At 33.7% G+C, this 72089-nt stretch overlaps 2 protein-coding genes and 2 long non-coding RNA genes across 4 annotated transcripts; 2 read left to right on the top strand and 2 right to left on the bottom strand.

Annotated features, from left to right (window-relative positions):
* Positions 1-15013: 15013 nt before the first annotated feature.
* Positions 15014-18705, bottom strand: LOC143246632 (uncharacterized). Its single transcript, XR_013026082.1, has 3 exons — positions 18570-18705; positions 15749-16034; positions 15014-15149 (listed from the first exon to the last, which is right to left on the bottom strand). It is a non-coding gene; the product is annotated as an uncharacterized LOC143246632 (long non-coding RNA).
* LOC143246641 (uncharacterized) lies at positions 16041-18562 on the bottom strand. Its single transcript, XR_013026083.1, has 3 exons — positions 17181-18562; positions 17082-17128; positions 16041-16936 (listed from the first exon to the last, which is right to left on the bottom strand). It is a non-coding gene; the product is annotated as an uncharacterized LOC143246641 (long non-coding RNA).
* Positions 18706-54936: 36231 nt separating the features above from the next.
* LOC143246645 (uncharacterized) lies at positions 54937-56251 on the top strand. Its single transcript, XM_076493704.1, has 2 exons — positions 54937-55069; positions 55347-56251. The coding sequence occupies exons 1-2, from the start codon at positions 55058-55060 to the stop codon at positions 56154-56156; spliced, it is 822 nt and encodes a 273-aa protein (XP_076349819.1). The 5' UTR covers positions 54937-55057; the 3' UTR covers positions 56157-56251.
* A 2574-nt stretch (positions 56252-58825) lies between these two features.
* Positions 58826-60019, top strand: LOC143246653 (uncharacterized). Its single transcript, XM_076493714.1, has 2 exons — positions 58826-58974; positions 59350-60019. The coding sequence occupies exons 1-2, from the start codon at positions 58963-58965 to the stop codon at positions 59782-59784; spliced, it is 447 nt and encodes a 148-aa protein (XP_076349829.1). The 5' UTR covers positions 58826-58962; the 3' UTR covers positions 59785-60019.
* Positions 60020-72089: the final 12070 nt, after the last annotated feature.

The raw sequence follows: 72089 nt of genomic DNA on the forward strand, positions 1-72089 counted from the left end.
CTTAAGGAATTCTAAATATAATATGTTTAATTGTTTTTTATCGTTTGATTAAAGACGTTTTGTTTTCACCATGAACCACACAAACATATGCTACACGATACACATAACCATTGATGAAACTTCCTTGTAATGATATGAGAAAGAAAAAAATTACTTCGCTTCTGAGTTTTTATGTGTCATTTTAAATTCACTAAACATGCATACTTTCAAAGTTTCTCATGTTGCAGCATTCTGCATGTTACGATTGCACAAACTCCAGTCCACCAACAATGGGCTGCATCCCATCTCAGACTGGTAGAAAAGCTTGAATCCTTCAAGTTGCTCATTGTATATTAAATTGTAAATGAGCCTCTAGAGACAAAGTTCCTGTTATTGTAATTGAAGGATAAATCTAGGTATTTATCTTCACTTTAAAAGTTCCAAGAAAGTAGAATGAACATCAGAGTCAGTTCTTCGGTAATTTAGAAACAGAGTGACATCTATACAGAATTGTTGAACACAAATAAATACATTCGACGTATCTCAGCACGACAATAAGTTGAAAAAGAAACCAGAAGATTGTTATAAGAAACAAGTTAAATGACCAAATGGTATTTATCACGGTTTACTGTAAAAGAGAGCCAATATTTTGTTATTTTTTCCACCGACCATCAGACAATATGATAATAATTTATCTGAACTTAATTTTATTAGCAGCTGTTTAGCAATATTTTATGTAATCATTCTTTGAATGTAACAAATTTTTTACATTTATACCAAAACGGGAGGTAATGTAAGCGAGTGTTTAACTTTGGCATGCGATTCAGTTTGAAGGCTGTAATTTGCACTCACTACATTTAGTGACCACTATTAGGTACACCTGCTTTTTAATGCAAATAGCCAAACAGTGAATCATGTGGCTGCATCTCAATATACAAAGCATGCAAACATAGTTAAAAGGTTCAGTTGTTGTTCGACTAAATATTAGAGTGAGGAAGATGCGTGATCTAGGCGACTTTGACCGTGGAATAATTGTTGGTGCCAGACGTGGTGGTTCCAAAATCTCAGAAACTGCTGACAATTTGGGATTCTTACACACTATAGTCTCTAGAGTTTACAGAAAATGACGCGAAAAAAATAACAGAAATCCAGTGAGCGGTAATTCAGTGGGTGAACACATCGAGAATTAAAAACATTTTGTTAATGAGAGAGGTGAGAGAAGAATGGTCAGACTCGTTCAAGCTGACAAGAAGGCCACAAATACTCAAATAACCATTATTTACAACAATGGTGTGCAGAAGGTCATCTCTAAACGCATAACACGTCGAACCTTGAAGCTTATGGGCTACAGCACGCCTGGTTCTTCTCCTTTCAGCTAAAAACAGGAAGATGAAGCTACATTGAGAGAAGGATCACCAAAACTGAATGATTGAAGATTGGTACAAACGTCGCCTGGTCTGACGAATCTCGATTTTTGCTGTGACATGCAGATGGTTGGGTCAGAATTTGACGTAAACAATATGAATCCATGGATCTATCCTGTCTTGTGTCAATGCTACAGGCTGGTGGTGGTGGTGTAATGGTGTAAGGAATGATTTTTTGGCACACATTAGATCCCTTAATACCAACTGAGCATTATTTGAATGTTACAGGATACCTGATAATTGTTGTTGGCCATGTGCATTACTTTATGGTCACAGTCTACCCATTTTCCAATAGCTACTTCCAGCAAAATAATGCACCATGTCACAAAACACGCATCATCTCAAGCTATTTCTACAAACATGATAATGATTTCAGTATGCTCTATATCTCAATCCAATAAGGCCCTTTTGGGATGAGGTGGAACGGACTTTCGCAACATGAATGAGTGGCCGACAAATATGCACGAACTGCGTGATACTATCGAGTCAGCATGAACTAAATTCCCTGAAGAATGTTTACAGCACTTTGTAGAATCCATATCGTGAATACTTCAGGCTGTTCTGGAAGCAAAAGGAGGTCGTACCCAGTACTAGGAAAATGTATCTAATAAAGTGGCCACTGAATGTGTGTAGTCGTCCTCTTACATCAATCTCTGGAACTATTTTCTTTGTCTTTTAAACCACAATAGGTTTTACCTGTTATCCTGTCCAACCTACAAAATTCAAACATTATTAAGACAATATCAGTGTATTTGTATCTTTTGACTAGATATTGTAATGTAGAAGCAAACATCATGACGAAGACGAATCATTATTTTTATAAGAATCTAAGGTTATGTTATTTTCTTACAAAAATATTAGGATGGATGGCCAAATGAAGAAGTTTTGCTAATACATAACTGCAAGTATAAGTTTCTAAAAATTTATTTAACCAAAACACTTCTATTGAATAAACTATTATGATTTAACTACAAGAATACAATGCTAAGATTATTGTTTTCGATAATGTTGGTTTTGTACTTTTAACGTCTACAACTTTCGCATGTTCAAGTTATTTTGGGATGAGAGGATGGGGGCTGTAACCATCTACATTTTCCATTGCCAGATGTTTATCACTTAAAATCGGTGAGGTAAACATTAGTACTACAGCATCGCGAAGCTTAGAAAAAAGTCAGAATTTCCTGAGTTCTAAAAAATATCGCACCCAGAAACAGAGCACTGTTATACATTAATTTGGTTATATTAGTCTCCCAGGTTACTGTGTATGTGAGTTAAAATTACACATGATAATACAGAAAAAATAAATTGGTTTAACTAACCATGTGACTTCGTCCAAGAGATTTTGTTTAACGTTTTTTAAAACTATCTAAGTCGCACTATAGCTACATTCATGGGAATAAGCTGGACTTAGTCATAAAACGATCGCTATTCGTTGAAAAGCACCTTAAGCAAATCTGTTACTGTGCTTTGGGAAAGAAAACAAAGTACATGCTTAAAAATGTATTAACTTTAAGTATTTGAACTTTAACGTAGAAATAATCGTATCATATTTTGGTATTCTCTCGACGAAGATGTTCACAGTCACTGATATTAAAGTAACTTTTTAATTTTTGAAATGATGTTTTGCAGAAGATTACAAGTGCTAAGTAACATTTTTAATTTTTGAAATGATGTTTTGCAGAAGATTACAAGTGCTAAGTAACATTTTTAATTTTTGAAATGATGTCTTGCAGAAGATTACAAGTGCTAAGTAACTTGTTTAATTTTTTAAATGATGTCCTGCAGAAGCTTACAAGTACTAAGTAACTTGTTTAATTTTTTAAATGATGTCCTGCAGAAGCTTACAATTGCTAAAGACCGGCGAATATTAAAAGTGAATGCTACTAATTTCTAAATAAGTATGCATTTTTCTTATAAAAATAATTGAGCTTCGTGCAAAAGTTTTATAACTTTTTACGTGTGTGTGCGTTTTTCCTTATAACAAAGCCACATTGGGCTATCTGCCGAGTCCACCGAGAGGAATCAAACGCCTGATTTTAGCGTTGTAAACTCGAAGACTTAGCGCTGCACCAGCGGGGGACAACTGTTTACCTACAGGAGACATTTATGTTTGCATTTTAAACGAGTAATGTATACTATTCTTATACGTTTATTTGTTTTGTTGTTTAAGCACAAGTTACTCAAAGGGCCATCTATGCTATGCTCACCACGAGAATGGAAACCTGGTTTCTAGCAGCATAAAAACGCAGACATTCCACCGTGCCACTTGGGTCACGATTCGTATACGAGGAGAGAAACTGAAAATGGTATAACTGTGTTTGTATTCAGTAGTCTTATAAAAATATAATAATTATTTTAGGAATATGTTTGGTATTTTTAAAATGCATTAGTTTATTATATATGATATATATGTAACTTTGAGATAAAACAATTGTTTATTATATATGATCCACATGCAGACGCGAGATAGAACATTATTAAACAGTGTTCATTAAATATGATACATATGTAGCCACAAGATAAAACATTAGTTCACTATGTGTATGATATTTACGAAATATTAATTATACAAAGGTTTTGATAATTAAAAATTAAAAATCGAGATTTTTCTTATGAATTAAAAAATAATACGCGTAAACTAAGTCATAGCCATTTTACATTTCTACAGAATCAAAGTACGAGTGGCATATATACTATCTGCGATGCTAGACTGTAAACAAACTATGTGACCTTTGATTACTGTAAAACTGGTTCACAGCAAGTATGTGTTTTACACCGACAGAAGTAATACCGAGAAACAATATTTACCTATTTGCTGTTTATTTATATATTTTTATTGTTTATATGTGTTTGTTACACTACTTGTCAAGAAACTAATGTTATCAACCACATTATACTCGCGGTTTTCATTTATCATAAAACTGATTCTGTATTCAGTCATCTTGTATTACATTAAGCAAATGAAGATCGCATGGGATTCTCGTGGAAAAGCAAGACTGACAAGGTTTGGGTGGAGGAAAATACTTATGTTGATCAGTTTTCTGATTACTGCGTTTAAAAGGGCCAAGGTTGGGATTCCGCACAAAAATCACGTTATTTGTGTTTTCCTTAAAAGTAAATTGATATGGAAAAGCCGATACAAACTAGATCATGGACGTATATACAGTACCTTAATTTTCTTAGTGGAAGGAAGATTTGAAATGTCCAAGCGTAAAATATTTCACGATTTCCTGAAACAAAAAATATAGGAAATCACCATGCTTTTGTTTCAATTGCCTTCTTAATCAGTGAAAATTTACTGACAAGGTTTGGTTTGTTTTAAATTTCGCGCAAACCTACACAGGATATGTACGTCCCTAATTTTGCAGTATAAGACCAGAAGGAAGGCAGCAAGTCATTACCACCCACCGCCAACTCTTGGGCTACTCTTTTACCAACGAATAGTGGAATTTACCGTCACTTATATCGCCCCCACGGCTGAAATGGCGATCATGTTTTAATGTGACGGGAATTCGAACCCACGACCCTCAGATTACAAGTCGAGTGCCTTAACCATCGGGCCATGCCGGGCCCACTGACAATGTCACACAAGTGTTAGGATAGAAATGGGTTTTGAAATCACGAGTTGTTTTCCTTTTTTACGACGTAACAAAACAAAAGATGGTAATACTGAGTTAGCGAAAATAAGCAAGTTTGTATTGGATATTATATTTTTCAATTCAAAATTATCAAACACACTTTGAAAATATGAATACAAATTTAGTGAAACAATAATAAATAAGACATAACAGTAAATATATTTTCTTTTTTCACTGATACAAACTCATTAACTATTGTTTATAAATGAGGAATTTTCAGTACTGTAAAAGCGATTAAAGTAAATAGAAATGAGATGTTAGTTTTTTCCAATTTTAGACAAGATTAAAGGAAGTATGCTTTCATTGTTCATGCTATTTATAATATATTCAAATAGAGTTACTTATCACTACACCCGCTGGAACAGTGATAAGTCTTCGGATTTACAACCTTAAATCAGGGATTCGATTCCCGTCGGTGTACACACCAAAGAGTTCGATGTTTTTTTGCTATAAAAAAAAAAAAAAAATATCATTAAACTCGGCAGTGCTTGGTATGTAGGGATGGGCCAGGAAAAAATGACCGTCGCATGTTATGTATTACCAATTATATTCTGAAATTCCTCTTAGAACAATGTAAGAGACTTGTGATGACGAGAAACCCACTTGAAGGAAAAATATAACTCAGGATCTCTGGTGTCGGTATTAACACTTTTACCAATAAAGATGTCCTAGATGACCTAAGAAGGTCGAAACTTTTCCTCTGCTTTATTAGTAAAAGTGTTCCTGACCAATTCTGTATGATATTCCAATATGTTCAGAAACATATATTAGTAACTGTCTTTTTGTCTTTCCAATACAGCTAGACTTACAGTCACTTGAAATGTATTGGTCAATAACCCATATACGTAGTGGGAACTGGAACATTTCTTTGTGATGGAACAATCACATGTTATTAATCCTCAAAAGTAAGATTTGTAGACGATACGTAGCTTAATTTGTGAGGGAAGGACAAATATTCTTAATCAATTTTCTCTTGAATTTTTGCAGTATTGATTTACCTTTCTGAAAAGGAGAGGATTGAAGTTAATGAAGATTTGGAAATGATATGAGGGTTTTTGTAAGAGCAATCTTGTTTGCTAGATCTTTACGTTTTATATTTTGAAAGAATTACTCAGGAGAAGCGTTTATAATCAAAACGACTGAAGAAACTAGAAACATGTGTTGTATATTTTTAGGAAATATTTAGAAAAATCATTCTTATTCAGAATGTTCTATTTAAACGTTATTTCTGAGTGAGAGATAAAGTATTTTGATTGTATACTGTAAAGTCTTTTTAAGAGATTTGGTAAGGAAGAACGGTTGTAAGGGGAGAGAAGAAATATTTTGTGGTGAACATATGAAGTGAACCAGTGGTTTGTTTAAGAGTCAAGAAAGTATAACTTGATTTTGTATTCGATTTCTGACGTGAATTTAATGCCAGAGATAATCTAAACATGTACTTACATGTTCAATATAAAAAAGTATGCAAATATACTTTTTAAACATGGCTGGCTTGAAATCCACGTAGCACCTGTCCAGCCACTGCTTATCAGAATGACAAAGAAATAAGATACGAGACCTAAACTGAAAGATGCTTCTATTGTTACACTTCTACCTGGTCTCAAAGTTGACCATTAAACACAAAGTCTTGAGGGCAAGTTCAAGTAACTGTTTATTTTCTTGGCAATTTATACCAGTTTATGAGTTACTGTTTCAGGAAACAAGACATCAGGTCAGATTTATATAGTTTCATCAAGTGGGATGTTTGTGAAAAGAGATTCGATGCTGAAACTCGCCATTCTCTTGCAAACATAATTAAAAAGCTTTAATATTTCATGCAAATGGTCGTTGCTTTTGAATTGTGACTAAAATAAATACTCATTTATTATCAATGCAAGCTATCTACACAAATCAAAATTAAAATACATACTTAGTACTGATTGTAACAAGCTAGTTATAATAATCAAACTACATTACTTATAACAATTAAGATGCAATTCTCCACAGTTGGGTTACCTAGCTGTTAACGATACTCTCGGTCGTACATTCAATATTTCATGCGATTTTGTTAATCTCGGAGGCTTAGATTAATCCCAGATTCATGTACTGATCGAAAAATGCAGAATAATTATTATAATACATAAAAACATGGAATTGAATTGTATTAAATAAAAGTAAATATATCAAATATTTTAACAAGTGCTGTGAGTCCACATTATGGTAAACATTAACTTGTTTAGGCTGATGTCCATATAAGAACTACCACGCCATGGTAAAAGGTATACTTGTTTAGCTCAGTGTTCAAGTAAGAACTACTACAGATATTATAATATTGTCCAAAATGCTTGCATACTGTTTTATATTGACGTTTTGGTTTATATTAATGTAGTAATTATTGAGTAGATGCCTGAGTAGTAACAGATAAGATATCTTATGATCAGACAAACATGTACGAGTTGTTATTATGGTATATATAAGTTTTCATAATCAATCTACACACACACACCTGTTTTGTATAAAAAGGTGTGCATTTGGAATAATCGTTTTTGAAATAGTTCAATGCTTTGCTCAAGCATTGCCTCGTCACATGCTAAAAGTTATTGTGCATCACACTGTTGACTATCCAGAGATGGTTTGAAGTAAATGGACATTGCCAAAACAGTAGGGTACCTATAGTGCACTGCATCCAAAATTCAGAAACTATAAGAAAACTTCTTTCAGGAACTCCTACTAGTAAATGCTAAAAGTACTTTTAAGATGACAATGTTTTGATTGAGTTAACACGTCAAGATTGAAAAAAGTCTTGCAACACCTTATGACAAGAATGTCATAAATGCATTTATTCTATGATTTCCAGAAGAACAGTAAATAGGATAATGACCAAACATGTTTATTCTTGGTTTGTGCTTTCTGTGTGAAAAACGCAAAAAAGGTGGTGCAGTACATGTTTGGGCAGGTATTAATCAAGGTTAAAAAACTGTTTTTCATATTCTCTAAAGAAATATAACTTACTTCTCCTATAGGAGATGATATTTCTGTCATATGCTAGGACAAGGTTTGGTAAAAACTTTGTGCTTCCGGATGACAATAAAACTTTTCACAGTGTGTGCATTGTACAAGATTATCTCGGCCAGGAGGAAGTTAAAAGATTATCTCAGTCAGGAGAAAGTTAAAAGATTATCATAGGCATCAAAGTCTCCAGAATGTTACCTCATTGAGAACTGTTTGACAGGACTGTGATGGAAAATTTCTAATCATGACCCTAAACCAGTTACAGTTATGACAGAAAGTGTTCGTACCTCTGCATCGTGAGTAGTTTTTCCTCATAAATTAAAAAGTATTAAGATTAGGATAATGAAAGTAACGTATATTATAAATATTATACTACCACATATCTACATAAATTTTATGTAAATTGAACGACAAATAAACTGTTTATAAACAAATAACCAAAAATAGGAGGAGCAGAAAGTGTTCGTACAGGTCAGAACGTGTGAAAAAACTGATATTCCCGTAAAAATTTTGTTTAGTTTGGCGAATAAACTACATTATACCATTCCAGAACTAGACACTGGATTCATAATTAATGGAGTTTAGCCAGCAAAAAATGTACTTCCGGCAATTTAGCGCCGTCTGCGTCATTATCTGCTTGGTCATCATGGCGAACAGGAAACAACTGCCCAATGATTTAAGAAACCGAATTGTTGTAAAATACAAGTCTCGTGTGTCTCTTTCCGGTATTGCTACACAACATAATGTGCCGAAATCTACTGTTCAAAACATAATTGCTAAGTTTAAGCTTACAGGATCAACTGCTAACCTCCCTCATTCTGGACGCCCCATCAAAATTCCAGAGAGAACTAAGAGGAAGGTTCTTAGAGAAGTTAGTAAAAACCCTCGTTTAACACGTAATGACATATAGAAACTGGTAAGGGAAACTGTGGTTGAAGTAAGCACCTCTACAGTTACGAACATGTTACGCTTTTCTGGGTTCAAAGCATGCCGTCCTCGTAGAACTCCATATTTAAAGCCTGTTCATTTAGAAGCAAGATTGAGGTATGCAAGAAAGCATGTAGATAAACCCTTTAACTATTGAAAGAGTATTTTTTTGTCAGACGAGACTAAAATCGAGCTTTTCGGCCACAATGATGTTCGCTATATTTTCCGTAAGAAGAGGAAACGAAATCTTCCAAAGAACACCGTCCCTACAGTTAAACCGGAGGTGGCTCGATCATGCTATGGGTTTTTTTAAGCTCTTCTGGTGTAGGTAGCCTTCACCGTGTCAATGGAATCATGAAAATAGAAGAGTACGTTTATATATTAGGCACTTATATCAAGAATGATGCTCGAAACTTGCGGTTTGGGCGTCGTTGGATCTTCCAGCACGACAATGACCTTAAGCACACATCGAAATATGTGCACTCCTGGTCGCAGAGGAACCATATAAGCGTTCTGGAGTGGCCATCGCAGTCATCCGATCTCAACCCAATTGAAAACGTTTGGCATGAGTTGAAGACCAGGGTTCATCAGTATCATCCGAAAAACTTGCAAGAGTTGGGGGCCTTCTGTAAAGAAGAGTGGAAGAAAATACCAGTCGAGTATTGTCAAACGATCATGGAGGGCTATGAGGAGAGATTGCGCCAAGTAATTCATCTGAAAGGCTACACAACTGACCATTAAAGTAGACCATTAAACAATAAAACTTTTATTGTTTTATAACTACTATTTTATTATTATTAGTTTTCATTATTATGGTGTTTCATAGACCTTATATGTATTGTTAGTTTAGTATGTAGATTTAAAATTATCCTAAATTTTCTAAGGATAGCCAAACTTCGTGAAATATTATTGGGTTTGCTGAACAAGATATATTTGACAGTAACTGATAAAAATAATAAATTCTGATTATCATAAATGCGACCGTAAGACCAATATACCTAACTAGATGGAATAATTAGCAGTTTGATATTTATTTTTGGTGTAAGTAGGTGGCGTCATCCGAACAAAAGTTAACATTAACTATAAATATATAACTGCGAACCTTGATTTTTACATTGCACAAAATACATTTCCGAAAAATACTATATGATGAAGTACATCGGTAAGTTGATTTACAGTAGAATTTGTAGTTTTGATGAAAATTAAGATGTTGTACAAGCAAAAAAAAAGTCTAAAAAGAGGTTTTATTTATAAAATGGTATTTGGTATTACCAACCATGAACTACCACTTCTGCGGTACACAACATAAACGGCCAGTTCAGAGCCACTAAGACTCAAACATGTACATCCTTAATATATACCTGCTGTCCAGAAATAGAGAACCAGTCAGCGGTGACCACATCCTAGGAAGTTATTCCTAACCCATTAATAGGTTCTTTTATAGTTGAATTGTGTGTTTAGAGACACGTAGCAGATAACTCTAACTTGATAACACGTAACTAGATAACCTCTGAATCACTCCCAACCCCATTTTATAAACAGAAGCATATGTAACAGTGTATATGAGCGGATACGTAATGTAGACATTTAATTACAGATATCAAGTATTACCTTAATACGCGACGAAATAAGTACTTCATACCTCAATATTTCATAGATATTCTGAAGAGTTGCGCAATGTACAAGCTGTAATTATAAATAACAAGTGTTACCTTAATACATGACAAAATAAACATCCTACCTATCAAAGGCCCGGCATGGCCAAATGGGTTAAGGCGTACGACTTGTAATTTGAGGGTAACGGCTTTGCATTCCCGTCACACCAAACATGTTCGCCCTTTCAGCCGTGGGAGTGTTATAATGTGATGGTCAATCCCACTATTCGTTGGTAAAAGAGTAGACCAAGAGTTGGCGATGGTGATGATGCCTTTCCTATAGTCTTACACTGCTAAATTAAGGACAGCTAATGCAGATAGCCCTCGTGTAGCTTTGTGCGAAAATCAAAAAACAAACAAACAAACAATTCATATCAAAATCATTGTATTTTATGCATACCTTGGCTATTATATAGAATATTCTCTACCCTCTAATAAAAGGAGCATAAAGAAGAACATAAATAATAAAAGGGCTTGTTTTATAAACGTTCTTCTGTTTAAGAACATAATACTCAAATTTATAATCAGATGTCTTACTTAAAAAAGAAGTAAAACTGCGAACTGAACCAATCACTAATAAGTAGTAATTAACAAAAAGCCTGATTTGATTTAATTCAGGCTAAAGTTCGTTGATGGATAATGAAGCATAATTTATAATCAGGTACCATAAACGTCAGAAAATTGACTAACAAGTTAGGTTTTTTTACAAATAAACTGCTAACCAGTAAAATACTCACCTGATAATACCAGTGAGAGTGTTTTCAAAATTTACTAAGAGAAATATTCCAGGGGCTTCTGTATTGTTTCATAGTGGTTTTTCTTCTTAACTTGTTCTATGGACTTCTGTAATGTTTGATAATGGTTTTTCGTCTTAACTTGTTCCAGGGGTTTCTGTTAAACTTCATAATTATTTTCAATTTTAACTAGATCCAAAGTTTTCTTTATTTCTTGTTTGTTTGTTCTTTGTGTAAATTATTTCTTTTTATTTAAGAAATTATTCTTCACTTAGAAATGAAAATAATTTTGAATGACTTTTTTGTTTGTTTACTATTAAACAAGCTACACAATGGGCTGTCTGTACTATGGCTACCACTGTTAATGAAACCGATTTTTAGTGTTAGAAACCTTTAGATTTACCGCTGAGCCACTGGAAGGGTTTGTTTATTTGTTTTTGAATTTCGCACAAAGCTACTCGAGGATCTCTGTGCTAGCCGTCCCTAATTTAGCAGTGTTAGACTAAAGGGAACCTTAAACCTTAAAATTATAAATGGTTTGTATTATTGGAACTTCTATAATCGCGCAAGTATAAATAATTATAATTTATGGATGCCCTTCATAACTACAGTAACATTAACGACACAATATTTTTTGTCTATATCGAGTATATATGTTCATTAAACGTAAGCTTTGCGCATAGAAACATTGGTACAGTGGATTGTTTGTTTGTTTTAATTACGCGCAAAGCTACTCAAGGGCTATCTGCGCTAGGCGTCCCTAATTTCGCAGTTTAAGACTAGAGGGAAGGCAGCTAGTCATCACCACCCACCGCCAACTCTTGGGCTACTCTTTTACCAACGAATAGTGGGATTGACCGCACATTATAACGCCCCCACGGCTTGGAGGGTGAGCATGTTTGGTGCGACCGGGATTCGAACCCGCGACTCTCAGATTACGAGTCGAACGCCTTAACACCCTTGGCCATGCCGGGCCTCACTGGAAGGAAGTCTGTGTCAGAGTATGTGTACAGCAGATAAATCTAGATGACCAAGTATGACTTATTTGAATAAAAACACAAATACTGAGCCATGATCCTCTGGGTCTTCAAGAGTAAATCTGGGTGCTTATAATGCTCAAATCGAGATCGGTACCCGCGATGAGTAGAGTCTATGTGTGTCTCTTTGTGTATTTTTGTGATCATTACAAATAAAGAACGTGTAAACTAGAACGTAGCTCAACATTACATCACACTATACTTTAGTGATGCTTGGACTATTCAGTATTATAAATGTGTAGAGTTACTTAACCCATTTAGAGAATATTGCTTCTTAAGTAGATCAAATGAAATCTTTATTGCATTTTTGGCAACATGCGTGAGCTGCATCTTAGTGTATAATACATTTACAGAAAGGCTAGTTAAACCTGTTTGGTTCTTACTCCATTTAAATGAGAGAGGGTATAAGATGGGTAGCTCAGATTTAATACTTTACATGATGCCAGATATCAAAATGCTACTTATGCATTTTACATCATCAAAAAACGTGTTATTATGTGTCATCTATATGCGTAATATTCTACTGCTTGAGTAAAAAGTAAAACAAACAGAGATCTTCTGAAGCGTTTTGGTAACACAACAACTGATTAAGAGGTGTTATATTAAACTTTTTCCTTCGGAATTAGTTATTAGAATCAAGTTTTACATGTATACAGTTAACATTGGCTGCTGTTATTCGTCTAAAATTAGTTAACGTAACATTTTATATTATATAAGATTGAGATAATTAAACCACCAGTGTTAAATTTTCACAGCTAAGCTAAGATAATTTTTAGTTGTGTTATGAATTTAAAGTTCTATGATTTTACGAATTGAAAATCTTATTATAAATTGTAGACGCCCCATGAACAGTAAACCTAAAGTTACTTACATTTTCCAGAGTCGACGTCATTTTCCAAATGCTATCTATGATGCCAAAATGTCATTTTTAATTGACTTAGAACTAGAGAAAGAGAACACACTTATTCATTTGTTCCTTAATTTCAGTGAAGTCCCATAACTAATTATAATCAAACATTACTATTTCTTTTAGACGTTTCCTTCGATACACAAACATGTTCATGTAAGACTGGATTATTTATTAGTCACATTGCCTAGAGCCTAAGAAACTTCAAACCATAATTTATAATTTATATATCTATAATTTATCTAACTTTTGGTTTAACTTATACGGCTAGTAGGCCTACGAACAGAAGGTGCCTAGGATCGTCTTGCTCTGGCACTGTGTTTATGTTAATCGCTTCATAGAAGCATACGATAATTTTCTAGAATTATTGATATCCCTAACTATATCCGAGGCTATGTTCAAGATCCGCAAGGCCACAACCATATTCATAGTGACCATAACCAGCATAAGAGGCGATCAACGGTTGTTGAAACTGTGTGTAACTACACATATTCACGAATATGAAATGGAGTTAGTTGCCAGGTGCCTTGACACAAAGTGGCAAGCCCCCCAGTGGCTCAGCGGTGTGTCTGCGGGCTTACAACGCTAAAAACCGGCTTTTGATACCCGTGGTGGGCAGAGCACAGATAGCCCATTGTGTAGCTTTGTGCTTAATCCAAAACAACAACAACATAGTGGCAAGAAGCATAATAATGAAAATCGAAATAATAATAAGCTTTCTTTCTTTAAATATGTTTATGTTACAACAGAGTGGATAACTTTATTGCTATATTCTAAACAACGTGTAATAGTATTGGAATTCCGAAAAAATAGATAAATAAAACCAGGAGAATGCACGAATCATAGACGTCTCTCACCTGGACGATTAGCCTGGGGTGCACGTGAGGTGTTGAGAGTTTCAATTATTTAGACATATTATATGTTACGGTCTATTAGCTTTGAATTATATAATTTTGTTCAAACAGTATAAATAGATTAATAGGAATAATTAAGTACAGTAATTTAGGTTTCATAGCGACTAACTCTTGTGGAATCTAAAATATTTTTGGTTCTTCAAATTAACTGAACAAATTATTAATGTTATTAATAAATATGTTTTACCAATTCTAATCTAGGTTAGGGTTAGGGCGATAAAACTTCTTGTTAAAATTAGTAAAACGAAATATTATATTTATATTCTTATTAACAGAAAAGAAAAGTTCATCCAGATTGAACATGCTCTCTTCGGACATATATTTTATGTAATATAACAAAACATTGATAAAATAAATGGTTATGTCAATAAATACTGTAATAATGTGTACAATAACCTATAAGTCTATTACTTCAACGTGTAACATGTGTGCACATCAAAGTAATATTTCAGAAAGTAAATCGGAGTCAACTTTGTGTGTGTGTTTTTATTATAACAAAGCCACTTTGAGCTGTCTGCTGAGTTCACCGAGAGGAATCGAACACCTGATTTTAGCGTTCTAAATTCGTAGATTTATCGCTGTACCAGCAGGAGACGAGTCATATTTACATCCTAGAAATGTAAAAATAACAAAGGAATATCCGTATCCAAGTAATGTGTTGGAATGATGACGTAAGTACGTATATTTATTTGTATACTTTTTTCGACCAGAAATATGTTTTGTGACTATCACAAAATTTGTTTACATAAACAGAAATTGCATGTATTATAACTTTTTTTTAGGAATAAAAATAAGATTGCATAAACATAATGACAGTAAGATTTATTTATGCTGGAAAAATAATACAGAAGAGACACTAGCGGATTTTCGAGAAACAAAGTAAACGTTTTCATTAACATTGCCATAAGAAACTACTGCTGGTATGAGTTAAAGGTACTGTCATCTGAAAAAAAAATCAGAAAATATTAACATAGTTGTAATGTAGAAAGTGTACTTCAATACACTGTTTACTGAATTTCTAAAATAATTCGAATCGTTGTTGTCACTTTAATATTATTTATTCAGCATTTATGAATATTTATACTAGAATTAAAGACGACAGAGGTATTTAAAATTCCTTAAGAACAAGAGACGAAAAGAACTGTACATAATATTAACGCAACCTTAAACTAATAAAGTATTGTAAATAAACAGTAAAAGCAGGGAATGTCTTAGAACAGTCTGTAGTATCTTAACAAATATATAATCTGTTTTAGTGTCCTAACAAATACAATATCTGTAATAGCATCTTGAAGAAAACTAGTATTGGTAATAACACTCTTAAGAAATATAGTATCCATATTAGCACTTTAACAAGCCTACTGTATGCATAACTATCTTAACAAATCTAGTACTTATATTAGTAATTAACATACCTGTGATTATTAAACGATAAGCACATTAATACAACACCATTCTTAAAACACAATAGTGATTTATTGTATCTTCAGAAAAATGAACTTGAACAACAGTTATAAACTGTAGAGTCTCCCAGTAACTTACTGTATTAATGGTGATAACCAAAAGGATGAAAGCCGTAATGAAATCCACCAAACACGACAGGAAAGTTCCAGCGGTGAGGAATGTATTTGTGAAAGTATCGGTAGCTGTAAGGCCGTCTATAGTAGTGTCCACCATAGTGATGACCACCGTAATGGTAACCACCATAATAATGTCCAGCTGAATAATATCCTTGGTGGTAATGCTTACCATGATGATGTCCAATAGGGAAATGAGGCAATAAACTAGCCATGACTGTGACGGCCAGGAACAAGAGGAGGACAGCAAGCTGTTGGATGAAAATATAAAAAAACGAAACTTACAACGTGACTTCCTAAGTTTCTATAAACAAATAGTTGTGTAAATTAATTATTACGTTAGTGTTTCCTTTAATGTTGCTTTTAGAAACTTGAGTATCATCAAAGTTTTTCATTTTCAAAATACATTGATTGGCTTGTTTACTTTTTTTATTGTGATAGATACTTCGTTGAAAATATAAGGTGTCTTAACACAGTTTTACTGTTGTAAAGTAGAAAATAAACAGTTTGTCATTTCGAGCAAAGGGTTTACTGTTGTAATGGGTTAAGATATAACTTTTATACTTTATATCAACTTAAGTATTTGAGATTACAACTCCTGAAAAGAGCATCATACACGTGGTAACTAAACAAACAAACAAACGCTTAAGATGTGTTCGTTATAGTGATATTTATTGTAACTAAAACTACACTTTGTTACTATTATTTGTGAAGATTTGTCTGTTATATGTATATTTATACACAGCTCTTTCCCTAGTGGTAGGTCTGTGGGCTAGTAATGCACTCAGATAGCTCATTGTGTAAATTTGTGCTTTAACGATAAAATAGTATTTGAATATTGGAAGATTACATCATGAAATGTGTTAGAAACCTAATATCACTTTACGCTGTGCATGTGCTTATCTTCACACTCCTCACCTAATATCACTTTACGCTGTGCATGTGCTTATCTTCACACTCCTCACCTAATATCACTTTACGCTGTGCATGTGCTTGTCTTCACACTCCTCACCTAATATCACTTTACGCTGTGCATGTGCTTATCTTCACACTCCTCACCTAATATCACTTTACGCTGTGCATGTGCTTGTCTTCACACTCCTCACCTAATATCACTTTACGCTGTGCATGTGCTTATCTTCACACTCCTCACCTAATATCACTTTACGCTGTGCGTGTGTGCTTATCTTCACACTCCTCACCTAATATCACTGTATGCTGTGCATGTGCTTATCTTCACACTCCTCACCTAATATCACTTTACGCTGTGCGTGTGTGCTTGTCTTCACACTCCTCACCTAATATCACTTTACGCTGTGCATGTGCTTATCTTCACACTCCTCACCTAATATCACTTTACGCTGTGCTGTGCATGTGCTTGTCTTCACACTCCTCACCTAATATCACTTTACGCTGTGCATGTGCTTATCTTCACACTCCTCACCTAATATCACTTTACGCTGTGCATGTGCTTATCTTCACACTCCTCACCTAATATCACTTTACGCTGTGCATGTGCTTGTCTTCACACTCCTCACCTAATATCACTTTACGCTGTGCATGTGCTTGTCTTCACACTCCTCACCTAATATCACTTTACGCTGTGCATGTGCTTATCTTCACACTCCTCACCTAATATCACTTTACGCTGTGCATGTGCTTGTCTTCACACTCCTCTACAGTTGTGGAGCAAACAGGAACAAACTTGACAGTCGGACCATGGGTGTCCTTATTCAAATAGTGTGACTTGCTTACTATAAAGTACCACAGGCATGGTGGGGTCTGGCAGTAGAGTTTGAGAGTCATAAATCTGATTCTGCTATTGAATATCCTGCTATTGGTGATCTCGGGATCCAGGGGGCGCCGTACCTTAAACTATTAATTATGCTCCCGTTCATAAAACAGTGGCGCCATAATTAAGTTTACTTTCAGGTATGGCTTGCCACTGAGAAAATTGTAGAAATAACTAGAGTAAATGGAAGAGCTTGATCGATACGCTGGGGCCTCAGTGAATCATAAAGGGGTGCAGCTTTTAGTTCAAAAGCGGATCGCAGGAGTCTTATGCTAATAAAGCGTAAAGATGAACCTGAGAATAAATACAACAGCTAAAAACTTGTCATTACACTCACAATAGGGCAATACGTCACAATTGTTTCGAGACGCATGTTTCAGTATAAATGAAAGCTCTAAAAGAGACACCTAAAGTATTTGCAGATACCTTTCTTAAGTGTTTCTCTTAACCCTTTAACTGCGGCTGCTTTGAAATGTGCGCAGAATTTTTGCGAACCAAACGCCGCATACGGCACACTAGCATTTAACTGCCCGTATCCTATACGACTAATCAGCAATTAATAGGTTAAATCGTCAGTAAACGATTTTGTATTTGAAAAATCTCTATGTACGTAAACTGGAAAGTTTCTATTTTTTGAGGAATTCTAGATCCTGTTACAACGAGTTGCTTAAAGGGGGAGCTGGTTGTACAATAATAATCTAGAATTTGAATAGTGTTTGAAACATTGTCGTAGATGAATAACAAGCTACTAATTATGTATTTTTCAACCTGTTTTTAATAATATTTTACCAATAATTCTTTCTGGAATTACAATATTTATTTGAAATGGTCTTAAATACTAGAGTAAACAGTATAATCAACAATTGATTTAGTACTTTGTCTTATGGACCCATTTCTCAGATTCGAAGTTATTAACCAAAATGCACTCTCATACCAGAGATCATAATAATGTTGTAAGATGTATATATGCGGAAAATAGACTAAGGTATCTTACCACAGCCTTCATGTTGCTAAGCAGAAAATTAAAATATTTCAGCTACAGCGACAGGTTTACAGTTATTATGGATTAGAACATAACTTTTATACTTTTAGTATGACCTTCCATTTTCGTTGCTAAACTTACAGTTCTCCTAAAGGACATCACAGAATACAAACGGTGATGTCATAACGCTCTTTAGCCAATTAGGTTTATACGTTGACATATAAACCTTGATTTAGTTTCGGTTGTTTAGACATTATCAGGTTTACCTTCTCTGAAACAAATCTGGCCTAATTATTCGATCAGTCTATCAGACATCACTTCAACAAGTGGAGGCCAAATTTACATTTCTTTTCTTCCCTTTTCATTACAATATTTTCATGTTATACGAGCTTTTAAATGAAAAGTAATTTGGAAATAAGCCAGAGAAACATAGCATAACTCACATTTTCCATATTTAACTTATCTTGTTTGTATACTTCTAGATATCGTGAAGCAGCCATTGTTTCACGGTCATATGTTGTTTGTCTTGTTGAATTTCGCGCAAAGCTGTCCCTAGTTTTGAAGAGGTAGATAAGAGGAACTGTAATTAGTTCACAACGTCCATTGCTAACTCTTGATTCACTCTAATCAAATACTGGGATTTGACCGTCACTCTTGTAACCCACCCAAAGTGTGGAGGGCGAATTTCACGGTAATGAGATCCAGGAATATATTAGTGAGTACACGTGTGTGTTATTGTGTATATTTTCACCTAATTTATATAAGATTAGAAGTTATAAATTTGTCCTTTCAATAGTACAGAATTCATTTTCAATATTATGGTAATAGATATGACTTACACGGATGGACTTCTAGTTGCACTTGACATTGGTGGAATGCACACATCAGTAATTGATTGTTTTTATACCAAAAAAAATTGTTAATTTTATCACTTATTTCACTCTTATATTAAATGTTAGGGGTATTTTTAATCCTTTGGCTGGAGTAAAAAGAAATTATTACTACATAGAATTAATTATATTTTGGCTATTAATCCAACAATTATCACGCAATAGCACGTGACATTTAAAATGTTGTCACACTCTAAGAATTTTAACCCCGGCTAAAGGAAGAAATAAAACTGCAAATAAAGTTGAATAGTAAGTTCACATATTTGGGCAGTATGCTGTTGAGTACTGAAATGTGTAGCATAACATTTGACTGAGTACGATGTATACTTATAAAACTTAAATACCTTTAGACTCTTCTGCATACAGTTACGAGAAATTATATCGAAAACAAGACAGTAACTGAAACTGAAGTATTAGGAAAATTAAATGAGTGTAAACTTTATAGTTTCGAGACGCTTGAAAGGGCAACGAATGAAACTTTATTACACATGCACAACGTTTTGACAAGCTATGTCATTATCAGTTATTTGTGGATTCATCGATATCAAGTCGAATGAGGATATTTTTTTCTACGTTTTTTATTTTTGAGTTACGTGCCCTTTTACGTATACTGACTTCTTATACTGGGTGGGGTTCCATGTTTTGAAAACTGAACGTATCGATCTCGTCATGAGTTTATTACGAGTCTACCTTGGTTCGTTAATTAATTATTAAATCCGGTTCTGTAACCTACTAACAAAGAACAAGCTCACTTGTTCTAACATAATAACCTTAGACCAGAATTGAACAACTATATGAAAAACTAACTTAAGTAACTGACTATTGCATTGAAAAAAAAAAAAAAAACCTTAAAACACACTTTTCCCACAGTGCTCTTCGGTCTCTCATGTTCATATACTGAAGTAGTTGACCCCTTTAACCATTAACAACTAAAGAAAAAAATTTAAAAAGGGAAATAAACGTAGGCGTAGCTAATATCAATTCTTTAAAAATCATTTCAAACAAGACAGTCGGGAGTGCGTGTGTGTGTTTTCTTTTAGCAAAACCACATCAGGCAATCTGCTGAGTCCACCGGACAGTAGCGATGAAATTTGCGTCATCTCTACATAACTGATTGATGTTAGCCATCCTTACTTTTACTTCCTTGTTTTACAGTTTTTCTTTACTTGTTTCTTTATTTGTTGTTATTGTTTTGTTAAATAGCCATAGAAAGGTTGTATTTATAACGAGGTTCCAACTGTAATGTTTATTGTTTATCTATTATTGGCTGGTAGTTCTTGTTTAACCTTGTAAGTACCTAAAGCTTTTGTAAGAAACACCAAACATTTGTAAAAAAAAACAACTATTTTCAAGGGTAAATGATAACATCTCTTGTGCTAGAATTATGATTTTTAAGTTACTACTAGTTAATTATATTTATAAAAGTGGATACACAGTTTGAAACTATGTCACCTGTGGGAAAATGGTTGACACCATTGTTTTGGTTTTACGTTATCATGTAATAACAAGAAACGGAAGAACAAGAAATTCAAACTTTTTCCTATAATATTTAGAGACATTTACAGAACTTGTAAGTCAGTCATTATATGGATATTGTTATGAAAGGATTATTTGTTTGTTTTTGAATTTCCCGCAAAGCTATACTAGTTCAGCAGTGAGAGATTAGAAGGAAGACAACTAATTATTACCTCCCACCGCCATCTCTTGAACTACTATTTTACCAACTAATTGTGGAATTGACCGTCACATTAGAACGCCCCTATGGCTGAAAAGGCGAAAATGTTTAGTGTTAATGAGATTCGAACCAACGTCCCTCGGATTAAGTGTCGAGTGCCTTAACCATGCCGTATAGTAGCATAAAGTTCTTATGCCCTATTGAGGAGATATTCAAATACCATTTCAATGAACAATTGGAGACATTTCTGCATAAGCAGTGCTGCCGCCTGCCTGATAATTAATTTGTATACAGCCAAATAGAATATCAGTTCATAATTATTATAGGTTTGGTAAAAATGATCCAGTTTCATATTTTAACAATATTTTCATTTGAGAAGACAGTTAAAAAGTACATCGTGCTGATTGGTTGTCATTTTATTTAACAAAATAAACTAAAAGGCTGACAGATTATTGAAAAAGCCATAATAGTCATTATTCTATACTCTCCCACTGGCACAGCAGTGAGTATACAGAATAACAACTCTAGAAACGGGGTTTGATACCCTTGGTTTAAATACAATAGATAACCCGTTGTGTAGCTTTATACTTAAACTATAGACAAGCAAACAGTTTTCTGATTTTTTTTTGTAACGGACAATAGAAAAAGAAAGGTTTTTATTTGATTGGTTTAGCGTAAAGCTATACAGTAGGGTGTCTGTGCTATGCTTATCGAAGGGAATCGAACCCTGAATTTTAACGTTGTATAAAGAATACGATTTTCATGTTTTTATTGACATCACTAACCTTAAACAATGGAGTGAGTGATTAAGCCTACTTAAGGTTAATAAGTGCTGCTTATTTGTTTTAGCGCAAAGCTTCACAATAAGTTATACGACGCTGTTCACTTCATTGTGTGTCCGTGAAGTTATTGTTGGATCAATGGACAATTTTTAATAAAGAGTACATTGACAGTGTATGGATTTTAATTTCTCCAACTTGAAACACAATTTTTATTACTAATTTTGAACTATTACATAAACAAATAACAGTATATTTTTAATTGAAGTGTGAAACAAGATTCGTTTGTTAGCATTTTTCTGATATTTTATATAGATTTATATAGATTTCTGAACGAATAGCTAGGTATTTCCATTAATTTTTTCTTCTAGTGAACGTTAAATCAGAAGTTTAATTTTTATCATAAGATGTATGAGTGAGTTGAGCGTTATGAATTCATACCAAGTGTCCTTAAAGAAAAGAAAACAAATTATTTGTTCTAAGAAACTATTCATTTTTTATTACACTCCAGCAGTTCATCAGCAGGCTTGATATTTTATAAAGATAAATTTCAGAGTTCGATCTTGAGATAGACACTGCTCAGATGGTGTGGTGTTGTGCTTAAATCTTTCTTAATATTTTTAATTTGAAATACTCATATAACTTATATTTACTGTTGGGCAACAAATATTATTAATATTTGAATTACACGTGTCTGAAGACAAATCGGTGACATTACAATAACATCACTATTGTTTTAAGTATCTGGTGAATGTTTCAGTATTGTGACTGAGAAACCGTCCAGGTCTAGACTCCACACAGATTTATCAAGATGACTGGCTTGGCTCCAGCTTCCTCTCTTTTTTTTTCTCGTGAATACGAACACGTCAATCAAACGGTAGTGACTTATTTTTATAAAGACGCTTTAATATCTTCCTGGCCTGCATATTTGTGTGTAAAAAAATTATGCCTTTTAGCATTGCTCTATATCGAGTCTATTATTAGTTCATAGTTTATAACGTTTCAATCTGTAGTTCTTGGACCTTTAGTAACAGGAAGTTTGAGAAAACTATCTTTCAGTCCTAACTTTCATATATTTTATGCATTCACACGTATATCGAACTGTGAAAGCACTTTCGTCTAAGAAACCTCACGGAAAAGAATAGCTTTGGTAGGACATTAATAACTTTGTACAATTAGTGTCTAAGGAGAATGTGTAGTTACACCAAGGATGGTCCGGCATGGCCAGGTGGTTAAGGCGCTCGACTCGTAACCTGAGGGTCGCAGGTTCAAATTCCCATCCTACTAAACATGCTCGCCTTTACAGTTGTGGAGGCATTATAATGTGATGGGCAATTCCATTATTCACTGGGAAAAGAGTAGCCCAAGAGTTGGCGGTGGGTGGTGATGACTAGCTACCTTATTTCTAGTCTTGCAATGCTAAATTAAGGACGGCTAGCGCAGATAGCCCTCGAGTAGCTTTGCACGAAATTCAAAAACAAAGAAACATAAACCAGGTATAGAGATCACGTAACACCCAGCACGAAACAGTTACACCTAACAGAACAATACCACGTTGATGTCATTTGTGTGTTGTGAGTGACAATGTTTCTAACTGCCTGTATGAAGCTCTATGTGATTATTTCATATTTAAAAAAAAATAAACCAACTAACCTGTACTTCATTAAAACTAGTTATTTACGTCTTATATAAGGTAATAACTTGCAGCTGATAGAATGTAGTCATTGTATTAAAACATCTAACACAAGTTATTATTTTTTGTGTTTTACAATTTTTGTGAAAAGCTACACTACATGTTATCTGCGCATAGTATATGTACTTCAGCAAAAAAACAACTAGTCAATATCACCCACCGCCAACTTTGTGGTAATCTTGTACGAAAGAAGAACAGAATTTGTCTCTTTCCCTTTTCGCGTTCCCATAGTCTCCAGTGCGGAGTGCGTTTTTCTGTCAAGTGAATGCGAGTAAGGAACCCTAAGATTCACAGTCTGAACAACTGACCACACTTAACTAAGCTAATAAGATAATTTGGTACACATTCGTTTGTCGAAGACAAGGCGATATTTCAGATTTTATTGAATGTAATTATTTTTGCAGCACTTATATGATTAAAATACATCATGTGATTTGGTCCTCAATCTCCACGTGACATCAATGGATCCCAAGGAAAAATTTCTTTTAACTTCGAAACAAGATTATTCTCAGTAATGCTAGTCGTAACTTTTTAGAGACGATAGAGAACTAGATATCTGTTTTTCTATTTTTGTATACTGTTTTTAATTTTTAGATGAGCAACATAAGGTTCCTAGTAAGTCAGTTAAGGAGACTTCAAGTGTGACTACCCTCATTCAGTACTTATGAATCACACCTAAAGTATCCTGAGACGGTTTGATTAAAAGTTAGATATTATTGATAAACAGTATGATATGTACATCGTCACGAAGATTAGGCCTATGAAACTTATCTTAAGTTAAACATGAACTCAGTCAAGGAGAAAGAAACGAGATTATGTTCTCGATATTTTGTTTCATTTGTCTTCTTTTTACAAAATTTTTGTAAACTTTTAATTCAACGAATTTTCTAAGCCAAATCTAAGACAAATAGAATTACCCATTAATCAGTGACAGTTATGTTCAATGAATTTAAATATATTCGACAATATTAGTTTGTTACTTTTTATAATGTTTAAAACTGGTAAATATATTCATTTTTCAACAGTATATTTCATACATCTAACAGCACAACATAAAATTTCTCTGGAATGTTCCAAATATTTCCAATAGTTGTTTTTCGTCAAGTAATTTATACCACTTTGTGAAATCAAATAAAACATAAAGCTTATAAACATCAGTGTTTTGTAATATTGTAAGACTAGACACATAACTTTCATTTGAAAGATTTTTTTTATTATTTAGACATATTTATTACACAAAGAAAAAAGAAAAGTCTCTTAACCATTTCACCACGAAAGCTGGTTCCCCATGAAGCTGCTTTTTGCGGAATAAACCTAAAAAATACGAGAATGTAAAGTATATAAGCTCACCTTTGTCCCAGTTAATACACAAAAACTCATCTTTAACTTATAGTTCAGTAAGTTCGTTTTAATTTATATTTACTTTCTTATCTTATAAAGTATATTTTAAGACTAATATAAAATGACTCAAGGTACAACTTATTCACATTTTTATATACTTCTTTCTGAAGATGTAAGGATAATTTAATTTAGTTAATTATTTCTAAGAAATTAATTTTAATATTTTGAGACAAGATACAGCCTATAGCTCGTTTTTGTTTTCCATTTTATAAATTATTTTCTTAAGTCCGGCACTTAAATCACTTGTATTAGTTTGTTTGATTCTTTCAAGTTAAGCACAAAGCTACACAATGTGTTATCTGTGCTTTGCCCACCTCGGGTATCAAAACCCAGTTTCTAGCGACGTAAGTTCACTGAGGTCAGCTATATTTGTTAATAGTTTCTAACTGCTGTAAACCACACTAAAAGCTAATATAATAATCTAAAAGGTATCATGATATTATTTATGAAACACTTTGATTCTAATTTTGTGAATCCAATAATGTTTGGTTACAAACCTTCTTAAGCTCAATACTTAAGAAGTTTAGATAAGTAGTTTACTCATAAATCGTAGTTCTATTCTTATATCATTGAGAAATTATTTTATAAGAGTTTGTAGAGTCAGTTAAAGGCATTGAATTTCATACTAAAATCGAACCTGTACTTTATTATTTACCTTGATAAGTGAAGAAATCCTTATTTAGGATAAGTTTTCGAAAATATTTAGAACTTACGTTATTAGGTTTTAGAGTGATTGGTAGTATCGGTAACCAAAAAGTCCATTGAGAGGAATTCTAAAGTTTTCACCATAGCCTCCGGTACCAAAGTCATAACCACGTAAACCAGGATATCCACCGAATCCAAAATATCTTGGATAGCCGTACCCAAAAGGACCGTAGTTGAAGATGCTTGGAATGGGATAACCATGAATAAAAGGATGTTGCACACCATAGCCGAAGCCATATCCTGGTTGAATACCATGAAATAATTGTCCATAGCCACCGTATTGTGTCTGAAGTCCGACGTGGTGGGTATGAGTTGTTGTTATGGCAACAAGGAAGAGCAACAAAGTGCCACACTGTATTGATAAAAATAGGAGTCGTTTTGGTAAATTTGGTTTTGAAATTCAAATTTTGCTTAATGTTTTATGAATGGTTCAACAACTAAAGTTATTTAGTTTTGAAAACTTAAATAAGATAACGTATATAACGCAAAAATCAATAATTTCACATATTTAATATCGTTTAATTTTGAAGATTTTTGGTTTAAAAGTTCCTATAAAACTAACCTAGCAGTTATGGATATCAGATATGATATTTTCTTTGTAGAAAGTGGAAAATAAAGGATTACCAAAAGATATATTACAAGAAACGTCTGAGAGACAAGTTGTACAACTGTATAACTCTAGCTATATTAAACCCATAAATGAAGCTAACATTTAATCTACAACAACAATAACATTTCTCAGGGAATCAGAATACAACACAATTTATATGCAATGAATGGAAGTAGGAAATAAAACCCATTTTGAGATCAAAAGATACAAAAGCTGGAAAGATTCAGTTACAGCACACAACATTTATAAACGATTAATACGAAGTAACTATTCAATAAAATAAACCAAATATCATACCAGAGCTTTCATGATTGGTTGATAGAAGTGTTCGTTTCAAGCAGCAAAACCTTTATGGAGAAAGAGATGAGGGCTGTTTCCTTTTATACATGTTCAAGAGAAATAACTTTTGCACTATGCAACATTTGATTAACAGTATAATGTTTTTTAAAGATGAGGACATTACGCTTCCCAAAACCTTGTGAAATAGATTAAACTGGAAGATACCAGTAATAACTAGTGAAAGTTCACTGTATTGTGTTTTTCTACTTCAAATTTTCTGTTTTCACGTGTCACCTTCTGTATAATTTGTCAATACTGTTCCTCTCCAAAGACAATGTGAAGCTGAGGTATTTTTTCAGATTGAACGTAACCATACAATGATATTAAACAAAGACTGGTGATGTTCTCTAGAAGGCCAAGAGCAAATGATTATGTGTAGTCAACCAAAACTTGATGGTCATTGGCTTGGGGAATTCCCTGTCTTGTGAAGCGTTTTTCATCCGTCGAGACTCTTTTTTGTGTGTGTTTCTTTAATATTTCTAAAGTCATTGTATCATTTTGTTTTGTTTACTTTCTGTTATGAACACAAAAGGATGAATGTGAGAAAGGATGAGCTCTGTCTTTTCGTTCTTTCTTTTTGGAATGTAAAGTGCAGGAAACGTTAATAATAGTTTATGTCGGCAACATATAATCTACAAACCTGTGTCCGTTTAGAACTGGTCTTGGAAGTGCATAACCAGTAATAAGCGAGCTTCGAATACGTTAAGAGACAGATAAAGAGTTTACAACATTTTAAGAGAAGATTCTAGAATTGATAAATAAATATTTGTGCTTTAAAATTTTAATTTCCATTGAAGAAATCGTAAAATATAAGCAAAATCTTACTTGCAATATTCCTTACGAGAAATAAAAATATTTATTACAAACGCCTAAATAAATATGTTTGGTGGATGTGTTCAGTATTAGAATGTTTTAATAATAGTTTGTAAGAAAAACTTATTTATACCATTAATATTTATGGTATTAGATGTTGTTCTGTTTATTGTGAATTCTGTTATCGTCAAACGAGAATCCTCGCGAAGCAAGTGACAAGTTGCCAAGTTTTCTATCTAATTTATTTAGCGATTACAATATCATTTCACTTCAACAGCTATTATTAGTTTCAAAAAAAGGTTTTTGTTCATACAAAATGTGATGAAAATATAATAGTCGTCTAATTTTCCTATCAAATTGTATTTTGCTGTTCACAACAAATATAACATTTTAATTTATCTCAATGTCTTATTTTTATTAACGAATGGAAGCATCTCGTTTATTTATTTGAATATAAGTTGCTGTCTACGAGTTTACAGCAGATGTCATTGTTCTCAGTTACGAATAAAATGTTTCAGTATATTTATTTATCTCTACGTGGTTGTTTATGCAATAAAAATAGTTTTATTTATTTCTGTCAAATTCTATTCCTCTGTTGACATCATATTTTTTGTTCTTCATAGTGAGTAAAAACATATCGTTTGTTGGATTTTCTGCTGAGCTACTGGAGGTCTACAACACTAATTCTGGAATACATAGTTACTAAGGAAAAGTGGTATTGGCAATCACATTATAACGCTCACACTGCTGAAAATGTAGCATTTTCGGTTACGAGATTTGAATCCGCAACCCACAGATTATCAGTCGAGCGCCTTAACTAAAGGTCGAGATATTGTATAAGGCTGTTGCATAGGAAATGTCGGATTAAAAAAAATGAAACAAGCAAATCTTTTGTTTTTTTAATTTATTTAATCAAAATAAACTTCTTTATACACAATACACTTCTGACAACCAGTTTTAAGTTTATACAAGCCATCTTTAAAGAATTGGACATCATTTGATGCAATGAAGTCCTCGAAGGTCTTCAACTCGCCTTTGGTTTACAAACTTTTTTCTTCCGTTATAGAAACGTACAAATGTTTAAAAAGTGATAACCTGTATAAAAAGACATGATGAATGTGGTGGATGAGGTAAAGTTTCATGCTAAAGTTCGTTTAGTTTTGTACAGTACTGCATGAGACATGAGATCGAGCATTGTCATGACGAAGTGTGGGTCCACTGCGACTGATTGTTGCTGAATGTTCAGGTGACAACTTTTGATGCATATTGTGAAGTTCACAACAATATTTCTCTGTTGTGATTGTTTTGTTGAGTTTAAAAATGAATAATGTATCACACCTACCGATGGTCACCTGACACTGACCATAAACTTCTTAGGATGAAGAGTTGGTTTTGACATATGTTTGATGCTTTTTCATAGTCAAGCCATTATTCAGATCGTCGTCGATTGTCGTAAAAAATGCAGGTTTTATTTCAGGTGACAATTCTATGGAGAAACGGGTTGTTTTTGTTGCGAGTAACAAATGAGAAACAAATTTCAACTCGTCTTGTTTGATGGTTTCCAATCAATTCATGAGGTACCCATTTTCCAAGATTTTGAATAATGGACACTAAGTTTATCAGCAAGCTCTTTCATGGTATCTGATTCAACCAAGGCCTTCGATTCTTCCTCGTTAATGTGTGTCTGAGGGAGGACCCGAGGATTATCTTCAATGCTTGTGTTATCAGAGCGAAATCTAAACCAACGTTGTGCTGCGCACTCATCAGTTGTACCATCACCAAACGCATGATTGATATTACGAGATGATATCGCCATATTGTGACCAAGTGTGAAGCCTTACAATAAAATTACACGAATATCAATTTCATCCATAGTAACTAAAATGAATATAAATATGATTTAATTACTGATGTAACAAAAATAAAAATAGCTTCAAATGAGTCAGTTAATATACTATATTACTCTGAGAAATTTACGATAATGTTTTTTTTTCAACTTTGCACATGAAAATCAGGCATTTCATGTGCAACAGCCTGATAATATTTCTTGTTATAATTTACTACCAGGCCTATATTTAAATGTGGCTACTAATTAATTAAAAATGCAATAAAAGCGGAGTATCATAAAATATACATTTGCGAAAGCGAAAGAACTACATGACTGCATTTAAAACGTGTGAAGTAGATAAAGTTAAACATTTATATTATCATAGAAGACCCCATGGAAGTAGTGCAACAAAACTGACACAAATAAGCTACGAAAAATGAAATCAGTAATGCTATTAAGATTGTTGGGAAAATTACGTGTCAGCTTGGGGTGGGAGCCCGGCATGGCCAAGGGTGTTAAGGCGTGCGATTCGTAATCTGAGGGTCGCGGGTTTGCATCCCTGTCGCGTCAAACATGGTCGCCCTCCCAGCCGTGGGCGCGTTATAATTTGACGACCAATTCCACTATTCGTTGGTAAAAGAGTAGCCCAAGAGTTGGCGGTAGGTGGTGATGACTAGCTGCCTTCCCTCTAGTCTTACACTGCTAAATTAGGGACGGCTAGCACAGATAGCCCTCGAGTAGCTTTGTGCGAAATTCCAAAACAAACAAACAAACAAAAAGCTTGGGGCGGTTAGACTAGACACTTGCTTGTACCATATATCTATAGTTAGACGTCAGCCTTGAGACGGCTAGACTGTTAGTATCTTATTAAAAATGTGTATCGTTCTGCTTTTTTACTTGGTGAGAAAAGGACTTTACATCTAAACGAAACAAATCACTTAAACTCCATTATTTTATTTTATTCTCTCACCATTGTTAAGCCGTAAATTCTTCAAAACTAACCTTTTGGAGCAGGAATAGAAAACTAAGAATATATTACACCTTTACTTTATAGAATAGAAAACTAAGAATAGATTACACCTTTACTTTATGGACTAGAAAACTAAGAATAGATTACACCTTTACTTTATAGAATAGAAAACTAAGAATAGATTACACCTTTACTTTATAGAATAGAAAACTAAGAACAGATTACATCTTTACTTTATAGAATAGAAAACTAAGAATAGATTACACCTTTACTTTATAGAATAGAAAACTAAGAATAGATTACACCTTTACTTTATAGAATAGAAAACTAAGAATAGATTACACCTTTACTTTATAGAATAGAAAAGTAAGAACAGATTACACCTTTACTTTATAGAATATTACACCTTTATCTTATAGAATAGAAAACTAAAAATAGATTACACATTTACTTTATGGACTAGAAAACTAAGAATAGATTACACCTTTACTTTATAGAATAGAAAACTAAGAATAGATTACACCTTTACTTTATAGAATAGAAAACTAAGAACAGATTACATCTTTACTTTATAGAATAGAAAACTAAGAACAGATTACACCTTTATTTTATAGAATAGAAAACTAAGAATAGATTACACCTTTACTTTATAGAATAGAAAACTAAGAATAGATTACACCTTTACTTTGTAGAATAGAAAAGTAAGAACAGGTTACACCTTTATCTTATAGAATAGAAAACTAAAAATAGATTACACATTTACTTTATAGAATAGAAAACTAACTAAGAATACATTATACCTTTACTTTATAGGAATAGAAAACTAAAAATAGATTACACCTTTACTTTATATTTCCTTCATTGGAACATACATTTTGGTAAAAAAAAGAAATTCACGAATACAGTGCGTTGCAAATGTATCCCCTCTGCAAAGTGTCCACATTTTCTTGTCGTCTGATCTTGCAATCACGGAACTTTCATCTGGAACTTTATCTTTATATCCAGGATTTACATAATCTACTCCAAACTGAGAAAGATAAAAGATTGTTTACATTATGTAAGTTAGATTTTTAAAGAAACTTAGAAATATTCTCAATTGTATAAGCATTCAAGCCCTTTTCTACGAGAACGTTATATCAGTTCAGGTGCAAAAGATTAGTTTGAAGGGTCACAAACTTATTGTAATGATTTCTGTCTCTGTGTTATCAAATTGGTTTAACTTGACTTCAGAATAAATGCATCTTTTCAAGCCGCAACTTATATAGTGATACAAGAAACCAACCATGAGGATCAAGGAGTTTTTCTAACAAACACTGACCAGGAGAAGGTTAGATATCGCTGATAAACAGGACAATATTTTTCTACACCATTAAAAGTTCACCTACACTTACAGTGTAATATTATGGCTTGGAAATTCCAGTAGTTGTTTTAGATACTTTTTTATTGAATACATATGTAAATCTGATTTCAGTTTGTTACATAATCTAATATCCCTTTCTAGGATTAAAAATAAATTGTATCGGTATATCATATTTCATAGCCGTGTAGCTCAAGTTAAAGTCATGAAAAGTTGCTTATTTATAATTTTTGACAATACGTTTATTTTACGTTTTTTTTATCCAATAAGAAATAACGACTGTTTTCGTTATGATACTTTGATATCAAATTTAACTGTTCCTTGTTGCAATAAACCAATCACGGACAGTGAGGTATTAGAAAATGCAGTTCTTAATAACTTAAACGTCCGAACCAGATAAACCTATGTTGAACCCTAATGTAACAGTATAATGTATATTGTAACAGTATAATAAGTGATATTAGATTCCTTTCTTCCCAAAGTTTAGGGTACTTCTAAGAGTAATTTTTCAGATATTATTAATATAGTGTTGTTTTTTTCTGTGGGAATCAATCACGTATACATTTTTTAAACTAGTGTCTAAGCAGAGTTTTGATTTGCCAAGGTAATCCTAGAATGTCTTACGTAAACACTACGATATCATCAACGAACTACTTTCCCCAAAATATTATTGATAATAACAGTTTGTGTTGATTATTTTTAAACAACTAAAAATACAGAAAATGTTTATGATTTTTGTAACACTTATAAAAATTTGTCTTCCCAAATAATTATAACCCACAGATATTTTTAGAATCATAGTGATGTTTTGTTGCTTTCGAATTCATTAGTCTTTGAAATGCCTCCACGATTGTTTAAATTCTTTCCACCATATGCAAATGAAACTTTTTTTACTCATCTGTTAAATTATTTTTGTTATCAACCAGCAACTAGGTTCGGACTCAACCATTTTTATACAATGCGATGTTTCTATTTTTTTTCCTATAACATTTACTCTGCTTTTTATAGCGTCAGTTATATGGTCAACTTGTAAGCGAGTAGTGTTTATTTTATAAGTAATCATTGGTTTATTTCCTATTTGATATTATCGTTTCAGAATTATAACCTGTAATGGTTTAGTGATATGTTTTTGAAATATCTTTTATGTTGTTTTCTCTGGTATGCATTGTCAATTTAGTTTCTCTTCTGACACTATATTAGGTCAATAACATTAAGTCAAGAAACATTAAAATTAATTACAGAATAATTATTATTTTCACACAGAAAATCCGATGGACTAAACTGAAACATTTTGATATTTTATTTATTTGTCTCTTTACAAGCTCAATATTGGTAAGATAAGAACACTGAAGTTACTTTCCAATATTATTTTATCATCTTTATTCACAAAAGCATGGTGGAATAAGACGGTGTAGAATAGATTTTCAAACAAATACAGCTATAATGCATTCAGTTTATTATGTAATAACGTGTAACAAGAGCATATAATTATAAGACGAAATGTTACCTTTTCACTGTTTAACATAAATGTTTTAGTTCAAAATAAACGATTAATTTTTACACAATATCTTTTTACTGCTTCTATAAGTATGTTTTACTTTTTTAAACAGAAAAGGACAATCAACTATAGCTTGCGTTTTCTTCAATATGAGACACGTTCACTTAACTTCAAGAAAATATACTTGGGTTTTAGGAAATATTTATCAGGTTAAGTATATTACCATTAGAATCTATAAAACAAAATTTTAAAGGGAATATAGATTTTATGTTTGTTTTAAGTTTCGCGCAAAGCTACACGAGGGCTCTCTGCTCTATCCGTCCCTAATTTTGCAGTGTAAGACTAGAGGGAAGGCAGCTAGTCACCACCACCCACTGCCAACTCTTGGGTTACTCTTTTTCCAACGAATAGTGGGATTGATCTTAACTTATAATGCCCCCACGGCTGAAAAGGCGAGCATGTTTGGTTTGACGGGGATTCTAACCTCGCTACCCTTAGATCACGAGTCGAGTGCGATAACCACCTGACCATGCCGGGCCAAGGTGGGCTTTTTTTCATCAGTGTCAAACTAGGAATGCTGTTTATTTTACATATCGGCATATACTAGTAGTAACTACTACATCAAACTCATTCATTCGTGTTATTCATTTTTTGCTACATTTACTGACTTAAGAGTTCCTGTCTTTGACCTACTTTATTTAGTCTTACCTTCCTTCACTAATGTTACCTTACAAAAACTAAAGTACATGCTCGGTAAGTGATTACTGTTGTTGTTTTTTAGTAATGACTAAACAAATTTTTCTATTTCTTGTGTTTTTGCGTGAGTTGCATGACTAAGAGTGTGTAAAAAATCGGTTTTTCACATCTGACCTTGACACGTAAAGTTCTGCCAGTCTGTGACGAGTAGAATCAGTCAATGGGAGACATTTTTCTGGTTGAACAATAAAGAAAGTTCATTATCCTAAATATTCTGAGTACTGTTCGAAGGAATGTAAATTGTATAGAAGAGTTTCCATAAATAATATAATGGAAAATACATCTCAAAATGTAGAAAGAAATTTGATAAATTATAACATTTCTGTCAAATGAAAGTAGCGAAATTAATACTAAGAACAGCGTTGAATGATATACTGAGTCAGAGCAAGAACAATGTTTATTGTACAAAATGTCACAACAATAAGGCATCGTAAACAAGAACCTAATACCTTGAGGGCAGGTTGATGAACAACTAAGGAAAGACCTAATATAGTTGGACAACGTAGGATAATATATTGAAAAATACACTGTACATTTAGCGAAGATATAGAACATCCTGGGAAATACCGAGCGAACAGAAGGAAGGTAGATAACAACTTTGGTATGTTCCACGACCCGTCGAGTGTAACTGTGAAACACTGTTGAACAATGTTTTTGAATGGATTATTTTTTAGAACCCCATTAAATTTTTTGATCTTATTATATTTCTTTATCTAAGTAAGCACCTCTTACTAGAAAACATTTCAAGAGTTTTTAATCATGTACTTTTATTATTTTATAATGTAATAAAGTTGAAACACTGTATATCAAAATGCGAAACACACACACACACACACATATATATTAAAATCATCATTTACATCAATCGACATCATATTTTCTTAAAAGAAGGTTGACTAATTTGTTTTTGATTACCTAAACTGATGTCGTGGCTTCTTGATTAATGTACAACCATGTAATAACGAGGACAATAGAATACATCTGATTCATTTCCTTTATGTGCTACCAGGTGATGTCCAGGACAACAGAATAAATCTGATTAATGCTTTTATGTATCACCAGATAATGGTGAAGACAATAGAATACATCTGATTCATTACTTTAAAGAAATTAACATCCACAAGAGGTAATACAGTGATATTTTAGGGGTAAAAAGAGTAATGTTAGAACCTTGTTGTAACTGACTATCTCCAGTCTGTACATCGTTGGGTAGTAGATGGGCTGATTTTAGCGTTGAAAGTTTTTAAACTTTATCTCTCACCCTCTGAAGTATGTGCAGACCAAGTCAGCACCAATAAGTGTTGCTATTAGTTAGAGCTACAAGTAGTTTTCGGTTTAGATGTTACTACTATATCGGCGATAGGCGTCATTCTTTATTTAACTCTTTGGTTTGTGTGTTACTTAGAACCCTAACAGTAAGTCTTTCTATGTTTAATTAGGATAGATTTCGACCGGTTTTATGTCTGGTATATCTTACCCAGAGGTGTCTTTATTTGATCGTTTATCAACATGAGCGACAAGTTATACATACTATTGATGCAGCCAGCCTAGAGTCTACTTTAATTTACAAATAGCAGTCTATAGGCTTGAACTATTGACCAGAGTGAAGGTAGCCTATCGGCAGAATATGTCGTCGGAAACGACCTCTTTAAACCGAATAGCGGGACTGAATGTTACTCTTATAACAGCTGAAAGTGTGTTTAGCAACACCACTTCTCAAAACTGCCATCTTTCTGTCCTTAGTCTGACACGTTCACCACTAGACCTCACTCAAGCCTCAGATTTCAAAGTCACACGTTATATTTCTGGATAAAAATTAGCTCCGTATTAACTCAAATAATATATTTTCATTTAAAAACTATAAATACTTTTTAAAAACAACAAGTGAATCCTACTATAAGAACCAAGTTAGCTTTTGTTACACTTAAAACAGTAATACATTTCTATATATTCTTATAAATATGCAAGTACTAAAGATGTTTAGTATTCTGTCTTGTTAGTTTGTCACAGGTTATAATCCCCGTCACCTAAGAAGTTCGACCTTTCAGCCGTGGGGGCGCTATTTTGTGACGTTAAATCGCACTATTCGTTGATAAAAGAGTTGGCTTTTGGTGGTGATGACTAGCTGCTTTCTCTATAGTCTTATACTGATAAATTACGGACGGCTAGCGCAGATAGCCCTCGTGTAGCTTTGCGCGAAAGTCAAAAAAGAATCACAGAAAGTCACAAATAATGCTATTAACAATATTATCTGGAAAGTTATTAGTAAGCACGAAATGTCTGTTTAAGAAATATCAAAACATAAAAATCATTTCAAATAAAAATGACTTTCCATGTACTTGAGTAAAGTAGAATATTTTAGTGATGTTAAATGGGACGTATCTAATTCATGTTCGTGAATAAGATAATCTTTTACTTGTAAACATAGATTATGTTATAAACAAATCAGAAACAGTTGTGTAGGTTTCTCAAAATGCTTATTATTCGCATACTGATTTAAAAGTTGTCTCCAAACATGAATATAGGTTACAGCATTTATTCATGGTTAAAAGTACTAGATATAAGTCTAGAATTACTTAAACAGTAACTAGATGGATCTAAACATGCATAAAAGACATGGAAGTGTGATAACCAATAGTAACTCAAGAAGCGTAATCATGCTTTGGTGAACGTGACGTAGTAGTTCGTCATAATTCATGGAAGAATCTTGATCAATAGATTAAAGTCAGAACTAAACGAAATGAGTTCGTTAAGTATAATTAATGGGTTCTTGGGAATATATGAAAAGATGTTTGAGTAAATCACAAAAACTTTTATGATGCTTCAGACTTATAGATGTATATATAAAATACAGAGAAGAATATTAACTCTTATTTGTTTGTTTGTTTTCCAATTTCGCGCAAAGCTACTCGAGGGCTATCTGTGCTAACCGTTCCGAATTAAGCAGTGTAAGGCAAGAGGGAAGGCAGCTAGTCATCACCACCAACCGACATCTCTTGGCCTACTCTTTTACCAACAAATAGTGCAACTAACCGTAATATTATAATGCTCCCACGGCTGAAAGGGCGAGCGTGTTTAGTGTGACTGGGATTCGAACTTCCAACCCCTCTGGCCATGCCGGGCCGTGAGCTTTTGTTCTGAATTGCATCTATATTGAAGAGACTTAATATTTTTAATCTTTAAATTCATGTCGTTTAAATTTTATAGGTAGAGATACGTTCTATGACTCTTTAATATATGCTTCAGCTGAGAACGATACTGAAGACTAAAAACAGGGCACCCCAAAATACATATAGCAAAAATGAAGTTAAATAACCTTTGTAAGATATGGGGTAACTACAAAACATCTTCTGAAGGTTAGTTAGTTTTATTTAATTAGGTTAATTAACTTTCACAATTTTCCGACATTGCCTATAATCAATTTAGTTCTGCGATGAAATTCTAAGAACATGTTTTCCAACACATATGTAAAGAAGAATAAGACGAAATCACAGATATGAAGTTTTGCTTCCTCAAGATAGTTTGTTTAGTATTTCGCGCAAAGCTACACGAGGTCAATCTGCGTTACCCATCCTTAATTTAGCAGTGTAGAAATACAGGTAAAGGTGCTGGTCATCACCACCCATCGCCAATTCCTGGGCCACTCTTTTACCAATAAATTGTGGGAATGACTGTTCCATAATAACGTCCGCACGGCTGAAAGGGCGAACGTGTTTGGTTCGACAGTGATTCGAACCCGCGACCTTCAATATGGGACTCGATCGCCCTAACCACCTAGCCATAGTGGGCCAATTCTTCAAAAATCTCTCAGTTTGTCATGATAAACTTTATCCAACAAAGCTCCAGAGATAAAATTACGAAGGTGTGAACCCAGGGGAACTCTTCAGAAGTTGCCATTTTACTCATGAACAGGATCAGCTCTGAAATCTGCAATGAACACTCTCATAAATAATAATGATAAATAATGTAAGTAATAACAATAATAATTAATTTTAGTAAACTTTACATAGCCTCCAGAAGATATATTGGTTTGAACGTTACTGTTTTTCAAATAATAAAAAGTTACTAAACTTTCTTTTTTGTATATTCATTTTGGTACACACTGTACTTTAGCCTTGACTACTTGAAACATTTTTTTCTTTATGTACATTTACCGTTGCAATTTCTCAGAAAAAGAAATAGTTCAAAAGTATTCATACGCGTTTTGTTTTCCAATGTCAGTCAACTGTAGAGTAATTTGGTTAAAAAAACAAACCAGAGTAAGGACAAAAAAAAAAAAAAAGAAATCCCGAAAATTAGAGTAAGAGAGAGAAATTCACTAATTATTATTTAGCAATAAATGTTTTACACTATGCATTTTAAAGATCGTTTTCTGATTCGCGTAGACGTGTTATCTGCTAACAAGCTCTCGTGATGTAACCGTTATTTTGACAAATTGTCCTATAAGGTATTCATAACACATTTCATTATCAGCTTATAGAAGAACTGGTTCTCACCAGATGTCATCTGTAGCTTTGGAAAGGTGCTCGCAACATAGAATCTACATAGACTTTACTTTTATACCATAAAAAATGTTTGAGTAAAGAAAAATCATACTAAGTCGCATCTGTTTGTAAAGTTTATTATTAATTGCGACATATTTCTATTTTTTAAAATTTTCATACACCTTTCTGTAATATCCTCTTAAAACCTGTAGAATGGCGGGGTTTATCTGAACAGACAAGGTTATGTTACTGGTATACTAAATGGAAGTATGAACAATGAACATAAAAAAGTCCAGAAAAAAACAAATAAAATGTTTACGAAAGAGTGACCGAATTTAGTAAATAGGCATAATGTTTATCTTTGCCGTCGATTTCAAGATATTGAACCATCAATCAAACGCCATGTCTTTAAAATGACATTTGAGTTACAATTGTCTCTAAATTAACACATCTATATAATGTACGGTGCCATCTTCGGAATCATGTTAAAACAGCTCTTGAGAATATCTTATGTGTTGATGTATTAACATGATGTATCATTATTATATCTTCTGTATTAACACAGTAAAAAGATGTATTATTAGTTACATCAGAAAGATTTGAAAACAGAACAGAATCTCTTGACGTAAATCTGACTGAATATCACTCTTTTATATCAATATTTCTGTACCAGTTGGAAGCCACGTTCCTCGGTGATTAACACACTTTACAGCATATTGTGGTCTTCGCGTTATATAAGAGTAAGGACAATGAGAAATATGGAAGGTGGCTCCACCTAGTATTGAACGGAATCCTAGTAAAGTGGCCAATCGAGTACTTAGTTCAAACATTCTTCTGTATAACAAAGTATTATAGAACGATCAGCACTCAGTATTTTAGGGTACATAAACAGAAATAATTTATTGAAACATCGTATCTATGAGATTGCTGGGCGTGACGTAGCGGCTAGCATGCCAAGTTTGTGAACTGCAGGGTTTGTGGTTTGCGTCCCTTCTGTTGCTGCAAAAAACGTGATCTGTACTGCAGGGTTATAAATGTGACAGTCATATTTCGAGTTAAAAATTCTGCCAGGCAAGAGTAACTCAAGGAATGACATTGGATGTTGTTGATTAACTGCTTTCCTTCAAATCTATAAGATCAAATTTAAGGATGGGTGTGTGTTGAGAACTTTGTGTGAAGATTCTAAAAACACATAAATAGTGACAGTGTCTTATGGAAATACAATAAATACTTTCGTACTCTTTGAAGTTTTACAATTTATTGTAAAATCATAATTAGGAATTAATTTAAAAGGTGTTTAACCAAGTTTCAAGAAATAAATTTAATATCCTCAGATGCTTGAGAGAAAGTTAGAGCTGCCTATAGTGTTTCAGACATAAGTTTGCAATACCACACAATTTGAAACTGAGTAAACACGCATACATTTCCTATGATATTGGTATAATTTGTATTTGAAATACATAGAAAAGAGATCTGTTGTGACCTTAAACTACCGAAGGAAAATTTTCAAGTTTATCTTGTGTTGTGAAGTAAGTTCCAACTGTATAATCGTAACAAGTTCCATCTACACGTTAAATAAACATCCGTTTCTATATATTCTATTGCGGGAAATGACACCACTGAAATGAAACAATGCTTTTCATCAGTTCAAAATAAATGTTTCTTAAGGGAAGGGTATGATAATAAGGTTAGCAAATCATTAACATATTGCGCTTAAGTAATTACCTATTGGTTACATTGCATATATGACATAAATTTATACTTTATAAATTTTATCAGTCATACACATAATTAGCTCTTTATATTTAGTTTCGGATGAAATGTATTTTTAAATCAAAAAGCATTTGAGACAAATCACTAAAGAAAAATAATGTATAATGTCAATAGTCTCCAATAGATGGCAGAATAAAATGGTATGGTGGCCCAAATGATTTTTTTTTCTTGACTTTTGAAAATTATATATATAAACAACTATTTGTTACAGTATGGGTACCCATGAAATTAAACTATAATTTATGTAAGAAAACGCGAAAAGATGCATGTTTAAAGTATACTTACTAATGCGTTTTAATACTATAATTTTAAAGAGAAGTTCTTATGTACGCTACAGTATATCACATGTGTTTAAACTAAAATATTAAAGTTATATATTAGTAAAACTAACCAATAATTTTCATTAATTATTTATATTTCATTCACCATTTGCCATATTTATGACCCCTAATACCTCAGTTTAACTTACATTTGTCATATTCCAATAAATAATTTCTGAAGAGGCTAAACAAATATGGTAATTCTAGTAAAATTATCAAGGAAGTGGTCAGCAAATGTACATATCAGAGTTAGACGTAAACGTGAACACACATGATGACAGGTGTGTTAAATCATCCAAATAGCATGTGCAAAGATGTATGTTCATTATAATGTGTTTTCTTAGTCAATTAGGTCAAAAATTCTTACACGCAAAATAACATATTCGTTAATGACAGGTTTGATAGAATACACCAGATAGTTTGTTAATGGATGAAATAGTTACATGAACATATTCCATGTCGACAACCTATACAACATATACATTACATTATAACTATTTACCCAGCATTCGAAACAATTTATAAACATTGTCATTTAGTTATCTTTATCACACTCGCAAGATGATTTCTCCTCTTGGTTAACTGTATCAAGTGCACTCTTCTCTGTGTTCTAGAACAGAACAGGAATGTTACATAAATAAGGATGCCAAGTAACATCCACAGTCGGTATAAAGAAACAATAGAATGGCATATAACGAAACTATATTTTGACATTGTTCCATGTTTTTGTGATGTCGCCTAAAATTGATCGATTTTTGAGAAGGATGTATAACAGTCCATTCAACACAACATATTCATACGCTCAGATCATTATGCGTCCCTATCGGCATGTAGGATTTTCAAGATTCCTTCTGCTTGATGGCATTGACAAATAAAGGAACATATATCAGCTTGGGGTATCAGAAAGATATTTGCAACAAGTCGTGTTAAATAAGACAAATGTTTCGTAATAGGTGAGAATCCAAGAACAAGAAGGTCAATGACAATAGCTGCCCAGGTTCTTCAGGCAGCAGTGTGTATCATATGCTTATGAGAAATATACAAGAATGTGGATATTATTATAATTTTCTCACAATAAATGTCAGTTTAGAATTTTTTAAACTTATTTTATATCCCGAGGAATAGCTCGACATGGCCAGGTGGTTAAGGATCGCGGGTTCGAATCCCTGTCACAACAAACATGCTCGCCCTTTCAGCTTGTTTGTTTGTTTTGGAACTTCGCACAAAGCTACTCGAGGGCTATCTGTGCTAGCCGTCCCTAATTTAGCAGTGTAAGACTAGAGGGAAGGCAGCTAGTCATCACCACCCACCGCCCACTCTTGGGCTTCTCTTTTACCAACGAATAGTGGGATTGACCGTAACATTATAACACGGCTGGGAGGGCGAGCATGTTTGGCGCGACGCGGATGCGAACCCGCGACCCTCAGATTACGAGTCGCACGCCTTAACGCGCTTGGCCATGTCGGGCCACCGCCCTTTCAGCCATGGGAACGTTGAATGTGACAGTCAATCCTATTATTCGTTGGTAAAAGAGTAGCGTAAAGTTGGCAGTGGGTGGTGATGACTAGCTGCCTTCGCTCTAGTTTTACACTGCTAAATTAAGGATTCCTAGCGCAGATAGCCCTCGAGCAGCTTTGCGTGAAATTCAAAATAAACCAAACCATCCCAAAGAATATATAACAAACTGCCGATCAGTGGATGATGCTTCCCCAACATAAGGCGTTATATACCATGATGATTGGTGAAAGTTAATTTCAGTTTAAGCATTTTGTATGTTGAGTATTCAAGACTATTAATGTATAAAATAAAATACTAAATAATATAAATTGGTCATTGTAGCCACTAGACATAGTAACTAGTCCTAGCAAAATCTGATTAGAGTTCAATGTTACTCTCATTATAAAACTTTATCTCTTCTATACTGTTTTAGAGGAAAACTCGTATGCCCGGCGTAACCAGGTGGGTTAAGGCGTGCGACTAGTAATCTGAGGGTCGCGTTTCGCATCCCCGTCGCGCTAAACATGTTCGCCCCTTTTAGCCGTGGGGGCGTTATAATGTGACGGTCAATCCCATTGGTAAAAAAGTAGCCCAAGAGTTGGCGGTGGGTGGTGATCACTAGCTGCCTTCTCTGTAGTCTTTAAATAAGCCCTGGAGTAGCTTTGCGCGAAATACCAAAACCAAAACAGAAAAACTTGTAATGTAAGGCCTTTTCTTATGTTATTTGCAAATCAAATACACCAAATGTGTAACTATTATCATAACATCATCATCTCTGGCATAATCATATACATATTCATATTGATATTAACGGAATATTGACCTAGAAAAAAGTAAGCGCCATTTTGGTTGGTTATATCTCTTGAGATTATACTTACCCCTTCCCAATAACAAGGTGAGACGTGGATTTTTTCTGTTGTATCAATACAATGTAATTACTTTGTTTGTATGTCAGGGACGGTTTCTCTGAACAATCTGTGTTGTACAGATAAAGATACGTCACGTTACAAGTTGTCACACATAAACTCTGTCTTACGTATAGTGCTATCTGATTTATAGTATTAAACCATTTAGGCAAAGGTTTGGAGTAAAACTACAACTTATGAAATAGTACACCTAATATACCTGAAGTTTTTGATGGGAATACAAACCGTAAGAGTTTCTCAAGTTGACAGATACCACAGTAATAGTCCTTTTGAATGTATTAATATGAAACGACTAGGACACACTATGGAGTCTGCATACAAATCAATCTAATTGTCGTATAGTATTAACGAAACGTCAGTCAACTCCCCATGAGTTGAAGAAGTTCTGAAGAGCAAGTAGAGTGATTCTCAGGGACGTATAATAAGGAAAAGGTTTCACGATTCTTGCCATAATTGAACACACAGCACAACTCAGTTGATTTTAATACCGAAATCATCTTAAGTGACATCAACATCGTCGGGATTTTGTATTTCTTACATTTAAATTACATTAAAAGTCAGGGGCTCATGTATTGAGAGTCAGCTGTTCATGCATTAAAAGTCAAAGGCTCGTGCATTGAGAGTCAGGGTCTGAACGTAACATTTTCGGCAGTAGTTAAGTTACGCTGTGATTTGGCGTTAGTAAGAATAAACACTTTGTTCGTCAATATTTATCCATCATGTGACACCATAGACCCTGACATTGTACTAGCTGAAGAACAGGACAAGATTCACTTTATTTCTTCATGTAATTGGCTAAATAAAATTGGCCCTGAATACTCTAATAATGCCAGGAGATCCACATTTATTGCTGAGTTGTTGTTTTTATCAAAACGTCTCTGTCAAGGATGTTTGTTCAGCTTTGACTATTTTGAACTTAAATTTGGAAAAACATACGAATTTCGGTTAGTGTAAAAAGAACTTCTGATAATGTTGCTAAACCTTTACTGATTGCAGTACATATGATCTCTACTTTAAAAACTTGTGAAACAAAAAACACACTAAAGTGTCTCAAAAAGGAACGATATATTAAATTACTGCGAATTAATTCATAGTAATATCGTTTTCAGCTTTCTGAACTCTTCCAATGTCACTTCGTATGTTAGTTTCTTCCTCACATTAAGATCGTTGGTCTCATATAACATAGCTAACGTTATTTGGTGTTTGAAGTCAAGGCGCCGATTATTACTAATAACTGTAGAGCTGAGAGATTTGCGAAAAGACACAAAATGGATCTAACACGCCACGATGATGATGCAATCATTTATCTAGGAACGGTTGAAATGTAAAAGGTGACAGGATTGGAGGGCCATAGCTTGTTACTTATATGGCACATTGAATGGAATCCTATCAGAAATTATTTGTAGTTAATTTTTTTACTTCCTTATACCTTTTTTAAATAGTTATGAGATGAATTTACTCCCAACTCTTATTTTAATTAATTTCAGGAAGTTTAGAAAAAGCTTACTTGCCAGAAACCGCTTGTAAGTATTACAACTTGTCCAGAACTTGAAGGAATTTAATTGGTTTCAATGATTTGTTTGTTGTCAAGCGCAAGTCTGAAGAATGGGTTATCTTTGCTGTGTGTACAACAAGGATAAAAATCACTCCACATAACTGGTTACAATAATTTGTTTATTGTTAAGTGCACAATGAGTTATCTGTGCTGTGTATATAGCAAATATAAAAATTAATCCCCATAACTGGATATAATGATTTGTTTCTTGTTGTACTGTGTCTACGGCAAGGATAATAGCGATCCCCATAACTTGTTACAATATATTAACTATCTCAGAAAACTCAGATAAATATTACAATATATTAACTATCTCAGAAAACTCAGATAAATATTACAATATATTAACTATCTCAGAAAACTCAGATAAATATTACTTCAAAATTTCGGATGCTATAACAATTTTTAAAGTAGGTATACGCTAAAAATTTTGTTTCTTCCTTTTTTCTTTTTATAAAGAGGCCTGGCATGGCCAGATGGTTAAGGCACTCGACTTGTGATAGTCGTGGGTTCGAATACCGTCACACCAAACATGCTCGCCCTTTCAGCTGTGTATGTGTGGGGGTTAGTCGTTGGTAAAAGAGTAGCCTAAGAGTTGGCAGTGGGTGGTGATGAATAGCTGCCTTCCCTCTAATCTTGCATTGCTAAGTTAGGGATGCCTAGCGCAGAGAGCCCTCGTATAGCTTTGCGCGAAATCCAAACACAAACAATTTACAACTCATATGTAAATACATAATACATTTTCAACAAATCAGTTCATATCTATCTCACATTAATTTTAATTTTCGTGAAGTATTTGCAATAAGTAACGGTTTAAATGAAAAGTTGTTAAATACAAATATAATTGTGTACCGTATAGATCAATAACTCTATATTTTATGATAATTTGCAATGTGTTAATGTTCACGCGTGCGTAATATATTTTCATTATTTATTTCAATTTGTATTAAGCCTTATCTAGAAAAGATAATCTTTGAGCGCTGTCTCTGAACAATACAACAATGACGGGCTTTGTAACTTCCTAAAACGTTCTACAGTAAGCCAAGCCAAAGAAAGCGAGAGTACTTTTTATTTCTTACTCACGACTGAGAAAAGCGAACGTCGTGCTCGTGAGATCCTACATCTCTTACCCTTTGTTTCTCTGCTTCAGTGTTATAGTGATATGATTTTATAGCTTTTCTCTAATCTAGATCAACCTTCCAGCGGTTTTGTGATAGAATGGTAAATATGTGGGTACTGACAGTATGGAATAGTACGTGGATCGGTACTGGCTACCTTCAAACTCTTTTACTCTGCTCGCAAAATACAGTCAGATGTTCCCTCACGTTTCCTTCCTGAAAATTACGTAGACTGTTTGATATAATAATGTTATTATATTCACAACAGTTGTAAATCACACATCACCTCATTAACTTTGTGTCTGAAATTGATCTATTTTTCAATGTAAGTCATATATCGTAAGAAAAAAAACTAACGAAAATCAGCGGCATGTAATTTGCAATTATTTTGAAAATTTGTTATTATGAGAAATCACTTTGTCATATTCATTGATCTATATTATAGAGATTTTAATATCGGCAAAGCATACCAGACTGCCTGACATATTTTGTTTATAGTGCAAATTGTGTTATATCCATTTTCACTAATGGTTTGTTGATTGATTTAAAACGTTCATGTCATGGCTAAATTATCCATTTGACCCAGGGAGTTTTGACCTAAGGAACCACAAAAATTAAATTATATTTTTTATCTAAATTTCAGTAAGAGTGCCTTTATTTTACACCTTCACCAAAAAAAATCTAATCAATTTTTATATTTTATATTTTAAATGAATTTGAAAGACCAATACTCATACTCTTTAAAAATTTTAATATTCGTATTTTAAACGTTTTATAAAATTTTAAAATAATTTTCGTACATTTCAATATATTTCTTATAAAATTGAACTAAGATTTAAAAGTTTCCACAAAAAACCCGTAGTGGGTCCAGACTAAAGCTGTTGAGAATTATAGAATCTGTTAGTAGCACAGTTCATAAAGTTACCATTAAAGTTTATTAAACCAATGACAACCTCAGTTCTTAGGTTTATCTTTGAAAGAAAATATTGATAAAACATAAAGATAGATGGATGAAAGTTAAAATTGATTTAAGCGAATACAGAGTGTACATAATCATTTTTATAAAAAGAAACGAACGAAAGGTTTAACTGAATAAAAAAAGGTAACATTTTTGCAGCATAAAATCCACAGCACCGTTTGATCCAGGCAGTCGACGATTTGTTTGAGTTGCTTCTCAGCTCTCACTTGCAGTGTCAGTAATGTCAAAGCAGTAATAAAACACAGTAACAACAATGTCTAAGCAGTAATAAAACACAGTAACAGCAATGTCAAAGCAGTAATAAAACACAGTAACAGTAATGTTAAAGCAGCAATAAAGCACAGTAACAGTAATGTCAGCGCAGTAATGAAACACGGTAACAGCAATGTCTAAGCAGTAATAAAACACAGTAACAGCAATGTCAAAGCAGTAATAAAACACAGTAACAGTAATGTTAAAGCAGTAATAAAGCACAATAACAGTAATGTCAAAGCAGTAATAAAACACAGTAACAGTAATGTCAAAGCAGTAATAAAACACAGTAACAGCAATGTCTAAGCAGTAATAAAACACAGTAACAGCAACGTCAAAACAGTAATAAAACACAGTAACAGTAATGTTAAAGCAGTAATAAAGCACAATAACAGTAATGTCAAAGCAGTAATAAAACACAGTAACAGTAATGTCAAAGCAGTAATAAAACACAGTAACAGTAATGTCAAAGCAGTAATGAAACACAGTAACAGTAATGTTAAAGCAGTAATCAAACACAGTAACAGTAATGTCAAAGCATTAAAGAAGCATAGTATCAAATTTCAATATAACAATGCATATCCTGAGCCACGAAAGACTCCTGTTATTGTTGTAAAAAGTTTCAGAGTCTAGAATCTAGATTTATACGCATGCGTTTGTCTGATAGGCAGTACAAAAAGTAAGTAAATTTGAATGCGAACGTTTTTTTATTAATAGATTGTTCTAAATCCAAATGATTTCATTACACTATGTAACAAAATTTTTACTTTGTATTGTTCCTCGGCAGAAAGTGTTATTTCCCAATTGCTTATGCCAAGTAAATAGAAAAGAACTATTTTTTCTTCAAACTTTGCTTTTGTAACCTAGGTAATGAAATTTTCAAATTAACCAAATCTCCAGAACGTTCCAAGAAGATTCGGTGATGAGTAGCTGATAAAGAATTTTCTCGAACTTACAAGAAATTCCTAGAATGTTGTAGAACTTACGAGATTTTTCAAGAAACTTTTAGAATTTTGTATAACTTTTCATAGTAGTATATATACAGGGTCTCACCACTCACCATTTCAGTTTAGTTCTAACTACGTAAGTGAACACATAGACCATGTAGGCTGAAGGAGTGGGATTTGTTAGATGAAAGTGTGCAAGTTGCAAGTCAGAGGAAGCGTCACCGACATTTTTCAAGCTTCTACACTCGTCAAGATGGGCTCTGCTTCTGCCACAATGCATCCAGTCTGTGCGAGGCAATTGGAATTACTTGTAACCCGAACAAGTGGCGCCTTTTCATTGATAGCTCATCCAGAAGCCCCAAAGCTGTGCTGCTCCATTACGGAAATAAGTATCCGTCTCTTCCCCTGGCTCATTCGGCGCATCTCAAAGAGGAATACAACAGTATCAAGACCTTGATAGAAGCCTTGAAGTATGATGAGTATGGCTGGAAGGTTATCGGAGACTTCAAAATGGTGGCATTCCTGATGGGTCTCCAAGGAGGCTTTACCAAGTTTCACTTTTATCTTTGCCTTTGGAACAGCACCAGTAGACCTCCAGAAGGTGTTGTTCCCACAATTGCACATAAAATTGGGTCTTATAAAACAAGTTATCACAGCTCTTAATAAGAAGTCCGCAGCTTTCAAGCACCTTCGAAACTTTTTCCCTCAGCTGTCTGAGGCAAAGGTCAATGTTGGTGTCTTCGTTGGATCACAAATAAAGAAGATCCTGGAGAGCACAGAATTTCCCAGGAAGATCAGTAGGAAAGAAAAAACCTTGAAGCAGCTTTATTGCAGTGGTTAGGAGCTTCCTGGGCAATCATTCACAAGGCCGAAACCTATGTGGAACTGGTTGAGGCTCTGGTGTAGAACTATGGCAAAATGGGCTGCAGGATGTCCCTGAAAGTCCATATTCTCGACACTCATCTTGATAAATTCAAGGAGAACATGGGAGCAAACTCAGAAAAGCAAGGCAAGCGCTTCCACCAAGATATACTGGACTTTGAGCTCCGCTACCAAGGAGCGTATAACGAAAACATGATGGGAGACTATATTTGGGGGCTGATACTTGAAAATGATTTACATTACAATAACAAATCTCGATAAACTACTCACTTCTAAACATTTTTGTTCATTTTTGTATGACTTTAGTATAAATACATATAAATCTTGATTCATATGTTGTTTTATTCAGACCTTATATAAATGAAAATGTGCTAATTTGCCCGTTTTTACATTGAAAATAGGTTAATTTTTTAATTTCATTATCCAGGTCACAAAAGCAAAGTTTGAAGGGAATAATGGCCATTTTCTATACTTTTACAACATAAGAAATTAAGAAATAACACATACTATCCATGAACAAAATTTGTGTTATACATTATTATTACGTATTGCCTGCTTGGTAAGTACAGGGTGTTTGGAAAGTCACTGTGCACTTATATATGTATATGATTACAAAACTGCACAGTGACTTTCTGTAGATTTGGTTGATGTAGATGAGTTTCCTTTGTTCGAATACATTGAAGATCTAAGTGAGGTGTTTCAGTTATTTTTGCAATGTCGCTTGTTACATATTGTTATTTGATCATGAAATATTGGACGGTAGTCCTAGCCTGTATGGTTCTCGGTTTATCTTGTGAAGTTATCCGGTAGATGACAGAACGAACATTTAATAAATATTAAGGAAACAAAAGAAGTCGCCTTATTATCTGGAAACTTTTAAATTTTGAAACAACTAGAAATAGACCTAGGAAAGAAACAAACAATCCATTTAAAAATCGATTTTCTAGTTAGCTAAAAAGTTGAGTTTTAAAAGGGTGTTTTGGATTAACGCACGGCTATCAGGAAATACTTAACTCAGCGGTGTTGAAAACCTTCTAACCTTCTAGCCGAGCATATCGAAAAAATGGTTTAAATTTTCCTTTCAATAACAGCCTAAAAAGTGAATTTTAAACGAAAATTATGTTCTTTATGTTTTGTTGTGTAAATGTTGTATTCAGTCTACACACGTAGGAAAATTTCGAGCATAAAACCTGAAATACGTTTTTAGCACATAATTAAAGTAAATATTATTACATGTAAAATAGTGCAACTTATTTTTAGTGTCTTACTATTTAGCTCACACATATCCAATATCAATTTTTTTTTTCTATGGTAACTAAAATATAAAATCAACCTTTTCTATGTGTTTAATTTATGCCAGAATAAAATATACATGTGTATTTGATTAAACACATCTTAGACCGCTTAGATTGTTTCACCTATTATCATGCCCTAAGTTGAGCTCAACTTGGCTAACTAATGTAAAATTATTAACAATGCTATACGTGTAACTACCAGTTTGGACTCCAAATTTCCTGGCCCGGCATGGTCAGGTGGTTAAGGCACTCGAGTCGTGATCTGAGGGGCGCGGGTTCGAATCATCGTCACCCCAAACATGCTCACCCTTTTAGCCTTGGAGGCGTTAGAATTATACGATCAATCCCATTATTCGTTCGTAAAAGAGTAGCCCGAGAGTTGGCGGTGGGTGGTGATGACTATCTGCCTTCCCTCTAGTCTTACACTGCAAAATTAGGGACGGCTAACGCAGATAGTCCTTTGTGTGAAGTTCAAAACAAACCAAAATAATTTTGCTTTCATTCCTTTACGTTGCACACTCATTCTTTTTTTGGTCGTACCATTTTTTTCAAACTTAAGGTGTTTTTGATTACGTATCACGATATTTCGTCAATACGCGCCATCAATCCACAGCAAGTAAAAACACGACACTTGCTATTGACCCACATTAGTTTGGAATCGCAACCCTATTATTTCGAACAGACCTTTACTTTACAAAACCAACCAGATTCTTGAAAATATGATATATACGGGGTAGTTTTTCTTCTCTAAAACACTGTCGACACCTTTCTATATAGTAACACCATGGAATTTAGGTTAACAGTTTCTTGTCATTACCTCCATGCAATCAGTACAGTCGTATAAAGCATCATTGTTTATAATAATTGGTTAAACTAATATCATGTGACGCTTAACGCTCTTTAATTATGATAATTTTATAAAATTTGCTAAATTTGAGCTGAAAAGTTGTTGATGAATAATCAATAATAACTTTCTACCCTTATCATTCTTTTGTTTGTTTTGTGTTTCGCGCAAAGCTACACAAAGGTCATCTACGCTAGCCGTCCCGAATTTAGCAGTAAAAGACTAGAGGGAATGCAGCCAATCATCACTACTTCCCTTCAAATCTTGGGCTATTTTACAAAGGAATAGTGGGATTGAACGTCACATTATAATGCCTCCCCGGTTGATAGAGCGAATATGTTAAGTGGGATGGGGGATTCAAACCCGCGATCCTCGGATTGAAAGTCAAGCACTCTACCCACTGCATGATTCTTTTGAAAACTAGAAACTGTTATTACTCTAGTTCTTGGGCTTAACCATCACTTATGTATCTGCACGTCCTTTCACTTTATTGTCTTGTTCTTTTAAATTAGTTGTCTTTAGTCAGAAAAACAACAACTTAAAACGGTTTGCTTTTACTCATGGATAAAGATGTCGTAAAAATGTTAGACAGCTAACTTACGTGACTTTTGAGTAGGCGTACGCAAAATGTTCCGACAAACTTGAACAGTTTTTATTAACTAACTTTACACTTGTGACTTATATTTACACCATTTAAACTCCTATATTTAGGTTGAAAAGATATATCATTTTACCAAATTTGGAAAAAATACATAAAGTTAACTATGTTACTTTTGGTCTGAAGAAAGAAAAAAAAAAGAAAACTCGATCAAATTGGAGAAGTTATATTTCTGGTATTACTCAATTGATTGCCCTAAATATGGTATGTGAAGTAAGAGTCCGGTGAGGCTGAAAATATGTGATGTTGGATGAACACAGTCTGAGACACAAAAGATGGAAACTGTCACTTCTAGTAATAACACACACTGTGCCCTGATGTCTTGATGTTTATACAGACACACACACACAGGTGCATCCGAGTAAATGTACGCATATAAATATATAGAAATATACAAGTAAAAGTTTTGTAAAAGTGTTGAATACTTAATCAAATCTTTTGAAGTTCATATTTTATATTAAGTGAGAATATAACACAACTACTACGTAGAAACAGAAATGATCTTTTTAGCTGATGGTAAACAGCATCGTATTGGCGGGAAACTTCACAATACAAGGATACCAGAACTGACTGTTTGAATAATTGTGGTTGTGGTTGTACCCTCGATCATCTAAGCACTTTTATATGTGCAAACCAGGCACAAATGTCCTTCATCAACATCGAACCGGTAGGATTGTCATGTCCAGTATCTGGTCCATATCATTTCGCTTTAAAAATCGCAATAACAAAATTCTAAGAAATTTATGGTTTCAACGTTTTGTCCCTGAGAAAACAGGAAAGCTTAAGAGTTATATTGTACAGTGTCTCGCTTAAAGTTGTAGTGTAGTCGTGCTGAATAAATTCAAGGCATTTCCACTCCCTGTTACTGAATCACAGAAACCATTACCATGATTTCTAGAACAAAGCAAAAATATAATATTTTTTTCTAAAATTTATTTTATTCAGTCTTTGGGGATGTCAAACGTAAGTTTTAAACACGAAATGATCATTAACCAATACTTATAAATCTTTAATAGTATAACCGAGCATGATCAATTTGAGGTTCTGTACTACCTGTGTAAGCTGAGAGAAATACTTGAGCAAAAGTTTCAGACACCATTGAATATTCAGACACACATGCAAGAAAAACTGAAATTAAAGTACAGTATTTCACACAAAGTATACACACACACACATAATTTATATCGTGTATTGGATTAGTGGTGTCTAACTATTTGGTATACGCCAGTTGTTTAGTTAATGTGACAGATGATACTCACTTAAAAGAAATTAAGAAAAACATGTGTATACAGTCGTCAAGTTTTTATCATCTAATTATTAGTAACTCTAGAAATATTTAGTAATCCAATAATAGCTCAAGGGATTTTCTTTGATTTAGCTATTAGCAAAAAATGAGCTTCTTATAACCTCGCTATTAGTAGGAAAAGGAGATTTTTGAGAAGTAACTAATAGCAATAAAAGGAAAGTTTATACAATCTAACGATTTGCAGTTCAAGATATAATTAATGATTTAACTATTAATAGCTCAAGAAATCTATATTAATTTAGATATATGTAGAAAAAGGAACTTTGTATAATATAAGTAGTTCAAGAGATCTATATTGATTTAGATATATGTAGGAAAAAGAACTTTTTATAATCTAATTATTAGTAGCTCAAGAGATATAAGATAATTTAGCTATAAGTAATTATTTTTAAAGCAAATTGTGCTGGTATATTAAAAGTAACAATTACAAAAAAACGATGTTATTTAGCACAATAACAGATAAAATTACTTAATATGACTAGTTTCAGTGAGAGTGTTATCTTCTTCAGGACCAAATTCTCCAGTGTCTTTTAAACTATAGAATTTTGCACTGATGAAGGTAAGACATTTACCGAAAATAGTCTTCTGTAAGTTCTATTAATTTATTTTACTTTTACTGTGCCAAAAAATGTCGTTTTCTGTAATTGTTACTCTTAATTGACATAAGTAGCTTGGTTTGGTTTTTAGAATTTCGCACAAAGCTACTCGAGGGCTATCTGTACTAGCCGTCCCTAATTTAGCAGTATAAGACTAGAGGGAAGGCAGCTAGTCATCACCACCCACCGCCAACTCTTGGGCTATTCTTTTACTAACGAATAGTGGGATTGACCGTCACATTATAACGCCCCCACGGCTGGGAGGGCGAGCATGTTTGGCGCGAACCCGCGACCCTCAGATTACGAAGCGCTCGCCTTAACGCGCTAGGCCATGCCAGGCCAACATAAGTAGCAAAAGAAACTTCTAACAGTCTAACTATATGTAACTCAAGAAATATTTTATTATTTATATATAAGTAGTAAGAGAAACTTCTTATATTGTAATAATTCATAGCGCAATAAACCAATAATAATTTAACTATAAAGTTTGTTCGTTTGGAATTAAGCACAGAACTACAAAATGAACTATCTTTGTCCATCATGAGTACCTAATAGTTAAATTATAAGATTCTTTTATTTTATGTACATCAATAAAGTTGTTCAAATTAATCCTAAAACTATGCCTTTTCTCTAAATGTTCGTTCTTCTGTCAATATTTCATTGTATAACTGCAATAAAAGTATCATAGAAAACTTTATTGTTTAGTTAACTGAGACGCAAAGGTTTTAAAAATGATATGTTTTGATATTGGAAAAGATCTTAGGATACTTTTCACATACTGTTTTTGGACTAAAATCGTTGGTTAATATAGTTATTACTTTGAGGGAAAAATACCCAACCAGAATTGACGTTTATTATAAGACATAGAACAACGTAACTGAAATTTTCGTTATAAAAATAATTTTTAGTCCCAATTTTGAGGTGTAGTTTTAAAGGTGTTATAAAAACATAAATTTGCAATCAGTGCCATATTTCAGTGGCTTATACCCAATATTCCAGAGTAATTTATGAATTATATTTTCATCATGAGGGAAACTCCAGCAATTTTGACATATGTGTTATATATATAATTGCATTCAAAATCAAATAACAGTATTATTTTTCCTAAAAAAAACACTTTAGCTGGCCAAAGAAGATTAATTTATTTATAATTCTAATAGAAACCAGAGTGGATAAAATATAATTGCTATGTTCAAAATTTGACTTATGTTCTATAGCTTTAAAATATTGTCCGTCCTGTTGCTTTAAAGGGTCTGATAAGCTGTTCGTAATAATGAACTGTGATCTTTGAATTAAAAATATCAAACGCAGTACGTGACCAAAAAACGCACGAGAATTAGATATAAGACAAATGTCTATTCAAGAATCATGGGTTCGAGGTGGCTCCATAGCCTCACCTTGATAACAGGTACAAGTTTGACGGTGATTTACAGTAAGTGGGGGCTGTAACAGAGAGACTTTTATCTCAAGGTAGTTTAGTTTGATTTTTAAGTTTCATATAGCTCTGTTTTGTTATTAACTTTATTGTTTCTAGTAGGTAAACTGGTTGTTCAATATCAAACCAAACCCACATGTTCAACAGGCTAAGCTCAATTTCCTAATACTTCTGGTAAAGGCCAAATAAACAACATTACCATTTTGGCTTAGAAAATTGAATGAAAACATCATAAATATGACCAGCCTGACGTCACACATTAAAGTATAAAAGAGATCTATTTTACGTCGATTGTATCACTTGTACAGAGAACACAACCATGAACACTTTGGTAAGTAAACTTATGAAAGCATAAGCCTTTCAATCTGAGAGAAAAATCCATTGATGTAACATGTACTCAAATATATTACCATTGAAACTAATTTCTTATTCGTTCAATCATTTTAAGAATATTTTATTATAAATATGTAATAGATAATCAGCATTTCCAAAAGCAAATTATATTGCATATTCTAAAATATTAATCAGTTTTTACATCGATAGTATGACATTTAATAACTGTATATTTTTATGCAGTTGTACAATAGTTGTTGTTGTCTTTTTTCTAGATCGTCATTACTCTTCTCGGCTTGTTGACCGACACCCAGGGAGGTTTTCTTAATGCTCCCTTCGGATCAGCTGTCGTTCAACGCACCGTTACCCGTAGTTTCGTTGCCCCAGGAGCTGTCACCAATGGTGCTATTGCCCACGGTGTTGCCGCTCCGGGAGCTGTCGCCCATGGTGCTGTTGCCCACGGTGTTGCATTCCCAGGAGCAGTTGCCCATGGTGTTGTAGCACCAGGAGCTGCCATCCATGGTGCTGTTGCCCACGGTGTTGCATTCCCAGGAGCTGTCGCCCATGGTGTTGTAGCACCAGGAGCTGCCATCCATGGTGCTGTTGCCCACGGTGTTGCATTCCCAGGAGCTGTCGCCCATGGTGCTGTTGCCCATGGAGCTGTTGCCCACGGCGTTGCATTCCCAGGAGCTGTCGCCCATGGTGCTGTTGCCCATGGAGCTGTTGCCCACGGCGTTGCATTCCCAGGAGCTGTCGCCCATGGTGCTATTGCTCCTGCAACTGTTGCCACTCATGGTGTCGTTGCTGGAGGTCCTATTGGAACCATCGGAGCTGCTCAAAGTGCTCTGGCTGCTGCTAAGGGAGGGGCACTTTTGCAGGGAGCCTTCGCTGCTCGTGCCGTTCCTTCTGTCTCCAGAATCGGCTTTGGACATGGTATTGGCCTTGCTCCTGCTGGTGTAAGATACGCTGCACACGGTTTCGCTGGATCTTATGGACATGGTCTTGCTGCGCCCTATGGCTATGCTGGTGCTCATGGTTTGGGATACGGACATAATTTTGGTATTGCCAAATCTCTGGTCCACTAAGTACTCTGACAATGAGTTAATTTATTAAATTGTGTGAAACAACCGTTACCAAAAGTTATAGGGTGTATTAAAGAAATAAATGAAATAGTAAAAAACTTGGTGCGTAATTGGAATTTGTAACTGGAGCATCTTATGTATATAGTAATTTATTAATTGTATATGTCGCAACTTAATGTAACCTAGTAAACGAATGCTTGGAATGGCATTTTATATTTATAAAAAAACATAATTCCTTTTTGTATTTAACATTTTTATACAATATATTTCTGTAAACATCAACTATCTTAGAATAATTGAACATCAGATCAAACAAAACTTTAGCTGATGCTGGGAAAACAGTGTACAAACCACAAAAGTTGTAACAACATACAATGTAAAAAAAACAACAACAACATTAGCCCATGAGTTTTAACACACATCAAAAACGGAAAATATTGAATTTTTCGTTGACCAAAGATAGTTAACAGATAAAATCCGTGTTCTTAACTTCAGATGATAGTATAAGAAAAAAATCAAATTTTTTAAATCTTGATTCATTAATGTGACGGTCAATTCCACTATTCGTTGGTAAAAAAGTAGCCCAAGAGTTGGCGTTGAGTGGTAATGACTAGTTGCCTTCCCTCTAGTCTTACACTGCTAAATTAGGGATGGCTCGCGCAGGTAGCCCTGGTGTAGCTTTGCTAGAATTTAATAACAAATCAAACAATTAATTAATGAATAATATTTATGTCCATAATGCTATGAAGTTGTATAAGATCGACCGATCTAATAGCAATATCTGTAAATAATGGTATCTTGATGTATTACGTCATAACATGACATTCCCTAAGTAAAGATATTAAATAAGTAACAAGAGTTTATATCAGCACTTGACAAGTGCAGAGAGCCCTCGTGAAGCTTTGCGTGAATTTGAAAACAAATCAAACAAATCATATAACAAGATTATGTTTATGATGCTGAACCCATTTATATCCAGCTGAATTTTTAGTCTACTATACATATATTACTTCATTCATTAAAGGAGAAACCCTATCAAGGAAAATACTAATTTATTACCCGTCACTAAAAATTCACCCGATCTTCATAGATATGAGAATAGTAAATAAACCGAATTAGTTTCCTGACTGAACGTCAATTAAATATTATATCACAAAGTGTTAAACAACTGTTCTTTTATACACAAAGGTTTCTTTGTTTCCTTTTAAATATAGTTAAAAGTCATTACAAGAAACTTTCCCAGAGGCCAAGGTTTATTAATTATCTACAATTACATTTAGTATTTTCGCTTCCAGGCCCGGCATGGCTAAGTGTGTTAAGGTTTTCGACTCGTGATCCGAGGTTCGCGGGTTCAAATCCCGGTCGCACTAAACATGCTCAACCTTTCAGCCGTGGGGCGTTATAAGTGACGACCAATTCCACTATTCGTTGGTAAAAGAGTAGCCCAAGAGTTGGCGGTGGGTGGTGATGACTAGCTGCCTTCCCTCTAGTCATACACTGCTAAATTATGGACGGTTAGCACAGATAGCCTTCGAGTAGCTTTGCGCGAAATTAAAAAAAAATCGCTTCCCTTAATTTTAATATCGTAAATGCTTTCCATTCATTTTATAACATACAAATTATTCAATTGTTTCTAAGTCCCTGACATGTCTCCTCGTGTTCTAGCTAAAACAATAGTTAAAAGGACAATCAGTGTCAAAAAGGCTTTTATTTCAATAGCAGGGATTATCAGTTCGGCTGGGATAAGACGAGATCTACCACTTGAAAGACAATAAAAGAAACATGAATTAGTGAATTTTATTTTTAGGGTTAATTGTTCTGATTAACTGTTAATCAAAATGATTGATCTGGGCCTTGAAAATGTAAAATGATTCATGTGTTACGACAATCAAGTCCAAAAGGTATTTAATTTCCGAACCTAGTCGTTATTATTTTATCTACTAACTCATAAAAAAACTACAATTTGGACAAAGCTATAATATGTGAAAACGATTAGTCATGTCTTAAAATACATGATTTTGAAAAGAAATTAAAAAAATATACAAAAGAACAGAAGGTTGGAATGCTAATAAAACAAATATATGTTTGGAGAATATTTTCTTATCTCCAAATGTATTCTTAGAACAAAGTCAGATAATAATACGAATTCGAAATTTAGTCAACTTTCAATTGGAAGGAACAATCTCACTGAATTTTTTTTATTCTGTTATGATAAACGTTTCAGTCTACACATATATACTTAAAGATGTGTGTGAAAGGGTTGACAGAACAATCCGTTTTACTTAAAAACTAATTAACATTCTTTTGATTTATCCCTCTATCTGTAACATAAAGAATACATTCTATTGTTTCTCGTTATCACAACGTTTATAGTAAAGATTAAGATACCGTTATCTGTACCTGCCTTAGTAGAAGGTCTAAACTAGTTCACACAACGTTCAGCTTTTGGGTCTGTGATAAAATCAACGCTGGTGGCTTCCATAGTTATTCTAACGAGACCATAACTTTTTTCATAGTGCATGACTGCTGTCTCGTGAAAGCTAGAGCTCTCAAGGTTTCACATATTGTTTTTTCTTTCATGTTTAAAACTATGTATCTATGTATTCTGGTTAGCATGCGACCCGTACCAGTGTTTTGTTCTATGTAAAAATAAAAAATAAAAAGTGGTCAGAGTAAAGGTGTACGGCTGTAGGACGTCCTTGGGTATGGTGAAAGTGACGTCAAATAAGGAAGTATATAAGTGGTCTGTGAAAGATACTGGTACTGTGGTACTGTGTCTCGATTTGTTTGTCGTTAACGACTTGTAGATATGAACACTGTGGTAAGCATAGTTCAAATCATATGCTCAATAAATCGACTCCCTTTTTTGTTTAGTCTCTTAGGAAAAGAAAAGGAGTTAATTCTGTTAAATTAGATTTCTGTTTGAGGTTTAAATATAAAATTTTGCTCATTTTGATCTATTTTAATGAAATTTCACTTCTGTTCACTAAACAACTAAGGACGAATATTTCAATTATAATTATTCTCTTCACTAGTGCAATATCTTTTACATTTTTTCTTAAATCATCATCTCATGATTTTTGTGTGGTTGACATAACACTTTATTAAATAAATATAAAAGTATAAAAGAAAGGTTTGTAAATAAATTTAAAACTTCCTAACTATTATTTCAGTAACTTACTTCTCTCCCGAACAGTTTTCTATCGTCTTCCTCGGCCTGTTGGCCTACACCCAAGCTGGTTTACTGGGTGCTCCTTATGGTGCTGCTGTTGCTCCTTACCATCTAACTGGTGCTCCAGAAATCACTGGTGCTATTGGCGCTGCTCAAGGAAGGTACGCTGCTGCTCAAGGTAGATACGCTGCCGTTCAAGGTGCCTATGCTGCCGCTCAAGGTAGATACGCTGCCGCTCAAGGTGCTGCCGCCGCCAAAGAAGGTCTTCTTCTTCGTGCCAATGCAAACTACGGGTATTTCAACGCCCCTGGTCTGAGATATGCTGGTCTGGGATATGGTCCTTATAACTACGGCCATGCAAGTGCCTACGGTTTTGGTGTACCTAGTTATGGTATAGGTGGTGCTTATGGTCTTGGCTACGGTTACGGTCTTGGTGCTGGAAAGGCCTTCATCCACTGATATATTTATACTTACAGATTTTCAAGTAAAGTGCACAAAATCAAGGTGATTTGTTTCCCAGTGTTTAGGATGCCTTTATTTTCAAAATCACGAACCACAGACAGAAGAAAAAACAGTTAATGTTTGAAACATATGCACACACACATATATAAATCCTTTGTTGTTTAATATGTATTATCTTTGTTCTTGTAACTACAAAATTTCTGAACTTAACAAATAAAGTTTTACTCACAAATTTTTTTTGTTTGCACTACAAAGCGTCTCTGTATATAAAATAGAGAAAACAGATGTTTCTCAAATATCATGACGTTTTATGTATTTAAGAAATCATCATTGCACTGATCATAAAGGAGTTAGCGTTTAATGGAAACGGAAGAAAGAACTTACATCTTTCAGCTAGTTATGTAAGTTCGAGATGAAATGAAAGGTTATCTCAGAACATGAAATGTTGCTTTCTTTATCTGTAATTGTATACAAATGTCCATCAAAACTGCAAAGCACAAAATGTGAAACCGTAAATTTGCAGGCATCTTTCCATTGACCCAACAAATCTTTATACCAAATTCGATGTATGTTCACCAAATTGTATATATATACATATATCTCTATATGAGTCTAATTAAATTACTTACCAATTCTGCTGAAGATAATTCCACCCTCTGTAAAGTAGTTACACGGTCATACAACAGATAACAAACACTACTGGTAAACTTATATAGATATTGCTCAATAACCGAGAGATTTATTAGTTGTTGTATTCATGACTCTTGATCAAATACACCTGGCATGGCAACGTGCTTAGGGTGATCAACTTGTAATCTGAGGGTCGAGGGTTCGAATCCTCGTCACACCAGACATTCTTGCACATTCAGCCTCTGGAGCGTTATAATATTACGGTCAATCTCACTATTCGTTGGTAAAAAAAATAGCCCAACAGTTGGCGGTGGGTGGTGGTGACTATCTGCCTTCCCCCTAGTCTAACACTGCTAAGTTAGGAGCGGATAACGTAGATAGCCCTTGTATGGACTTGCTCGAAATTCAGAACAAGCAATGTTAGTATATCACCTTGCAGAAACTCGCATTAATATGAGCAATCAATTTGTTTTCTACTTCGCGTAGTTTGGCGCGAAAAAAACAACAAATTTATCAACGTAAAATGAATTTGGAATAAATTTATCTACATGATTTCGCACGTTATCATAAGACGAATACTTCAACTTATAAAATCTTTTTTTCTAAAACTTTTTGCAAGGTAATAAATGTGAAAATTATGAAGACCATTCTATTCCACTTGCAAAATCTAAACAATGTTGAAAAGCATGACGTGTATAAATCATTCCACCAATCAAACAAATCATTTTTTATGGCACTACAATAATCACAGTAAAAACATTATGGAATTTATACAGGCTATAGTAATAACTTATAACCTACTTAACCAGTCTGAAACCATTAAAGCAAAGACATTGACGAAAATTTTGTCTCTGAAATGTCGCTCGTTCAAACAAGATCCTTAAGTCTGATGAGCAATCCACTTTTGTTACACTTTTCAAGTTGTTCGAGGGAGGATAATTCAAAACCCTTGATAATAAGACATAATCAAATCATGTTGATAAATATCGATTGAATTATGATTTATATATGAATTTAGTTCGATTTTTTCTCTGGTTCAGATCTTGGACACGAGTCCCACAATTTATTATGTTACGCATTAAGATTTTAAATAGACTAAAACTGAGCTAAATGATAATTTAAATTTAGAAGTTAATTAAATGTTTATTCGTATGAAATTTATGATGTCAACAAGATTGATACACAGTTTTCTTTCTTAATATATATTTTAATATACAAACAATGATACAACTTATAAATAACAGTTATTACAAATAATGATTTATATATAAAAGTTTTACAAACTTACAAACTATATTGAGTCCTCTATCTGCTCTGGAACTCTTTTGATATCGTATCGAGGGTTCACGATGAGAGAATTAATTTCGGGTTGACATCGGTACAACTTACTTAACGAGGAGTTAGCTAGCTCTTTGCTGATCACACGCGCATTCGAAGTCAAGTTTTTCACATCTGAATTAATGTAATGTTTTCGTAAACATACTAACGTCCGATGTTAATCCTCAGAAGTTAAATGGTTTATAATGTTTAAAATCTATAATATTTCCTGGTCAATATCTGAAGTTCCCGATTAATAAGCGTTAATCACAGTTTTAGTTTCAGAAGTTTATAGTATACCAACTGCAGCAAACTAATAATATATATACTGTTGCTTGATACGTCGTGTTGGTTTTTTTTTAATGAGCTGGTTAAATTTCTAGAAATTCCACCTGGACCAACAACACTAACAATATACTAGTAGTTTCATAAAATGTATACTGTTGATTCTTAAACTCGAGAATCTTTTACAAATTTAGTGAATAGGCGGGAAGTTTGTAATACATATTTAACAAAATAAGTTATAGACATTTCTAAATATATATTTTACTAGAACAAACATTGTTATTACAATAAATCTATAATAGTAAATCCATCACAATAATATCTAATACCTCAGAAAAAATTCGAAGCGTTACGTGTTGAAATAAGTTATCAAAGTACTATGTTCTTATAACTTACATGAGAAGGAAGCTAGCTTAGTGTTAATGAAGTAAGCCCAAATTTTGCTTAAACGTGTCGTACATGAACGTAGATATTAAGTTGGAGCGGTACTTATAAAGGTTTATACTCAGATTAGTAGTTAAAATGTGTCAGAACTCAGTTCTTATAGTGAACTTAATAACCATTAACTGTATTGATTTTAGCTTGAAAGGATTAACTTCTTAGTAAGCCAAGCTGTATCATCATGATGTTCAGTTGTTTTTGGTTGTATATCATGTGACAATGTGAAAATACCAACATTTGTTTGTAAACAACAGTCGATGTATGAAAGCGGTAACTCCAAACTGTAACTGTAACAAGAGGAAATGCGAACGTCATAATGGAAAGACAAATGGGTGTAATTTTAATGTCGTAACACGTCTGATAACTAGAATATGCAACTTTCAATCACATTGGACATCAACTTAGATTGCATTTTACCATCTTTCTGACCCCTCCCCCAAAGGCTCATCTGGGTGTCTGCAGATTTATAGAAATAGAAATGTGGTTTCGATACTTGCTAAGGGCAGAGCACGGATAGTCGACGGTGTAGTTTCGTGCTTAAATTTTGTTTGTTTTGTTTGTTTTGGAATTTCGCACAAAGCTACTCGAGGGCTATCTGTGCTAGCCGTCCCTAATTTAGCAGTGTAAGACTAGAGGGAAGGCAGCTAGTCATCACCACCCACCGCCAACTCTTGGGCTTCTCTTTTACCAACGAATAGTGGGATTGATCGTCACATTATATACCCCCACGGCTGGGAGGGCGAGCATGTTTAGCGCGACGCAGGCGCGAACCCGCGACCCTCAGATTACGAGTCGCATGCCTTACGCGCTTGGCCATGCCAGGCCGCGTGCTTAAATACTATGATAACTACATTAATAAGTTATATATATATATTAGTCACACAGATCTTTGTCAAGGTAATTATCTCTTGTTTTACAATATCTATGAAGATAAAGTAATAAATGCAGATTAGAAATCTTTTAATGTAACAATGAATTATATATTGTTTTGTATTCAAAACACGTAATTATGCTAACATTAGCAAAAACAGTAGGGGTTTTGTAGCCAAGTTTATGCAAGCTTGGAAGAAAAAAACTCTTGTTTAGTTAAAATTATTACTTTGTTTACCACAATGAACATATTTTATTATTACGATTGTTTATAAAAAATACAAAGAAACTGAAGAAACAGGAAGAATACTGATGTCAAACAAATATGCTTCCTCATCCATTCTAATTACTGTTTTAGTAAAATCTAGGCTGAAAACTACGTGTCGTGGTCTTTCATTTATGTATTGCGTTTTGAGTATCTCGTTTCAATGACCATCAGTAATCAACTGTTATACTGATGTTCCACCTTCCCTGATACAGTAATCAACTGTTATACTAATGTTCCACCTTCCCTGATACTTCTTCTTAATGAAAAGTGACGTATTTATAATATATTTCTCGTTGTTCATCGCTGACGATACCGATATCTTTAGAGAAATAGTAAATATGTGTGTAAGCAGCTCATATTACAACCAAACTTTTTGAATTTATCGAGCATGTTACTGACTTTGTTTTTTCTTAAAATTTTCTCAGTAACGTCTTTAAAAGCAATCCATGACCCTTTGTCAAATTTCCTCAATGTCCTTTTGAACTGTTTGTCCGAAATCAATTTCCTAATCTGAGATCCAAAAGATATGCTACAAATATAACAGAATATACTTGGATCATTTACATAATCACCTGTTGCCACAGCGAAGAATAAATAACATTGATAATATATATATATATCCAAGAATACGCACAAACAAATACTGCCCAAAACGTTAACGGTTTATATACTAGGGGTGTTTGTTTCTCATAAATTCCAGAACGATTGATAAGACTCACATTGCGATTGGTCTAAAAAAATCTATAACCAGTGGTTATTAACATGTTAAGCATAACCAAATGCGACCCGATTTCGGTGAAAATGACTCATTTACGTAAAAGTAGCATGACGTTTTGTAAAAAAACTGTACGTGATACAGAAATACTAATATCATTTTGATATTCAACGTATATGAATTACAGTAGAACATGTAAAAATTTCAAATCAATGAAACCATTGCATGTCTGTATAACAGAGAAAATTAAAAAGCTTACCGGTCGTTTTATGTACGATATCAAGTGGTTATCATTTACTGGTCTGTTAAGAGTGGCTCATCAGTGTTATGTGGTTGTGCTTTCAACCAAAGGAATTACTCTGAAACGCTAAAGTTCCAACAGTTCTATGAAACGATCAAAAGAACATCTTTGTATACCTAGATCACACTGACATCTGACCTTTAATGCTGTTACTTCATTTATAATGTTGTGCTGTCATGACTAAATAAACTGTTGGTATGGGCATTTGCACCAAATTAAAATAAAGTACAGAACAACGTTTCGACCTGAACATAGCCAACTCTCTTCCCATAATTAGGTGCAGGTAGTTTGGTTGAGTACAATATGAGTTCGAGCACCTAAAACACTCTAATAATTTCAGATTTGTTCATCTGTTGTTCCATATTCCTATCATTTTTAAAATATTATCAGACTATCTTCAATAACTTTTCAATACTAGTATGCTGTTAAACATTTTCCCTGACTTTATAGTTTTCGTACGTTTAACTTTTTATTTCTGTATGTTTTGTCTTTGCTTATATTTAAATTTCACGTCAAGATTTCACACACACACACGTTAATATGTGTGTGTTCCTTTCACATTTCCATATTTGATTAGTCAGCACCAAACTTGACACCGTGATTCAGTGATTATAAGTATTTTGTTCAGAAACAAACTTTCTAATGTGGTATTTTTGCTGAAAATGAATGTTTTAATATATGTAGTCAAAGTAGTCATTGCTCCGAGTGTAAAGCAATTTGCATTTAAGATTAAAAATATTTTTCATATTCTAAAAATTAACACTTTTTTTTGTATAATAGCTAAAACCTACAAAATAAATGTCCAAAATTTTCGATAAACTTTGTTGTTTTATCTGCCCTAATTTTATGTGCAGTTAGTAAATTTGACTAGCTTCGTAACCACAATAAGAATACAAAATAAATCAAAATTATCATTTTTTTTTAGAATTACTTAAAATTGGACAGGAAACTGCGTTTACTTACACTAAATAACTTAGACTTGTTAACATTATACATCTGTTTATAATTAAATTTTAATGTCAATATTATCAGACTTTACAGGAAACTGTTGGTAAGACTTTTGTATCTATATACATAACATATTTCCTCCTAGTCATCACGCTCTAGGCTAATCCAACACTAGAAGTCTCAGGCATTAGACCAGTCAAATATTATATACTGATTTAGTTAAACATCAGTCTATTCACACACTAGTCAAAACTAGAATATTAAGACATTTTGTTAATAAAACATTAGAATGTCAAGACACTAGACAAGTCATAGATGTAACTAGTCAAGCACTAGATTTCTCAGATTTCAGTGTTTCTTCGCAAACTGTATTGTGATTACGTTTACGATTTTTAATAACACTGCAAAATATTTCCAGTGTTAGCTTCAACTTTACACTTCATAGGAGTATTTGAAAAAACATAATATTATGAAACAAACTTTTCTAAATACGCTATTTTCTATGTCATTCTCAGGTTTGTTTCGAAATTTAGTTTTGGAAAGTTCTTTAATGAATGTGTAGTTGTGTATAATGTTGTATACATTTAAGTAATTTGTATAATTTAAGTAACATTAACTTAAATGCAAGGAAATTTCACTTTTCGATTTATTTCTATCAAAATTATCTCTACTCACTTCACAAATAACTCAAATTGTTTCTTATTTTAAATATTTTTGTAGTAATCTCCTTGAAATATCGTTTTCCGTTTTTTAGAGTGGGTACCATTAATTTTCACACACTTGTTTTATATGTATGATGTAAATATCCAGTAACCATTTAAACTGATAAACAGTTTAATGAAACAACTTTAACAAATTGCAGATCTATGAAAAAAAATTCATTTGTAACTTTTCTGTTACGCACACTAATCAAAACTGGGAATAAGAAATGTAGTAATCTTTGAGAAAATACTTTTTATATTTTCACGTGACGCAAAATTCATTTTATGTACGTTTACACAAAGAACGATATTTTCTTTTATAATGAATTGATAACATTACAAACCTTCATCAAAATGAACAAAAGCTTATTTTTTCGTTAAACACGAAATTATTTAATGGGCTATCTTTGCTTTCTCATTGCAAATATTAAAAAGGAAGTTTTTAGCGTTATAAATCCTCAACATTACGGCTGAACTACTGGTGCACGAGTTGAAGAGTTTACAACGAGTGTGGATGACTAATAAGAAAAATAAATGTGTAAAATTCTATATAACATTATGAAAGTATTAATTTTAGTTCATATTTCATATCTAAATTAATTTTTTTTCTAGAGCAAAAAACATATACGATACTTATATTTTTCGTAAATTTTCTCATTGCAATAAAACTGATTACTCGTCATTGGCTATCGTATACAATGTATCACGACTACAAGACATCGTAACAAACGAGTTATCCTTGGGCATAGCTTAGTTGAAATTACAATAGAACTGCTCCCTCTGATGTCAGAGACATAATTCATCGGTTGACGCAACTATAAGAATGCTTGATTCAATATTACAGATACAATTAATCAGTGGACATAATAAAAACGCTTTTCATTTCAATGTATGAGAGAGAATTCATCAGCTGTCATCACAATAAAACTGCTCTCTTCAATTTTAGAGATATAATTCACCAGTTTATGTCAGAACAACGCTACTCCATTCAGTGTCAGAGACAGAATGTTTGAGATTTCTTTAGCACAAATGGGTATCCAAAATAAGCTTTGTGGTAAACGGAATACTTAATATTTCAAAAATATCCATACTAAGGTAAAATTTGAGACATATTGTTAACAAGTTTATTCCGGGTAGTTCTGTATGACATGTGTGAAACTTTGCACATTCACTGCTGAACATCCAAAGTCTGCAAAGGCGAAGTCCACGCTCACAAGTTGAAGGTTAACGTCACTCAACGTCAATAACGAGTATGTCCCCCGTGAGCATCAATAACTGCTTGGCATCTCCTGCCCATGGAAGCGATGAGATGACGAATCACATCCTGTGGAAGGGCTGTCCACTCACCCTGCAAAGCTGCTGCAAGCTGAGGTAGAATCTGTGGTTGAGGTTGTCTGAAAAACATCGTTGACGTTCACCATGATGGGTTACACATGGGGCCTAAGAATCTCTTCGACGGTTGCGCACGGTCTGATCGGAAATCTTACGTAGCCCTGGTATGGTTGAAACAGTAGACGTCGCAGTGGTGGTTTTATCCCGAAGGTGACGTAACCGGATGTAGCGATCTTGTGCGGGCGTGGTCACACGAGGTCTGCCAGATCGTGGACGGTCACGAGTTGATCCATGTTGTTGGTGACGATTCCATAGCCTTGTGATGGTGCTTGGGTGGACATTCACAGCTCTGGCAACATCTGATCGAGATTTGCCTGCTTCCAAGCGACCAATGGCGTTGTTGCGTTGTGCTTCAGTCAGTCTTGGCGTAACTGTATTGCATGTCGGTGGCTTAACACTGAGCTATGGAAACCGAGAACCCGTCACTTTTATAGGGATTTTGCACATGTTGCACCTGCAGAACATGCAGATCTCTCAAACAAATTTATTGGACACGAATGCGTTTTGGTGAAAAATCCGATGTGTTCCTCCATTTTCAAAGTGCACAACTTTTATTGTCATTTTGGTCTGACAATCAGTGCCTTAACACGTGTAACATCACATACTCTGAGCTTGTAACGTTATTACATATATTTCTCTTTAAAATAACAAACATATCCCTTTTGAAGAGTGTATAATAAGCAAAATCTCCCTTTTTTGTAATGATTGCTTTGGAATTTTAAATGGAGCCAGGTAAATGATCGTCAAACTTAACAGAAAAAGGATGGACTTTCTTAAGGATTATACTTAGTTTTCTTATAATAGTCCAATATATTTTATTTGTGATTTGTTGAGTTATTAAGCCACGAGATATCAAACAAAATGATGTGCAAGGAAGCTGAGAACTATTAATACTGTATTTATATTGTTCACCTTAGAGTTTCTCCGTTTTTCGTGGCCTGTCGATCTGACACTGTTATAAATAGATTCTTCTATATGCAGTAGTCACGGAACACGTAAATTCTTATTTAAGTTTATTTCATGTATCATTCATTTTAAACCTGATGACGACGGAAGTAGAGCAGGAAAACTATCATTATGATAATAATAAAAAAAAACCAACAAAACATGTTCATGACGTGGGTAATGTCTCTCGTTTATAAACGTACTTTCTAGTGATCTAGAGCACGCCATGAGACTTACAGTAATAGAAAATGGGTTTCGATACTCATAGTGGGAAGAGAACAGAAAGCCAGTTGTGTAGCTTTCTGCTTAACTACAAAAAAAAAATCTATTGATCGGGAAAAATAAATATATTTTATTTATTTTTGTGTTTCATCATGTGAGATGACGACATGGATGGCCACTAACCTCAGGTTAGGATCAGTATTCATTCTGTTTCTGGGTCAGCATTCATCCTGCTTCTGTCCTTCGTGGCTGTGGTTGACGAAAATCATCCCACGTGGATATCCATAGTAGCAAATTGTATAAGAACAAACGAACTTATTTATCTGCAAGTTCTGACTACTATCCAGTTTTCTGGATCCAAAACTTTAATAATGGAACTTTGACAATGATGTTCCATCACTAAATAAAGCTCCTCTTTCCTGGAGAGTTCAGAGGACAGTCCATTATTATACAATGCGCGAAAACTTCGAATTAGTAGAATCCTTTACCGAATTGGATTCAAAGTCCTTATAAAGTAGAATATTAGGGTTTTCCCACTTAATATATAAATATTATTTTTGCTTATACACCCAAATTCTTAAGAATTTAAGTATCCTGTTTACTATAATATTTTCCACTCCATAATTATGAAATCTTTCTGCAAGCCCTGAAGGTAGCTGTGAACCAACTGCCAATGGTCCACTGACCACAGTTTGGACATCTCTATGTTGAGAAATATTAATTTAACTGTTCATATCATGCAGTTATAAAGTTTTGATACTTGGTCTACTTGACGAAAAAACCAAAAACAATCTTCCCCGGAATTCTTGTGCCGGGTTTTGTGTGAAAATATTATATAAAAATGATTCCTTTATAATATTTCACACAAGTGTTAATTAAGAAAATTTATATAAAGTATTCATTATGTGAGAATTAAGTTACTCTTGGCTAACCAAATTATTTAATAGAAAAATAGAAAGCTACGCTGTACTTTACTTTTTGCTACTTATAAAACACTTGGTTTGGTGAAGCTAAGAACTCCTACATAACGTAAGAAGAACACCAATAGTTGGCATTCTTTATATCAAGAAACGGCAGCGAAGATTTTTTTACAATATGTGGTGTAAAATATTACCAATACTTTAAAGTTTATGTTTTGATGCAGCTATGAATCAAAGAACTTTATTTATAAACATTTTAAAATATGTTAATTAATTAAAAAAAAAACATCTCAAACTCAAACAGTAACAACAGGCTGAATCGTTTTCCGGAAATCGATCCGTATTGAAGGTCAAACAACGTATATTAATAATAGGGCTTGATTCCACGTTACATATGTGCTCTTCTTCGTTGAACTGCTTAGTGTATATATACAATTTCCCATGAAGGAAAACATGTCATTTTATATATTTTAGATCAGATGTTTACTTACTGAACTCCCCCTGTTTTTAAGAAATATTCTAAAGACAGAAATACTTCACTAACATAAAAGTTTCCATGTTCGTTTAACATTCTCCATCTATATGAATCTTACGTATTCTTTGTCTTGACGGTAATCATGACTTAGCTCATAGTTTTCCGTCCCAAGTACGAACATGGAAGTTATTAAGTAGTTTGCATTTAATAGTTTTGCGACACAAAAGATTTGTAATTTTTGTTAAACCTTTCCTTTCTGGAGAATATTTATGAGAGGTGGAACACCGAAAGTGTGACAGGAGAACTTGTCAAGTTTAACACTTCTGCGAGAAAGAGTAAGAAACATTAATTACCATTTATCGATGAGTTACAATCAGATATACGAAGGATCATCACATCAGTGCTGAAAATATGTGTGAGGGAAACTAACATCCGGGAATCTTATGAAACTTGTGTGTTATATAGCTTGATAAACTTTAAATCATATCTCCCATCAGATTATTTCCTGTGTCCCTTTTATTTTGGTTATTACACGACGATAAATAACATTATTATAATTACAAGATAGCAGGTGATATATTACAGTGGATGTGCAAAGTCATGTGAGGAATTCTATTTATTATCCTTTTTTACTTCATTTGAGTTTTGTTTAATTTAAAACTCAATTGTATACAATGACTCAACAAATTAAACAGCATTATATTCAAACAGAAACTAAACGAATGCTGAATAGGAGAGTTAGTGAGTATGAAAATATCAATTAAACATAAACAAGATCTTCGATTAAAAAAGTAAAATAGTTTATCTGACAGAGTTCTGGTTTATCTTTGCTACGCTTTTTACACGATGAGCTAATGGGAGAAAAGCTGGAAACTGCATGACTCCAATAACTTTGAAACACACGAAAAACTGTGTGTGTTCCAAAGTTATTGGAGTCTTGGGTTTGAAGAAATGCCACAATTTGTAGTTAATTATAATTCAAAATTCATTGAAGATTCAGGGGCCCATGTGATTTCTTGTGATATGTTTACATATATTCTACAAAATTTATTAAATTTTGAACGTTTAGTTACAATAATTTACATAAACTTTAATCACCAATATTTTTTCATTTTGGCACAAACTTTAATTTCACATTCGCAAATCTTTATTTTTTCACTTGCACCTTTTGTTAACAGTTATGTTGAACATCAGGTATAAATAACCATAAAGGACTTACATTTGATACTCAAATATAGTTTTAAATAATTAATATCAAGCGCCACTTAAAGTTGGAGAGAATATAAGTGCTTGTGGTTTTCTTCAATACTTCAGTAAGTTTGATCTTATATCTTCCAGTTGCTTTATTTTCGTCCACGCCTCTAACAGCCAAATTATTTTTCAATAGATATCGTGTTCTTTGTGCAGTTTTATGTAGAATGATATTATGAAACAATCTAGCTACGTGTATATTTGTTTCTTTTTGAATTTCACGCACATCCACACGAGGGCTGTCTGCGCTAGCCGTAATTAATTTAGCAGTATAAGACTAGATGGAAGGCAGCTAGTCATCATTACCCACCGTAAGCTCTGGAGCTGCTCTTTTACCAACGAATAATGGAATTGATCGTCACATTATAACGCCCTCAGACTGAAAGGGCGAACATACTTGATGTGACGAGAATTTCAATCCGCAACTGTCAGATGACAATTCGAGTGCCCTAACCACCTGGAAACGAAAGTAATCATGTATATACCGGGAAGCGTTTTTATTAGTTCGAAAACTGATCCAAAAGTAGTATGAAACACTAAGTGAAAATGTTTACAAGACGTAGTGTTGGGCTCATAATTTTTGTGTTTTTGTCCGATTTAAAAAAAATATTAGGAACGGTC

The sequence above is a fragment of the Tachypleus tridentatus genome, chromosome 1 (genome assembly GCF_004210375.1).
Source record: "Tachypleus tridentatus isolate NWPU-2018 chromosome 1, ASM421037v1, whole genome shotgun sequence".
Classification (NCBI taxonomy): Eukaryota; Metazoa; Arthropoda; class Merostomata; order Xiphosura; family Limulidae; genus Tachypleus; species Tachypleus tridentatus.